This window comes from Aquarana catesbeiana, linkage group LG03 (genome assembly GCF_042186555.1).
Source record: "Aquarana catesbeiana isolate 2022-GZ linkage group LG03, ASM4218655v1, whole genome shotgun sequence".
In the NCBI taxonomy this organism is placed as follows: Eukaryota; Metazoa; Chordata; class Amphibia; order Anura; family Ranidae; genus Aquarana; species Aquarana catesbeiana.
In genome coordinates, this window is record NC_133326.1 from 112,780,252 (window position 1) to 112,852,340 (window position 72,089).

Here is a 72,089-nt window from a genome sequence, read left to right on the forward strand (position 1 = left end):
TTCATACGAGCACGAGGGGTGGTGATTGGAATAAGATCTTGCTCCAGAGGGAGGTCCGTTGGATCGCAAATCTCAATGCAACTCAATTTCCAGGTTTGAATACCCAAATGAGTTTCCGTCCATTCCTGGATGGTTTTGTATCAGGGGGATGTGAAAAGGAATAATCTAACGCATATTTTGTGACCATGTTCAAATAAGTGTTTTTTTGTTACAAGTGATCTGTTGGACCTGCCTAGTTCATAATGTAGGAATTCTATCGATGTCTCTTTGTATGTATATGGTTGAATGTACTTAATATATTCATGCACGACGCTAATACCATCACATGTTAAATGTACATGATAATGTAATTATTTATGTTTATGCTTTTGATTGCCGGTTCTGGCTGCGATTCCCCCCCCCCCTTTTTGTCTTGAGATGTGTTTGTAGTACCAAGCCCTGCTCTGTACCCATTTGTACCACTCTTTTATAATATGCATCTAACCGTGTCCATACATCCAGATCCATAAAGTAATTGGAAATCAACAGTTTGATACATATAAACGCATGCCTATTTGACTTGCGTTTTTGACATAACATTTTTTTTTTTTTTATGTCCCTGGTCCGGGTTTCATCTCCGCCCGGCGCACGCGGGCCATGCCGCTTCCTATTGGAACGTCGGCATGGCCCCTTTTTTACACCGCGGATATGTCCGTTGTGTGGGCATGCCATTGCGGTGTTTCGTGCGTCGGTGGGACTTGTCTGCACGACACTCCTCCGTCGCCTTTGGCGCTGGGCGGGCGCCGTGCAGTTTTGTCCCTCGGGCCTCCATTTTGGATGTCCCAATTCCAGGTCCTCCCCTCCTATTTACTGTGCTCTCTGATTTTTATACATATTTCTGCTCTTTGACACTACTGGTCCTTGTATATCACTGATTGGCCGTGGCTCCTTTGTGTATCTTCTGTTGCTACGGCAATGGGAAACTTCCCTCTCGGCGACCTGTTGCGCAGCTCCTGCGTGCTGCCACCGCGTCAGGCGTGATGACGCGGCCGTGTCAGATGTGATAACGCAACCGCCCACAACGACGATGCCTTACATATGTCGCGCTGTTATGACGCCTATGCGTCATGCGCGACGGCACATATCCACCTCTGCTGACACTGCAGACGTGACTCGTACTGCGCAGGCGCCGGCGGCTATTTAAACTGCCTTCGGCGTCCTGCTCAGTACCAAACCATATCCAGAAACGCTGTTGTCACAGCACTGCTCGAGTACATCCTCACCCACTACCTCCAGGTGCAGGGGGTTGCGATGGGGACATGCTGTGCCCCATCGTATGCCAACCTGTACCTGGGGGAGTGGGAGAAAACCTTTTTGTCTGATGATAATTTTTCCCAATATACCAACCACATTGTGCGCTGGTATTGATATATAGACGATATTTTGATCATCTGGAATGGTCCCTTGGATGTACTCGAGCAGTGCGTACTTAGAATGAACAAAAACGATTTTAATCTGACATTCACTATGTCTTCCGATACAAACCGGATAACCTTCTTAGATCTAGAAATCTACAAAAATGAACGAGGTGGACTGTCTAGTAAATTATTCAGGAAAACCACCTCAGGAAACACTATATTGCATGCAGCGAGTTTTCACCCCCAACCTCTTATTGATTCGATACCTTATTCACAGTATCTTAGAATCAAACGTAACTGTACAGACAATGACACATTCATAAGGGAAGCTGCCAACTTAAGAGACAGACCACTGGCACGAGGATATACACGCACGTCTTTGAAAAAATCCTTTAAGAGAGTATTGGATAAACCTAGGAGTACACTTTTCCAGACTTCTAAACCTAAAGATACCAATTCATTACGTATAACCACGTATAACCAACAACATCGCCAAATTAGAAAAATAGTCGAAAAATATTGGCACTTACTAACTCTTGACCCTTCCCTAGGTCATTTGATACCAAATAAACCCCAGTTTATGTTTAGGAGAGCAACATCTATCGGTGACAAAATGGTGAGCAGTGAATTCAAAAACGAATCAACTAAAACACACTGTAAATACAAAGGAACTTTCATATGTGGCTCGTGCCGATACTGCGGATACATGTTGACACAAAAGAATCCCATTCTCCCCAATGGCAAAAAACTATTTCCAAAGCATTTCGCAAACTGCAGAACCACTGGAGTCGTTTACCTTCTCCAGTGCGACTGCGGTTGTTTCTATATAGGGAAAACCAAAATGGAGTTTTGGAAAAGAGCATACAGACACATTTTGTCAATGCAAACTTCTGATCCTGATCTCCCTCTCGGTCGCCATGTTGCCCTGGTACACGGGGGCAAATTCCCCAGAATTAAATTTCTAATTCTGGATCGGGTGCACCCTAGCCCTAGGGGGGGCGACTGGAATAAAACCTTACTCCAGAGGGAATTAAAATGGATTTATTCGCTGAAGGCTACTCTACCCCCAGGCCTCAATGATGCCATGTGTTTTAAACCATTCCTCGAAGGCTTTAACTCTGGTGGAATGGAGAAATAAAACACTAACAGACTAAATTAATAGATCCGTTACTAACATGCAAGGAATATGCTCTATCTCCGATCTGTACCCATTCCACACCCCTAACTATGCCTACATATCATGAAATAATATTGTGCCTGATGTCTATGCTGTAAACTTTTGGGCTGTCTGTTCTCTGCACACACCACCCCCCTATTGTGAATTGTTATGTTTCTATAAAAGTCAGTCCCACCCTTTCCTATATTATACTTTCGTCAATGCAAGACTAAGCATATACCTACTACTTTACTTTTAAAGTTAAGATCTGACGGCCCCACATGAAACCTCCACACTATAGTGGACTCATTACATCCATTTATAATGGAATGGGGAAGCATGTGTGCGAGTGTACAGATAGCCTAACAGTATTAATTTCACAATACCTCTGGCTTGTCGAACTCTCTGTGATTGTTTATTTGGTTGCACTGTTATGACGAACAAAGTGATTCTTTGGTTACATATTAATTGTGAACGAAGAATTATCTATCTGCCTCACAACTACTAGTCTACATGCTAATACTAATATTTATATGCTCATGATATAAATTGTTATGAATTCATTTGAAATGATACAACCAATGAATTTAAGTACAGTTAGAGTTTGCTATAATATAAACCTTGAAGCTAAATCAACTCTGGTATATATTTCATTGATAAAGATATTATGTGATACTTGTAACAGCCTGTATTATGTATGTCACTCTTTAGTCTTTGAGGGGGAGTTATATAAAAGAACCAGTCCTCTCTTTTCCATCTATAAGTAACCACCCAGTAAAAAGTATTTGTAAGTATATAAAAAAATTTGTAATTATGCGTCATGTCTGTGGTTCTCCACCCACTCTCATATACAGATGGCTCACAATGGATACTTTCTCTTTTTTATGTCATAAACCTTTAAACATTAACATCTTCTCTTTGTTTGCCTTTCTCCCGGGCCCCCCCAGGTGCATCTGCCACTAGCGGTTGCCCGGCACGGAAAAGCCGCCCAGCATCTTCAGCTGGGCGGCACTACAGGAGGTTACCAGGGCAACACAACAACTATGCCCTTCACCTCCATATTGCCACTCCGGCGGACATACGCAGTCCGCCGGTGAGGCTCTCCGTGCCGGTGGGACGGGTGTGCGTGACGCTGCCCCAACGTAACTGCGCTCGCGCATGCGCGGTAGGGGCGGCGCCGCGCATCCCCGTCTCAGGGAGCAATTGAGGCCCTCCAGCTGACGAGAATCACCAGTCAGCTGAGCGCGATCATCGCGCCGGCTGATTGGAACTCGTCATACATATAAACTGACTCCACTCATTCCCAGCTCAGGCGCCTTACCTGCCGGATGCTGGGATGCGTGGCTGGCTAAACATTAATACTGTCTGAGAACAGGTATAAGAACTTTGCTTTTTAAGCGAGAACTCGTTACTCATTCAAACTATGTGAACTTTTATTTATAGGCCTGTTCCTCTTCGCTCCAGTACACCGCTGTGGCCCGTACGCATCCGGGGGAGGCAGGGGTAGGTGAACCTTTATATACACCACCAAAAACAAACAAAAAACCCCAACCCCCCCCCTTCCTCTTCTCTCTCCCCCTTCTCATTGGGGAAGTGCTACATATGAGATAGAAGTACCCAGAGAACAGCATTCCTCATCTATGAACACCAAATTAAACTGGCTGGCCATTATGCCAAAGGCATTCTCGACCACTCTTCTGGCACGGGCCAGCCGGTGATTAAAAACCCTCTGCTCCGGGGTCATGGTCCTCATGGGGAATGGCCTCATCAGATGGTCCCCCAGCGCAAAGGCCTCATCCACCACAAAAACAAACTGGAGGCCCGCCACGTTATCCGCTGGAGGTGGCAACCCCAAGCTGCCATTCTTGAGACGCCTGTAAAATTCCGTCTGTGCAATCACTCCTCCATCAGACATATGGTTATTCTTCCTTATGTCCAGATATAAGAACTCATAATTCGCTGTCACCACCGCCAACAACACAATACTACTGTACCCCTTATAATTAAAGTAGTATGACCCCGAGTTGGGTGGTGGGATGATCTGGACATGCTTCCCATCTATCGCACCACCGCATTTGGGAAAGTCCCACTGCTGGTGGAATTGGGAGGCCACAGTCTGCCATTCCTGTGGGTTGGAAGGAAACTGTGGAGTCAAACAACATTGCAAGCAGATTAGACACATAGATTAGACAACATAACATTGCAAGCAGATTAGACACAAACATTCTTGGTCAACATAAGTATAACATTTTTTGAAATGAGTATTTAAAGACAAATTTATAAGGTCCACTTATCAGATTCCTCACCCCCTCTGATGGCCCATTGTAAAAATTTGAGGGTTGGGGTGGAGATTTTTTGGACAGGTAACCCTCTCCACTTCATTGAGAGCTGAATGCCTAAATAATGTGTGTTACTTTGGCCAGCCCCTTCTTTTTTTTCAAATATAAATTTTTATTTCAAAAAGAAAGTAAATGAACAGAAATAGAATTAAATTACATTCTCCAGCATATCATTCATTATACATAGTTGAAAACATATCTGGACGATAACAGTACACTGGTATTTGTGTTTGAATATTCAACATTGTTAACTAACAGCCAGCTAATGTAATCAGTTTTTGCAGGCATTACGAGTCTTCTATGTGCCTTATACCTTCCGTTCCTGAGAAGTTTTAAGATTTCAGGCTCGCAGTACCAGAACATTAGAAAGCCCAAAATAAAATAAAGGGAACAGATATGTTCCAATGAAGAACTCTAAAAAGTCAAGAGTCAGTGAAAGACAAAGAAAAGAGTAAAGAAGAGAGAGAAGGAAGAGAGAGGAGAAGAAAGTATTAGGGAGATGGGATGGAGTGAAGGGGGAGGGGTGGGGAATTTGACCCAGGTGTATCAATTGCTATTGTGTTAGTTTGTTCTATGTGGCCAGAAGGGCTATTCCTTCGTCTGAGAGTATGAATATATTCCATAGCCTCCATGTCTGTGTATGTCGCTCTTGTTTGTTTTGCGCCGTTTGAACCAGATCCTCCAATCTTCTGATCTCCTCCACCCTGCGTAGCCACATCCCTATAGTCAGTGGGAGAGTTTTCTTCCATAAAAGGGGATGCACGCTTTAGCTGCGTTCAGTAAATGCCGTACTATCGACTTTTTATAAGTTCGTGGCGAGATTGCAGTTGCGTGAAGCAAAATTAAAGCTGGATCATCACTTATTGTGTAATCCGTGAACTTTTGCGTTATTGTACGTACTGTTTTCCAAAAGTGAGACAGGAGTGGGCAAGACCAGAAGATATGGAGGAGCGTCCCCTTACTTGTTTGGCATCTCCAACATTTGTCAGATGTATCCGGGAAGTATTCGTGAAGTCTGCTAGGCGTGTAGTACCATCTAGTCAAAATCTTATAGTTAAGCTCCTGTATTTTGGTACATAGAGATGTTTTTAGAGAGAATGTGATAATCTGTTGTGTTTGGGCACTAGTAAACGTACGTTGTAGGTCAGTTTCCCATGCATGTATGAACGTCAAGTCAGGTTGTTCTGCAGGAGAATTAACCAAGGCATAAGTTTTTGATAGAACTTGAGATAAAGTTCCCTCATCATTACAGTAGTTTTCGAAAGTCGTCAGGTCGCGGTTAAACCGTGATGGGTTGGGTATTGTACATAGAAAGTGATGTAAGCGTATCGCAGTCCAGAATGGGAGTTGAAATTGACCACTGTCTAGTGTCAGTGACTGTATGGATGGCCATTTATTATTTATCAGGAAATGTGAGGCTCTATCTCTTCCTGTTGATCTAAGTGATCTAAATTCTATTCGTTCCAGTCCCGGGGGAAAACCTGGGTTACCCAGAATTGGGTATAGGGGTGTGCTATCTGTGGATAAGGAGTTTGCGATTATCGCAGCGTGTCCTACTCGAAGTGATGTGCCTATTAAAGGGTGCGATTTCAGGCTCACTGGTAATTTATCAAAGCACCAGATCGCTCCCTTCAATGGTATCTCAGACTGTACCTGTTCTAGTTGTGTCCATAGTTTGTTTTCGCCGTGTCTGTTCCAATCTATTATTCTTCCCAGATGTACCGCTCTATAGTAGTTTCTCAAGTCAGGGAGGGCCAAACCTCCATAATGTTTGGGAAGTGTGAGGTAATTTCTACGCAGTCGAGGTTTTGATTTCTCCCAAATAAATTTGATGAAAATGGAGTGTATCTGCTTAAAGTATTGGGGCGGGATTTTGATTGGCAAAGTTTGAAACAAATATAAAAACTTCGGAAGTATGGCCATTTTAATTAGGTTACACCTGCCAAACCATGAATGTAGCCCCTTATTCCATTCTTCTAAAAGTAGTTTAGTTTTGGTCAGTAGAGGGGGGAAATTAATGTCGAAGGTGTGTCGCAGATCACGGGGAATCAAGGTCCCCAGATATTTAAGGGATGTATCTGTCCATCTGAACTTAAATTGTGACTGTAAAGAGCTCAGTTTAGTTGGTGCTATATTAATTCCCATGGCCTCTGACTTATCAAAGTTGATTTTTAGATTGGAAAGATGGCCATATTTTCCAAACTCTTTCAAGAGATTCGGGAGTGACACTATAGGATTGGTAAGGGAAAACATAAGGTCGTCGGCATAGGCAGAAATTTTGTATTGGACATCTCCTATTGTTATGCCTGATATATCGGGATTCAATCTTATATTACATAGAAAAGGTTCTAAAGTTAGGGCAAAAAGGAGGGGCGACAGCGGGCATCCCTGTCTAGTGCCGTTTGATATTGGGAACGCATCTGAGAGGATTCCATTTGCTTTAATCTGTGCTGTGGGTGTAGAGTATATGCTAGAGATCCATTGTATCATTTTGTGGCCTAGACCAATATGTTTAAGGACAGCCGACATGAATACCCAGTTAACCCGGTCGAACGCCTTTTAAGCGTCTGTGCTGAGAAAGACGGACGGGATACTTCGTTTGTTCACTTCATGAATGAGGTTGAGCACCTTGGTGGTGTTATCCCTTGCCTCTCAAGCGGGGATAAATCCCACTTGATCTAAGTCAGTGGTTCTCACCTCCAGTCCTCGAGGCGCCCCAACAGGTCATGTTTTCAGGATTTCCCTCAGATGAAACGGCTGTGGTAATTACTAAAGCAGTGAAACTGATCAAATCATCTGGGCAAAATAATGGAGAGCCTGAAAACGTGACCTGTTGAGGCGCCTTGAGGACTGGAGTTGAGAAACCCTGATCTAAGTGAACTAGCTTTGGCATAAACTGGGTCAGTCTGTTGGCTAAAATTTTTGTGAAGAGTTTGAGGTCCACATTTAGGAGCGATATAGGCCTGTAGCTTCCACATGCCGCTGGGTCCTTGTCTTCTTTGAGTATAAGAGATACATGTGCCCGTAGTGTGTCCCTGGGTAATGAGGCTCCCTCACCCAGCCCATTTAACATCTTCACCATATGGGGGCCCAATGTGGTCAATAATGTTTGATAATATTGTATAGTCAACCCATCTGGGCCTGGAGCTTTGCCCGGCTTCATCCCTCTCACCGCTAGCTGCAGTTCCTCTATTGTGATGGGCTCTTCCAATCCTACTTTATCTTCTAAAGACAATCTGGGCATTTGGGAAGCTGTAAGATAGTCATTGACCGTGTCGTCTGTTGATGATTTGGTTGGGAGGTTATATAATGAGGTGTAATAATTTTTAAATACTTCCGCAATTTGGATTGGTGTGGTCTTTTTTTGCCCCTCTAGGTTTTTAATCTGGGCAATGTACGTGTTAAGTCGGTGTTTTCGGATTGATCGGGCTAGAAGTTTCCTGCATTTGTTCCCCGACTCATAAGATATTTTCCTACACACTTGTAGGGCAGCTTTGGCTCTATATTGCAGCAAATCAACAATTTGCTTCCTGAGGGATATTAGATCTGCTTCTATCGATTTGGTCTGTGCTTGTTTGTGTTTAGCTTCCAAGTCATGTATCTTGTCAAGAAGAGTCAGCAACAATTGTTCCCTTTCTTTCTTGATGTGTGCACCGTGTTTTATGAATATGCCCCTTATAACCGTCTTGTGGGCTTCCCACACTATACCCGGGCCACATTCTCCTGTGTTATTAAGTCGAAAGTAATGCGTCAGTTCATTCTGTACATCTGTCAGGACCTCCGGTGTCTGCAAGAGACTTTCGTTCAGTCTCCAGAATTTGGATCTGGATGTCACGGCCGATGACAAACAGTAACACATGGTGATGGGTGCATGATCCGACCATGTGATATTGCCTATTTCCACCCTGTGGATTGCGTCCAGTTGGCTATGTGGGACAAAAAGGTAATCTATTCTCGAGTATACTTTGTGTGGGGAGGAGTAGAAAGTATAGTCGCGTTCCCCAGAGTGGAGCAATCGCCATGTATCAATCAGTCGGGCATCATGTAGGTCTCGAGTTATGCGTTTGTGTACACTAGATCGTATGGACGAGGAGCCAGATGACGTGTCCACCGAGGGTATCAGAGGTACATTCAGGTCTCCCACTAACACCAGTTGGCCCTCCGTGAATTCAGTGAGTAAGTTCAGTGTGTGGTGTAGAAAGGTGTCTTGTTGGTCGTTCGGTGCATATATAGTGGCAAGTGTTACTTTAGTGCCTCTAAGCGAGCCTTTAAGGAACAGATAGCGGCCATTTGGGTCCATAAGAGTATCTGTACAGGTCCAGGGTACTGACCCTGAAATAAGTATTGACACCCCCCTGGATTTGGCCGCCACATTAGAGGCGTGGTAAGTATGTGGAAAGTGTCGGTTTTTTAAGGTCTGATTTCCCGTCCTAAAATGTGTCTCTTGGATAAATGCAACGTCCGCGCAAGCTCTTTTAAGGTCAGACAGGAGCATACGGCGTTTTTCTGGAATATTAAGGCCCTTGGCATTCAAGGAATATATATTGATTGAGTCCATCATGACCTGGGTCAAAAAGGGGGGGGGGTAAGGATTGGGTATGGGATAAGGGGGTGGAGGTTAGGGGGGTGTAGAATAGATGAGGAAGAGAGAGAGAGAAGGAAAAGAAAACAAACTGAAAATACTGTCGGTTAAGACAGGTAACAGTTTGTGTATACCGTCTGTTTGCTATTTAGATTAAGCAAATTACTTTATGAAAGAGCACGTCCTGGATCTTACCAAGAAACTTGCTCCAACCTATTGGGGGAGAGGTAAGACTAAACCAATGAAGGTTCCCCCGGCCCGCCCCCCACCACCTAGCTTGCAAACATTAGAAACCTCTACTTAAAAGCTTATTACAGATAATAGTGATTATGGCAGAAATAAACTCAAATTAGTCAACAAAAAACAGAGCAAATAACAAAAAATACTTTTTTAGAGTGTATATGGTGTAAAACACATAGCGTCCCGTTTTACTACATAGCCACTAGTTGTGGGCCATACACTTTACCATAAACGATAAACATCTTTGAGAGAAGATAGGGGGTGTATGTTACCCCCGTCCCCCCTCAATCCAACCCCGTCATCATTGCCATGTCCCCCTTCTTAAACTGGCCACTCCCCCCTTGCTAACTGTATCCTCCCTTTTGAGAGGTCAAAACTCCAAGTGAAGGATAGTCGAGGAGGTGTGTATACCGAAAATCCTTCCACCATAACTAAGGGTCTGTAACCTCCCAAAATATCCTTACTATATGTGGGTTCGCCTATGGTGTTGTCCAGTTTTCTCTGAAAATGTGAGTGAATGTCTTCTTCTACAACTCCCTCTCCAACCCAATCTCAAACCATCCCAGTCTGTCGTACTTATGTTTGGTAGCCCCTTATCTCACAAATCCTAGCTCCGAGTGTACATGTGTGGTAATCGTCTAAAGGTAATCAAGCAAACCTGCTCCTGTAAAATCTAGATCTAGCGTTGAAAACTCTGCTCAAACACTATTATCACTATCATGGGTGACACCATTTATCCCCATCCACTCATCCAACATCTATCTTAATTACTTGACTGTGCATAGGATATAATAACCCGATAAGATCATGTTGTGTTACACTCAATAACCTGGATCTAGTTTCTGGAAAGACCCTTCAGTCCTCCTCAGTGGGTCGAGGGTGTCCGCAACAAATGTAATTCCAAGAAAAGATGTCGGTCCGGGCATGAGAGGGCTATGATAGCCTCACAGGCTATTTCAATGGCAGTCTGTGCAAGCAGTCTCTCCTCCTTCATGCCAATTTGTGGAGTTGTTCAATAAGGCTGAGATACCTCTATAGGCAGGGGGAGGGGGCGATATCCACCGAATCGCAGAGGAAAATGTGGAAAAAATCTGAGGGGAGTAGCATCCAAAGACAGGATAAAGAGGACGTAGGACATCTAACGAAAATGTGTATATAGACGAGGGAAGGTTGCATATATAACTAGCAGAGAAGATATAAAACAGTTTCCATTAGCTCACCGCTCACAGTAATCAGCTCAGTCTTCCCTTGGCGCTTCTGCCGAAGTGTAGCGTGATCTGCGCTGGTTCCGCTGCGGTCTTGGTGATCGAGATCTCTGCCTGCCAGACATTCCAGGTCGGTTGTTTGGGCGCTGCAGGAACTGTAGCCAATCCGGAACTGCCACAGGATCCACTTCTAGGAATGCAAACAAGGCGGGAAGTTCAGCAGGTGTCCGCAGTGTGAACGAATGTTGAGCTTTTCGAAATGTCACTGAGATGGGGAAACCCCACCTATAAGTAAAGCCAGCATTCCTCGCCACCTCCAGCCCTGGTTTTAACTGAGCCCTTCTTTGCAGAGTCGATTGCGATAAATCCGGGAGAATCCGACATCTCCCTTCTCCCAAGCTGCTCTCAGCACCATCTCTTTGTGTGTATACTGATGTATGCGACAATTAACGTCTCTCGGTCTGCCCATATCAGTTGAGCGGGGGCCCAGTGCTCGGTGTATACGGTCAAAAGACAGGCTTGCTGGGTATTGCTCTCCCAGCAGATCCCTGAAAATCGCTAGTGCGGATTCCGCTAGGTCTTCTATCCCCGTTGCCTCCGGTATTCCCCTTAATCGCAGGTTATTCCTTCTGCTGCGGTCTTCAGCCTCCTCTAACCGCAGTTGTTGAGCAAGGATCACCGAGGCCTGGGTAGTTTGTGCTGTCTCCACTACCGCCAATCGTCGTTCAATCGTATTCATTGATGATTCTCCCATATCCACTCGGTCTGACAGGGTCTGTAATTCCTGTCTCACTCCCGCTATCTCCTGTCGGTGGGAAGCCTCTATTCTGCTTACGATGGCTTCTATGTCTGATCTGGTTGGAAGGGCCTGTAAAAGTGCCCTAAGCTCCGCATCAGCTCTCAATGTCAGTGACGTGTGCGACAGGGATAGAGACTCCTGTGAATCAGTACGGAATATTTCAGGTATTGAGCAGTCTAGGGTTTGCACCGTCGGCATCGACATCTGCTCAGATGAAGCCTGAGGCTGCCGGTCCTTGTGTGTGCCGGGCCTCGTGGTGTCCGCCATCTTAGTAGCTGGTGCTGCCCCGGGAGTGTTCACTAAGAATCTTTGGATATCTCCGCCGTTGCGTGATTTAGGAGATGCCCGTTGTCTAAATCTGCCTCTCCGCTTTCCAGCAGAGTACATACCGGGTAAGCAAGCAGAGTATGCGTGGTTAAAAGCCGGTGATGGACGGGTCAGGCTGGGAGCTCCTCAGAGAAACGTCCTCACTCGGCCATGTCGAGACCACGCCCCCTCGGTTGTGGCCAGCCCCTTCTTACTTACACTATTGCCCACTGGACAGGTAAGAAGTGTCTTAATCCAAAAATATGAATACACACTGTACAAATTGAAGCATGTTTTTACATTCTACAATTACCTATCAAGATAATAGGAGAACAAAACTTTAAACAGCTTTAAACAGTACCATTTTAAAGTATTCAGGCAGGCACTTGCACTATAAGCTCTTGTGAATTCATCCATAAATCTGAACACAAAAGAGGTAGGTATAGTGTGTATGGGTTTGGCAAAGTCAGCAGATAGAGTATTGGTATTGGTTAACTTAGTGGTTGGGGGGGAGGGAGGGTTCCAAATGAGTTTTGCCCCCCCCCCTCCAAAAAAAGCCTCTTGCACTCCTCGTGAATTTAAGGACACCAATAACATTTGGACACATTTTAGGGGGTGTTTAGGGTAAGCACTACAATGGAGCTGCCAAAATACATTGTTAAGTGACTAGGCTAGGTGTGTATGGGCCCATGATAGCATGCTGGGGAGGTTAGTGAAGGCAAGTATGCATGAAGGACAAAAAAGGAGCATTAAAAGCTTACAGCATGCATGAGGACAAAGATGACATTCACAGCATATTACAATCATGGTCATTATGGAATGCTGAAATAAATACAATACATTAGCAAACATTAAATACATAGAATGTGATGTTAAAGGATAAAACTTCATAAATAGTGGCATACCATAATCAGCAAATATCACTATAATAACACACTAAAAACAGCGCTTAATGTTGAGCTAAAACGGATATATGTGGCCAACTTCACAAACAACAATCCTTTGAGAGAGAAGGGCAGTAGGCACAGTGGTTCAGAAAGTGTTCATAGGTGATCAAAGTATAGAAATTCAGCGTGCACCTTCCACCGATCCATCCACTTCCACCCTGTGAGAACACACTCCCCTCAGGGGGTTAAACTCACCAGAGCCTAATAATCATAAGCTTCCAAGAAAAGAGAAATCCAAGCCACAGGCCACTGTCAGCACCCCTCCGGAGGAATCCAAGACGATCAGGGCTCACAAATCACCAGACAACAAAAGAAAAGCGCACATAGCGTAATCCTGTTTATTAATTAAAAGCCCATCACATCACACAAAGACCCCCCTTCAATCATTATACGTACATTATTGTTGCAATCAAAAGAGCACATCAGAAGGAAGTATTAAACACAGCACTTCACCGTGGTAAACATCAGCCGGTTCAGCTTCCCAAGTAGCGATCTCTTACTTCCTGGTTGTGAATCAGGCTGTGGTGGAGCGCAAGCGTCACTTCCGGCGTCGTGTAGGCCACGCCCTGACGCGTTTCGTCATATCCTGACTTCAACAGAGGGTAAGGATAAAACTTACCTTAAAGCGGGGGTCCACCTATCTATCGTTTTTTTTTTTTTAGTTCATTCACAAACTTTTCTTCTCAGCATTACATACTCACATATTGTGTGTAATATGTCCACCTGTGTCAGATTTCGTCAGAAAGAATAACTTATATTATTCACTGCAGGGGTTTCCATCTTCATTGTGGGCATTTGAAGCCCACAAGCATTTATTTCCTGGATGTGGTGAATGCTGTGCTCCCAGCATTCACCGCTCGTTCCCGCACATGCTCAGTGGCATCCTGGGAAGGCTAGAAACATGCCTACTCCCACGGGAGGAGAACCAGGAAGTGCAAAGAAGAATAGAAAAATAAAAGGTAATTACGGCGATTTAAATTTTTTTAAACGGCATGTCAGCATCTAGGCAAGGAAGAGAATACATACAGATATTGTTCAAAATTTGGGTGGAACCCCGCTTTAATATAGTCCTTCTGCAGGACCTGAATGATGGCAGAACAGGTCTCTGGAATAATGATTCCCAGAGCCTGGGGGAGATCCCAGTCGTGAACTTTATGTCCTGGAGGCTTCTCCTCGTCGCCAAGTACTGCAAGCTGACCATGAGCCTTTGCTCGGGAGTGATGGCTTGCTGCTTGCAGGTGTCCTGCTTCGTAATATAAGGGGACAGCAAAGCCAAAAGACGGTGAAAGACGGGGTCTGTCATTCAGAGATAATTCCTGAAATCATCAGGATTATTCTCCTGGGGCTCCCGCAACAAAGGCATGGGAGAGAATTGGTCACGATTAAGCAACCAATTCTTGGTCCAAGAATTCCTCCTCCCCTTGTTCATGGACTGGGCTTGGGTCAAAGCAATAACTCCAACACCAAGCCCAACAACAGCATGAACTCTGCGACAAGTACGTAACCGCAACATGGCTAGAAAACGAACGGCTGCTCGGAACGAACTGACAGAACGCCCCGAAAATCAGAAAGGACCTGAGAAGAACAAGCTGAAAATCAGAAACGAGCAGACAAGAACGCACTGAAAATCAGAAGCGAACTATAAATAGAACGCACTAGAAGACAGAAATGAACTGACAACACTCACTGAAGAACAGATACGAACGACAAGCACAAACTGAAAACCAGAAACGAACTGAAAAGCACGAGGCTGAAAAGCACGAATCGTCTCTCACCAAACTTCTATTAAACACGAGATAAACACGAGATTAGCAGAAGGTGCCCAAAGGGTGGTGCACTGGCTATTGAACTTCCTTTTTATTTTGCTCATCGTACGTCTTGTACGTCACCACGTTCCCATGTTCATAATTGTTGGCCAACATTTGTGTGACCGTGTGTATGCAAGACAAGTTGGAGCCAACAACCTTTGAACAAAAATCCACAATTTTGTTGTCGGAAAGTCCGATCGTGTGTACGAGGCATAAGTGTTATGCCCCGTACACACGGTCGGATTTTCCAATGGAAAATGTCCGATCGGAGCGTGTTGTCGGAAATTCCGACCGTGTGTGGGCGCCATCGGACATTTTCCATTGGATTTTCCGACACACAAAGTTGGACAGCAGGAGATAAAATTTTCCGACAACAAAATCCGATTGCGTCAATTCCGACCGTGTGTGGCCTGTTCCGACGCACAAAGAAATTCAGAGACAGGACAGCTCGTTCTGGTAAACTTAGCGTTCGCAATGGATACAGCACTTTCGTCACGCTGCAACGTTAAAAATGGTTTAATACAGCGCACTCTCTTCTTCTTTATAATGTGACAAGAATTAAGTAGTTTTGATGCTCATATTCACACACACTTCTCACAAACTTATTTCGTTACTATTTATCTGGATTCCCTCAATATATTTTGATTTCTCACATCTGACAACATTTTTTTTCATATTTTATTTTTTTTTTTTTTGGCTTTAATGTTGATTCTTTTTTTGTGTTTCTCTTTTTTTTTTTTTTTTTTTTGGTGATTTTGATTTGTACTCCCGAAAATGTTTGTGTGTGTTTTTTGTGACAAGTTCCCACAACACCATTGATATGTTGTTCTATTTAATCTGTAGGAGATTGTTTGTTGTTGTTGTCCCTTGTTAATTTCACATTGTACTTTAGAAATGTACCTGAATCGTCACCAACAAACTGTCCTTTTTGGATGAAAACACACACAGGAGAGTAGAATTTACCTAAAAAATTTTATTAAGGGCTCACAACTAAACAAAGAGGGAGGCAACGCTGGAGAAACTGCAGAAGTGGGTGAAGCCTTGGACCCCCAGGGCAGACATCAATTATTTAAAAGCAAAATTGGTGGCCTGAGGAGTCCTTATCTTAGGGAGGGCAGTCTGGTCCAGAAGTCCCAGAGATCCGGAAAGCAGCAGATGATATCTATGTCCCCAGGCTGTGGTCATCAGGGCCGGTGCTACCACTAGGCAAACTAGGCAGCCGCCTAGGGCGCACTGCTGCTTAGGGGCGCCCGGCTGCTGGTTTCCCTCCGTGTCTGCATGCTCTGCAGGCTGCAGTATGTAACTAACTCAGTCCGACCGGTAGTGTAATTAGAGGTGCAGCGCAGCACTAGAGCCAGCAATAGAGGAAGCAGAGCCAATTGCTTCCTGTATAGCGGCGCCTTCTGTCACATGGGCAGGGCAAAGGGGGATGAATCATGGGTGGAGCCAATGGGGGCGGCAAAATGAGGTTTCGCCTAGGATGTCAAAAATCCTTGCACCAACCCTGGTGGTCATACGAGAGACTGCATCTTCTGTCAGACCAGACTGAACCCAGGGCAATCACTCTTTGGTCTTTCTTCCACGCTTCCTTCCACGCTGTGGCTGTGGTGGTGGAGTTGTGGCAGCAGGAGGAGGAGGAGGAGGTTCGTCGATCTCAATGACATCCGTCTTGGGTGTTAGTTCCCCACTCAACCCCTTACGTAGGACTTTATAAATCAGGTCCTCAGAGAGTCTGCGTTGGCCCTCCTGCATGCCCTGCAATTTGGTGGCAGACATGCAGGCAAAGGCCTCTTCAGGACTGGGGAAGGCTCTGAGGGACGCAGAAGCCTCCTGGATCAGCCTGTACGCTGAATCCTGCACAGGACTGGGAGTCATCTTCCTGGCTCGTTTATGTGGCAGGCGGAGGGGAGGAACCTGAGACTCAGTCAGGCTGCGACTGGTCCCAGGCTTCTCTTGGCTGACACTTAGCCCCGCCTCCTCCTGGCTGCCACTAATCCCCACCTCCTCCTGGCTGCCACATTTCACAACCTCCTCCTGGCTGAGGTCTTCCTGTGTATGAAAAAGGGACATAGTTTTAGTATTGTTTTCATCAATCACACACAATTTTCACCTCCTGACTGCTGCAAATTCAATGTTAACAAATATAACAGACTATCCTTCTGAGCCCAGCAGTTTTCATTCTTGTCCCAATTTTGGGTGCCCGCTACTGTCTATTGATATGTAAAACACTTTATTAAATCAGCAATTAGTGATCAATAATAACATCTAGTAAACATCATTTATTTATTGACCAGAAATCTGTAGAAGAATGCTATACCTGACTCCAGCTGGGCTCCTCCACTTCTTCCTGGCTGGAAGGCCCAGGATGGACATCAGAAGCCTCAGCTGGGGTGGAAGGAAGAGTGGAAGGAAGAGTGGAGAGTGATTCCCTGACTTCAGTGTGGTCTGACAGAAATCGAAGTCTCTCATAGTACCACAGCCTGGGGACATGAATGTCATCTGCTGCAGCTCCGGACCTCTGGGAATCTGTGACCTTCTTGCGCTCCCTTAGATAAGTGCTCCTCAGGCCACCAATTTTAGCTTTTAAATAAGGGGACCACCGGCTTCACCAACTCCAGCAGTTTCTCCAGCGCTGCCTGCCTCTTCTGTTTATGGTTATAGTGGGGGTGTCTCACTTGCCACAGACAGGGCAGCTCCCTGTACTTGTCTATGAACAGGGGCAGGAAATTGTGGTCGCTGAAGCCATCCATTTTCTCTGCAATACACAAGACAAACCCTAATGTCAGGCCAAACTCCCCTAATCTTGTTACAATATAGGCTTCCATTTCGAAGCAGTATAGGCCCAAGTTTAGATCTTACCTTCGTTAGCACGATCGGCGTCTCCGATGCTCCTTCCTCCGCTCACAGATCGTACGTAAGACAAACGTGTGTTACGCTTTATACACACTGCGCATGCGTATAACTCCGCCCGACCCTTACGTTCTTTCTAGTCTATTCCCCGCCCCTTTTCGTTCGGCGCAGTGGGGGAAGAGCACATGGCGGATAGACAGCAGGTGCGTGCTAATTGTAGCAATGAGGAGGAGGAGGAGGAAAGACCGGAGCCTGAAACGTCCCGATCCAGAAGGAGATTGAAGGACTCAAATATGTCCTTTGGGGAGATGTTGGAGATGGTGGACATCCTGAAGAAGGCCGACTATGATGGAAAGTATGGGCCTTACCCCAACCCCAATGTCCGAAAGGCCAAGATCATGGCGAAAGTGGTCAGGAGTCTGCACCGGAAATTCGGGGTACGACGGTCGAAAGATCAGCTCAGGAAGCGGTGGTCGGACCTGAAATTACGAGAACATGAGCAGTACAGAAAGATCCGGAGAGTGCTGCAAAAAAGTAAGTAGTTGGGCTGTGTTCCTATTCTTTATGTTTATTACGTTCGTGCTGCTCCATGTGCTTTTAGGAACTGTTGTACAGTTTAAAATGGCAACTTTCATGTTCATGGGCACATTATTCGTTCGGATCACACATTTTTCTTTCGAACTATAAAATACCATTGTTTAGCCCATATGCATTTGGCCACCATTTTGACGCCCTATACTTGTCTTCAAAGAATTGGGTTGTGTAGATGGCTGTGTTACTAGAATGAAATGCAAACTAGATTGTGTGTAAGGAGAGGACACTCAGCAGCTGTTTTCACATCTGGACACTGGAGCACTAGTGTGGGACACAAGAACACCATTTTTATTAGGGGGCCACACAGGTGCTCCAGTGTATACTATAGGGGGGTCTCCATCTGTGAAGCTTGTACCAAACAGGTAAAGTATTGCAGCTTGACAAAGGGCATTTAAAAAATTACATCTTGGAACTCTGCTAAAATAGACAATTGTACCTCACTTCCAAGCAATGTTTCCTATTTATAGTTCTGCCATCAAATATCTGTGTGCTAATTATACCATTTTTGTTTTACATAGGGGAGAAAAGACTCGGAGGACACTCCTCATCTGAGGAGACCAGAGACCCCCCCACCTCTGGAAGAAGGTGAAATCCCCCCAACACAAGCTGAGCAGGAGGAAGAAGACGTGGTGGAACTAGTCACCACAACAGGTTAGTGTCTGCGACCACAGGCTCAGATAAGAGATGGATGGCGGCATTTTTTGTAAACAAAAATTATTTTGGGGTTCCTCTCTTTTTAGGTGATCGTGAGGTTGTGGATGAAGATCCTTTCACATCCGAAAGTGCCCAGATCCTGATCGGGGAGATCATGGGGTGTAATTTACAATTGGAAATCATCAAGCAAAACATCAATGATGTTATTCCAAAATATAAAAACATCATTGATGTTTTGGGGCGAGTTTAAAACCCCTCCAAATCACTTTCTTCTTTTGTGTGCTACAATGTGCGAAATGTTTTTTTGATTTTTCCCAAAGCCAAATTTGGAGGATGCACACAGTGTGTCAACATGTGCTATCTGCCATCACGGGAGATCAATGGACGCGTTTTGGGGGTGCAACCCCTTCCTCAATAATAAAGTAGCGGTGAGGAAGGGGTTTCTCCCCCAAAACACGTCCCTTGATCCCCCCTGATGGCAGATAGCACATGTTGACATTGTTAAATTTGTATGCATCTTCCAAATTAGGCTTTTCCAGGGGTGATTTCCCCCCATCTGAACGCTATATCAAACACAGTTCCTAAATACTGATGTCTGATATAGCCTTCAGGTTTTACCTAATGTGAACTTTGTAAGATCAAGATTTGTGTCTTTCTTGTTGGTTTTACACAGGCCTGTTTTCTATAAAATGCACATTTTGATTTTGTATAATGCCACCACAAAAATTGGTATACAACAAACATGTTGGTTTGTCAGAAAAACCTTGGGTAAATGCACATGTGATTGTGCAGGTATTAAAAAGATTGTTCATCAAGAATGTGTGGATTATTGTCTCAACGCTACAACGTTTTTGGGGTGATGTAATTGTTGTTTTATGAGAAAATGGGGGTTATTTCCTAAGGGCAAATCCTCTTTGCACTACAAGTGCAGTTTCAGTGCAGTTGCAAGTGCACTTGTAGTGAAATGTGTTTTTGCATTTAGTAAATAACAGCCAACAGTGCTTTGTATAATAAGGTTACACAATCACGCCATTTTCTGGACTCCACAAATTTCTGTCAGGGTCAGCTAAAACAAACACAAGCAGTAAATGTCCACCAAGAATTTCTTTTGTTTTTTTATTATTAAAAGGCTTCACATATTGTCTGGCATATTGATAGCCCCCCTACCCGCAAAGAACTCCAGGTATCGTAACCGGACATCACGGGCACTCAGGGAGGGCAAGCCAGGACGGCCACTTTCAAGCGCCGTCAGTGTTGTTGGATGTAGGATTCTGGCCTCAGGCCCAACTGAGCCAGCATAGTTGGCAGAATGTTTTCTTAAAAAATTATGGAGAACACAGCACGCCAGTATTATATGGTTCAGTTTATACTCCGCCATATGGATGGGTGTCAGAAATAGTCGGAACCGGCTGGCCAGGATTCCAAATGTGTTCTCCACCACTCTTCGGGCTCTGGCCAGCCGGTAATTAAAAACCCTCTGTTCTGGGGTGAGGGTCCTCATCGGGAATGGCCGCATCAGGTGGTCCCCCAGCGCAAACGCTTCATCAGCAACGAACACAAATGGGAGACCTTCCACATTGTCCTGTGGAGCTGGCAAGTACAAGCTGCCATTCTGGAGACGCCTGTAGAATTCCGTCTGGGCGATGACTCCACCATCGGACATCCGGCCATTCTTCCCCACGTTCACATACAGAAAGTCGTAATTAGCCGACACCACCGCCAACATCACTATACTATTAAACCCCTTGTAATTATAATAGTAGGACCCCGGTTTGGGTGGTGGGACGATGTGGACGTGTTTCCCATCAATTGCCCCTCCGCAGTTAGGAAAGTCCACCGCTGGGCAAAGTGGGAGGCCACAGTCTGCCATTCCTGTGGCGTGGAAGGAAACTGTTGAGGAAAAAACAATAAACATTACTATTTTTTCACAGAAACATGGCAAGCAGATTAGACACAAACATTCTGGGGCAACCTCCAGATAGCATTTATTAAGGGGAATTTAACAAGGCCAAAGTATAAGGTACACCTATCATATTCCCCCTCCCCCCCTCTCATGGGCCATTTCTAACATTATAGGGGGGGGAACTCTTGGACAGGTAACCCTCTTCACTTCATTGAGAGATGAATGCCTAAATACAGGGTATTACTTGGAACAGCCCCTCCTTAGTTACACTATTGGCAGACCACTGGACAGGTAAGAAGTGTCATAATACAAAGATATAAATACACACTGTACACATTTGAGGACATTTGGACATTCTGCTATTACCTATCAAGATAATAATAGGATACAAAAACTTTAAACAGTACCATTGGAAAGTATACAGGCAGGCCCTTGCACTACATGCTTTGGGGAATTCATTCATAAATCTGAGCACTATAAAGAGGTGGGTATAGTGTGTATGGGTTTGGCAGAGTCAGCAGATAGATGATTGAGGATAGAGAATTTGAATCAGCTGACTTAGCAGTTGGGGGGAGGGAGGGTTACTAAAAATTATTTGGGGACACCACAAAAAAAAGCCTCTGCCACTCTGCCTGAATTTAAATCAAAAATAACATTTCCAAACATTTTAGGGGGTGTTTGGGGTAAAGCACTACTATGGAGCTGATAAAATACATTGTTAAGTGACTACATGAGGTGAATATAGGGCAGGAGACACCATGCTGGAGAGGTTAGTGAAGGGCAAATATGTATGAAGGACATAAAATAATAATTACATAAAAATCCAGCATGCATGAGGACAAAGGGGACATTCACTGCATATTACAAGCATGGTAATTAGGGAATGAGGAAAGAAATACAATAAATTATCAAACATTCAATACAATAAAATGTGATATAAAAGGATAAAAATCTTACCTTCATATACTCCTTCTGCAGGACCTGGATGATGGCAGAACAGGTCTCTGGGATAATGATCCCCAGAGCCTTCTCCCTGTCGCCAAATACCACAGGGTAGCGACCAACCTCTGCTCCGGAGTGATGGCTTGCCTCATGCAGGTATCCTGCCTGCTGATATAAGGGGTCAGCGAAGCCAACAAACGGTGAAACACGGGGTCCGTCATCCTGAGAAAGTTCCTGAAATCATCAGGATTATTCTCACGGATCTCACGGAGCAAAGGCATATGACAGAACTGGTCACGCTGAAGCAACCAATTCTTGGTCCATGAACTCCTCCTCACCCTGTTCATGGACTGGACTTGTGTCAAGGTCAGGACCCCAACACCAAGCCCCCGCACAGCACGAACTCTACGAGGAGTACGCATACGAAACATGGCTAGAAAACGGTCGGCTGCTCAGAACGAAGTAACAGAACGCACTGAAGAACAGCAAGGCCTGTGAAGAGCGACCTGAAAAACAGCAACGAGCAGGCAAGATCACACAAAAAACTCTGATACAAACTGACTGCACGCACTGAAGAGCTGATACAAACCTACAAGCACAAACTGAACGGCAGAAAACGATCTGAAAGCCACGAGTCTGAAAAAGCGCGAATCGTCTCTCACCAAACTTTTACTAACACGAGATTAGCAAAAGGAGCCCAAAGGGTGCCGCGCTTGGTTCTGAACCGGCCTTTTCTAGTCTCGTCGTACGTGGTGTACGTGACCGCGTGGTTGGCGATCGGAAATTCCGACAACTTTGTGCGACCGTGTGTAGGCAAAACAAGTTTGAGCCAACATCCGTCTGAAAAAATCCTAGGATTTTGTTGTCCGAACAAAGTCCGACCGTGTGTATGCCCTATTAGGCTCGGTTCACACTGGTGCGCTGTCCGACATCGGATGTGATTCGCACCGCACTGCAGCGGAAATTACATGCAATGTCTGTGCGATGCAATCTTGTATGGCTGAATTTGCATCACATTCAGACCAAACTTGCACAGGACCCTTTTTTTGGCTGCACCAGAATCGGATCACATGGGTGTTCACACCCATGCAATCCAATTGCTGTCCGAATTGACAGTTCACACTACGATATGCAAACTGATTTTGGCGTGTCATTGACTTTCTATTGACACTCCCAGCAGTTCGCATATGGCAATGTGAACTGCCTGCGAGTCGGGTGCGATGTGGGAACCCGCAGTGGATTCACAGGGTTCACCAATGTGAAGGTATTAATAAATCCTCAGACCTAAACTGTAGATCTAACTTTTAGTTTTCAGTGATGTGCACATTTTGGCACCTCTTTGGGGGAACTTCTAATGTGTGAGCGTGCAAGTGCAGAAATTAACCACGTCAGCCCCTGAAGGTTTTACCCCCTTGATGACCAGGCCATTTTTTTGCGATATGGCACTGCGTTAATTTAACTGACAATTGTGTGTTCGTGCAATGTTGTACCCAAATAAAATTGATGTCTTTTTATTCCCACAAATAGAGCTTTCTTTTGGTGGTATTTTATCATCTCTGCGGTTTTTATTTCTTGTGCTATAAACCAAAAAATACCTTCAATTTTGAAAAAAACAATATTTTTTATTTTCTGTTATAAAACATACCCAATATATTTTTTAAAAAAAATCTAATTTCTTCATCAATTTAGGCCAATATGTATTCTGCTACATATTCTTGGTAAAAAAACAAAACAAAAAAAACAATAATGCCGCGTACACACGGTCGGACTTTCCGGCATACTTGGTCCGGCGGACCAGAGTGTGCCGGACAATCCGCCCGTGTGTGGGCGGCGGCGGACTTTTCCGGCGGACTTCTTCCCAAAAGCCCGCCGGACCTAGATTTGAAGAAAGTTTCAAATCTTTCCGTCGGACTCAGTTTCGGGTGGAAAGTCCGCTCGTGTGTGTGCTGGTCCGACGGAAAGCCCGCTCGTGTGTAGGCTGGTCCGACAGACCAAATACGACACGAGGGGATGGTATTGCATCTCGCGCTCGCTGCAATAGGAAAAACAAATCTTCCTATTGCGGCGAGCGCGGGGCATACCAGGCCCTTAGGTCTGGTATGCATTATAAAGGGGAACCCCGCTACGCCGAAAAAACGGCGTGGGGTCCCCCTAAAATCCATACCAGACCCCGATCCGAGCACGCAGCCTGGCCGGTCAGGAAAGGGGGTGGGGACGAGCGAGCGCCCCCCCCCTCCTGAACCGTACCAGGCCGCATGCCCTCAACATGGGGGGTGGGTGCTTTGGGGGAGGGGGGCGCCCTGCGCCCCCCCCCAAAGCACCTTGTCCCCATGTTGATGAGGACAAGGGCCTCTTCCCGACAACCCTGGCCGTTGGTTGTCGGGGTCTGCGGGCGGGGGCTTATCGGAATCTGGGAGCCCCCTTTAATAAGGGGGCCCCCAGATCCCGGCCCCCCACCCTATGTAAATGAGTATGAGGTACATGGTACCCCTACCCATTTACCTAGGAAAAAAGTGTAAGTAATAAAACACACTACACAGGTTTTTAAAATATTTTATTAAACAGCTCCGGGGGGGGGGATCTTCCTCCGGCTTCGGGGGTCTTCTTCCGGCTTCAGGGGTCCCTCCGCTTCATCTTCTCCCGGCGTCCGGTTGGTTCTTCTCCGCTCTCCGGCCTCTTCTCCCGGTGTCGCAGGTCTTCGGCCGGCCCCTCCGCTGTCTTCATGTAGCTCTATTGCGAGCGGAGGTCCGGACTTCTGGGCTTCTTGGCTTCTTGGCTTCTCTTCTCTTCTCTTCTCCCAGATGTTGACACGACGCTCTCTCCGGCTGGACTGGTCTCTGAGGGCTGCGTTGTGACTTATATAGGCGGAGACCCCGCCCCCATATGATGTCACAGTCCCTGGGCATGCTGGGACTGTGACGTTTTAGGGGGCGTGGTCGACCACGCCCCCTAAAACGTCACAGTCCCAGCATGCCCAGGGACTGTGACATCATATGGGGGCGCGGTCTCCGCCTATATAAGTCACAACGCAGCCCTCAGAGACCAGTCCAGCCGGAGAGAGCGTCGTGTCAACATCTGGGAGAAGAGAAGAGAAGAGAAGCCAAGAAGCCCAGAAGTCCGGACCTCCGCTCGCAATAGAGCTACATGAAGACAGCGGAGGGGCCGGCCGAAGACCTGCGACACCGGGAGAAGAGGCCGGAGAGCGGAGAAGAACCAACCGGACGCCGGGAGAAGATGAAGCGGAGGGACCCCCGAAGCCGGAAGAAGACCCCCGAAGCCGGAGGAAGATCCCCCCCCCGGAGCTGTTTAATAAAATATTTTAAAAACCTGTGTAGTGTGTTTTATTACTTACACTTTTTTCCTAGGTAAATGGGTAGGGGTACCATGTACCCCATACTCATTTACATAGGGTGGGGGGCCGGGATCTGGGGGCCCCCTTATTAAAGGGGGCTCCCAGATTCCGATAAGCCCCCGCCCGCAGACCCCGACAACCAACGGCCAGGGTTGTCGGGAAGAGGCCCTTGTCCTCATCAACATGGGGACAAGGTGCTTTGGGGGGGGGGGGGGCGCAGGGCGCCCCCCTCCCCCAAAGCACCCACCCCCCATGTTGAGGGCATGCGGCCTGGTACGGTTCAGGAGGGGGGGGGGCGCTCGCTCGTCCCCACCCCCTTTCCTGACCGGCCAGGCTGCGTGCTCGGATCGGGGTCTGGTATGGATTTTAGGGGGACCCCACGCCGTTTTTTCGGCGTAGTGGGGTTCCCCTTTATAATCCATACCAGACCTAAGGGCCTGGTATGCCCCGCGACGGGGCTAGTAAGGTGTCAATCTCGCCGATAAAAGCGGCAAGATTGACATCCTTTTCTAGTCCCGTCGCACCTGAGTCACGTTCAAAATGAACGGACTTGTCCGTGTGTGGGCAAGTCCGTTCATTCTGAAAGTCCGCCGGAACTCCGGCGAAAGTCCGTCGGAAAGACGGGCGGACTTAGCCCGCCGGAAAGTCCCGGCGTGTGTGGGCAAGTCCGTCCGTTTTAAAGTCCGGCGCACCTGGCGGACAAAGTCCGTCGGAAAGTGTGCCGGACCAAGTAGGATAGAAAGTCCGCTCGTGTGTACGCGGCATAAGCGTATGTTGATTGGTTTGTGCAAAACGTATAGTGTCTACAAAATAGGGGATAGATTTATGGCATTTTTATTATTATTTTATTTTTTACTAGTAATGGCAGCGATCAGTAATTTTTAACGGGACTGCGACACAGATCAGACGCCTAACTGACATTTTTGTCACTTGTTTGGGAAGCATTGACATTATTATGGTGATCAGTGCTAAAAATATGCACTGACATTGTACTAATAAAACTGGCAGGGAAGGGGTTAACATCAGGGGCGATCAAGGGGTTAACTGTGTTCCCTGGGTATGTTTACTAACTGTACGGGGGATGGGATGCCTGGGATAACACAGAGATCCATCTTCCTGCATAGCAGAAAGGCAGGATCTCAGTGAAATCCCCTGTCAGAACGGAGATCTGCCTTGTTTACTTCGGCAGATCCCTGTTCTGTCTGTGGATCTGGGACATATCTGGAGAAACATGCTGAGTTCCATCTACCCAACTTCTTAATAATGTGACCCGGGATCCCCTGGTGAGAAGCTGCGGAAGCCGCCCCTATTCTGAAAGAGTGACCAGAAAAAACTGCAGGGTTTAACCCCAGGTTGGTCAATAATGTGCGGCAATGCTTAGTAAACTGTGCCGCTGTGAGGGGAGCATGAGGGAAGGGTAACAAGGGATTATCCCTAGGTTTGTCTATGACCAGTGCCATAAGCTGGTCCTGGGCACCAAAACTGCAACGGGCACCAAGCACTATATATAACATAGATTGATGCGCTCTGATACAAAGTTCAATCAATGTGAGAAAATCATTTTTTGTGCTAAAAAACCAATGTGAAAATAATTGCTACCAAATCGCTAAAAAATCGCATATACATAAAATCACAAATATATGAAAAAAATCGCAAATATTTAAAAACTGTGTTCCTCCAGTTATACAAATCCACTGGAAGTGGTGCGATATCTCCCAAGTAAACTAAGCAACAATTGTGTATAGATATACTAAAAATGCGTTTGCAAATAGTAATCAATCCAAATTAGTGCCAATAAATAAATAAATTAGATACATTCCCTGTGATAAGTGTTGAATCCTCCGTAATAAAAAATAAACAAATGATATGCTTATAAAGGTGCAATACATATACAATTGATGAGTATAAATAGATAAATAGTGCCAATAGAATCTGATTAAATATAGATGATTAAATTCATGAGATAGGATAAGTAACAGGCGACAGCTCAATCCCCAGCAATCTGGGACATCTGGACTCCTGTAGCACTTAGCTGTTCACCCTCTGAGCTATTTCTTCCACAGCCACAATGAATGGTAATTTTCTCAGTATCAAGTGGTTTTATGTAAAATAAACAAAGAGAGAAAACATTGCGCAATATTGTTACAATAAAAGTTCATAAGCAAAACAGCACAGTGATAAACTCACATGTGCCTGACTTGTTTTAGGCATGCAGATAAGCAGATAGGCAGATCTCAGCTGGCTTGTAAGGACAAGACTTGCTGCGCAAGCTGCTGCTGCTTGATACAATGAATTCAGCAGCAAGCACTGCCAGTCTTGAAAAACCTGACGTTCATACCGGCCCCAAACTGCTGCATCTTGCATGCAACCAAATGTAACCAGAAATGATCTAACCAACTGGCTAATTGTGAGCACACGGGAACCCATAGAACGCCAAATATATAGCTGCTTTGAGGACCACGCTGAGCAGCCTCCTGAAAGGTGACCTGGTCAGCAAATCAGACATGCCCCAGAAGATATGCCCCGAGATAGGGAGTCTGCTGATAGAAAAAAGAGGACTATTCCCTACCCCTCAGAATGGCCTTGACGGAATGGGCTGAAAAAGATGGACAGTCTATTCGGATCCTGTAAGGACAAAAAATGCTCAACCCCTGCTAGATACATTTGATTGTGCCATATGACAGCTTCATTTGTGAGTGGCAGAAAGCAACAAAAGCCAGCAGGTATCAAACGTCATGACCATTAAACAAAGGATAACGGGACTAGAAAACCTGGAAGGTTTTCCAGGCCGTGACATAAGCCTTCCTAGTGTTGACCGATAAAGGTTTATCAATCAAAGCTGCTGTGTTAACCCAATAGGAAACTAACCCATCATCAGTAGCAAGGACTGCGGGGATGGCGTGGTGCAGGCATCTGCTTCTGGGATCTGTCGAAAAAACAACGTGTAATCAAGCCGCAACAGAGCATCTGCTATTACATTCTCTGCCCCACTGATAAACCTACAATGCATGTGAAAATGAAACTGCAGGGACAGCCAAATCAGCCTGCATACGAAGGACATAATGATTAATGACCTAGATCTGCCTTTGATGATAATCTCCACGGTAGCTTGATTGTCTGTTGAGAAAACAAGAGTTTGCCCTGACCAAAACCTACCCAACACCTGGGCCGCTGACACTATAGGAAAAATCTCGAACAAAGCAGAAGACTCTGTAAACCCTGGGTTAGCCAAGATCTCCTCCGGCCATGGCCCTGCAAGCCAGTGGATGCCAAAAATGGCAGCATAACCTACAGTGGCTGCTGCATCCGTCACAACCTGAGGAAAGGACATGGACTCTGCAGGGATAAACACGGCAAGCCCGTTCCAATGCTGGAGGACCTCGTCCCACATGCACAGGTCAACCGGAGCTGCAGCATCCAGCTTGACCCGAGAGTCTGAGTCAGGGGCTGATGGCAACAAAGTCAATAACCTTGAAATAAATGACCTACCCTGAATAATGATTCTCATGGCGAAGTTTAACATGCCCAACAAAGATTGCAAATCCACTCTGGAACAAGCTTGATATGAACTTCTCCAGAGGCCGCCCAGTCGCCGCACCCGGAGAACGTGCGCTGCTTCTCAAGTGCCTAACTTACATGGGGCGGAAGTCGTCTTCCCCAGCAGCCTGCTTCCTTTGAAAGTCATCCATCCATCTGCTGTGGATCCGAACACCACCCTATAGCCACGGTTGTCCTAGACGGAACCCACCACCAGTGTTTTCCAGCAAAGTACCCCTGGGATCGTTTGATCCCTAAAGCTCGCATGACACTCCACCGTACGGTGATTGTGTCCATCTCCTCCGGTAAGAGTATCTACTTCTGCCACTTATATATTGATTCCAAATGCATGAGAATTTTTTCCTGAATTGGAAGCATCATCTGCACTCGTCCTTTGTCCTTTTTTCACTTTAAGAACACTGCACTGTATATGGCAACGAATTTTTATATCACCATGGACATTTTTTTCAGTCAATTAGGACTGTTTACTTATTATGTTTATTTTGGCTTATAAACATCACCTGCAATAATCACCTTATGCAATTTTACATAGGATGCGAGTACATCATCCTGTCACTTATTGTATTTAGCACCGCATTTGTTTACCATTTATAAAGCTTGAAAGATAGTAAAAGTATGAATACAATCTCTGATTCTAACAAGCTTATCTGCCGGTAGACTGGCCTGCATGGCCTGTGTATCCAGAGTGATCCCCAAAGCGCCAGCATCGGGCCTTCCATATTCTTGACTGCCAACGGGACATTGAGCGCTGCAAAAACTAACAATAACTTCCGTAGATCAGCAGGGGGCTTGCTTTGAACTCTCTATGAGGAGGAAATCATCCAAATAGTGAATTACTTCATGACAGTCTTCCACATGAGCAGTGCCGGGACGAGGTCATTCAGCACCCAGGGCGAACATGCCAAACTGCACCCCCCCCCCAGGTTGTGCATGGGTTAAATGGTCATTAATGCTTAGTACACATGATGAAAACATTGGATGAAAACAAGGGCATTTGGAGCAATTGTCTGATAATCTGATCAATAGTACACAGCTTTCAAGAGCTGATTACGCTAGTTCATGTGAAAATCACAAAATAAGCACAAAAAAATTCTTGTAAGAGAACAGAATGAATGATTTTCGTGTAATTGGCATGGTATTTGCACACACAAAAAAAAAAAAAATCTAGAAAAAAATAAAAAGGAATTCTGTAATTTCTCAGGTTGCCAGTAAAAAATGTGTTTCGTCAATAAATTTCCCATGTTTTGTCAGTAAAAAAGCTGTGGGAGGTTGGAAACCCTGGTTTCTGGTCTGAATTCAGCCAAAATTTAAGACCGAAATCAGATCTGAAACGGAGAACAGGGACGCCCCGGACCCCCTGCTGTGAGCCGCTCCGCACAGCAGTGCGAACCCAGCTTAACAGATTCATCCATCCACACAAGAGAGGTAGATGCATAAGTCCCCTTTACCGAGACATATTCTCGCAGTGGGGACTCTCTGTCAGAATACATTGATCAACGCTGCAGCTGATTGGCTGCAAGCCGTTGGTCGAACAAGGTTTTCCAGCAGTCCCATTCTAGAGAAGCTGATCTGATGGGGTGGCTTCTAACAAGCCAAACATAGATCAAAATTCAGCTGGTCCCTGCTAAACCGAAAGAATTGTGATCTGTGTGTACCCAGCTTTACCTTATTTCTTGGTCCACTAGGCTCCCCCAGTGCTGTGACTGGTCTTGTGGAGCTCCTGGGTGAATTGTGAGCGGCTGTCACACTCCAGCCTCATCATACCATACAGGGTTAATGTTCCTGGATGGTATATGATAATGCTGAGGTCTGGGTGGAGGGAGGAGAGCACTGCAGCTGGCTGGAGCAAGTACAAGTTTTTTCCCAGCACTGCAAGGGTGGACTTTTTTACTTTGGGCTGCTTTGGGCTGCATTACATCTCCTGCTGTTTGTGGTCAAATCTTTCCATAGGTTAGAAATATAATGGAACTTTTTAGGTGCTACATAGATGTATTCCACATACACACTATGTTTTATTAAAATGCATGATTTTCATAAAGATACAGTGTGTGTGTGTGCAATACATCTATGTAGAGCCTGAAAAGTCCCAGTATATTTCTAACCTATTTATAAACATTTTACTTTAGTAAACTTGCACTGCAAGGGTCAGTACAGGTTTACAGCACAGCATTGCACGGTGTGGATAGCAGAACAGGTCTGTATTTACAGGAGGAGAAAATCAGTCTGTCACTTCTTATCTTCAGTTGGTCAGAGGAGAGAGGAAAGCTCTGATGTCGGCTGAGCAGAAAGCTGTGATCAGGGCTTCAGTGTAGTTCTGTCTGCCTGCTCCACCCACCTGTACTGGAGCTCTCACTGTCCGATCCAGCCGCCCAGCCTGTCAGGGATCTGTGCCCAGGAGAGTGTCTCTGTCCTTTCTGAGGAAGCCTGCAGCAGGTATGGGCACATTCTTGGCTCTGCTTTTGGACAGAATTAGCATCACAGAGGCTGAGACAAAGCATGATGCTCCAGTGTTTTGGCGCCCCCTCCCACACTCCGCCCAGGGCAGTGGCCCCTCCCGCCCCTGCCTTGTACCAGCCTGCACATGAGTAAGAATCCAACTGAGCGCCTGTGCAAAGGTATCAAACAGCCAGGGGCTGCTTTTGGAACCAAAGGTGAGCTTGGTGGCAAAATAATACAGCCCCCTCCACTTCACCCCATGCCACTGCCAGAGTGATGGCATGATTGAAAGGAGTTTAAACGCATCTGCTATATCCGCCTTGGACAGCGAAGTGCCCTTCCCAACCCTGATGATTTGTTGGATTGCCTGATCCACAGATGCATATTTTAATGAAAATTCTTCCAACAGAATTAAGGAATTTAAGCTAGGTACCTTAGAGCAATGAGGGGCGGACAAATCATAAATTAAACGTAGCTTATTTGAAAACTTCCCTTTAACCAACCCAAGAGGATTGACCCTCCAATACCGGAAAGGTGGTGAAGAAAATGGACCAATGACAAACCCTTTATCCAGTTCAGACTGGAGCAGTGCGTCTACTGCCTCCGTATCTGCCGCCGATGACCTTAGATTTGGACTTTCAAATGTGCCTGAAGGCAAAGTGATGAACCCTGTGTGGAAGCCCCTCATGAAACCCTCCACCAGAAACAGACACAAACTAGAAGAAGGGTGAGAGGTCAAACAAGCCTGTACGTTGATGCGGCTTAGTCAACTGCTCTTACCCTGTCTAAGAGAACAGGCCGATTTCAGGTGGGCCCTGAAACAGCTGGAGCATACGTGCAAAAGACGGCACTGACTGTAGTTGCACACGCCATGATTAAAATGATTGCAAATCTGAGATTTCCCCAGATACCGAATAGGTCGATCTAACTTATCTAAAGCAGCCATCTGAGCCGGGGCCGGTAGGGAACTAGGCATAGCCCTGGACGTGCCTGGAAGAACAGGAAGTTCAGTATTAGGGCACCAGTATGCAGTATGCGAGGATGACTGCCATGCTGCACAAACCGGTGACCTCAGCCCAACAAAATGTTGGCAAAATAGCTCAGTATCCACCCTACTCCAAACTGTGACTACCTGATTTTGGGCAAACATGGCAGCGGCTTTGTGTGGAAAACGATCAATAATAATCATAGAACGCTGTGACCCCAAACTTATGTCCCAACTCCACCACCGCATAAAGATAATGGTCCAGCTCCTCCCTCCTAAGGGGACTCACCGAGCATACAATATCCCTGAACATTGTGAACACCAAGACAAATTCCGGGGTAGAGAGCTTGCGGTTCAGCCTGTGGTCCCTGGTCTTAACAATCAATGACACATCACCACAGACATAAGACTTATTATCAGCCACATCATAGGCGGCAATCAACAAACCTTGCCTTCTAAAATGTCTTTCTTAATGCTCCCAGGGATAAAATGAGCTGGGGTAATGGAGGGGACACCAGCATTTGTACCTGAAGCCAATGGCATGGGGCTTGAAACCACGGGGACTCCAGAACCTGCTGAAATCCCAAGATCCAATGGAGCCGGACTCGGACGGCTCTCCATAACCTTCACCCTGGCCTGTAACTCCGGAAATGAGTTTGCCAGAGAGCTTAGGGTGGAGTGAATCTGCATGAGAGATGTAGCGACCGTACACAAGGTGACCTGCTCAGCACTGGAACCTGAAGTGCTGGGAAATAATAGTCTAAAAAGTTCCACCTTGCGGGCTGACACTGGGTATGAAATACCCCTAAGACGTAACTCCGCCATCAGTCTCTGGACGGTCCAGGACCTCAGAGAAGGCGTGCTGTCATGTTCCGAACCCCTAGCTGGAGAAGGAGGGATGGAGGCAAAGTCCTCAATGTCTGCTGCTTGAGACATGACCTAAATAACCAAAATAAACCATCATAAGCAAACATCACATACCAACTGACTCCATCCGTCCCTAAACAACCCTCTTTAACCCCTCCAGCTGCCTCCCGTTTCCTTTGAAACAAGCCCTTGTGTGCCTAAGAAAGTGTACACCATACCAAAATTTGGAGGTCGAGTAACCTGCGGTGCAACAGGCCAATTAAAAACGTTCACTCAGGCCTACAGAGAAACGTTCACTGAGGCATGACGAATTAAATGGCCTAACGTAAGCTGACTGAGAAACGGGTGAGAAGACTTGACACTGCACAAGTCAATTAGAAACAGGGGCGGACTGACCATTGAGCCACTCAGGCACTGCCCGAGGGCCCTGGGCCACTAGGGGGCCCCATCAGGGCTGCCAGCCTCAGTAAAACCAGGGACAGTATGTATAAATCTGTGTTCTTTTTACATCTGTCTGTGTATACTGTGTGTACATGTATGTGTATACTGTGTGATTGTATACTGTGTGTGTGTATACTGTGTGGCCCCATAATCTCTGATTGCCTGGGGGCCCCATAATCTCCTATTGCCCGGGGGCCCCATGAGTTATCAGTCCACCCCTGATTAGAAATAATCATCTCAACCCGCTGTAACCTAAAACGTGATAGGTAAATACTGCAGTGGCGAAACTTGACCAGAAACGTGAAGGCAAAGTAGGAAGGAGTGAACAATGCATAAGCAATCATGACTTACCTTCGACCGTGAATACTTCGAATGGCTGTATGAAATTCCGGTAGGAAATGAAACATTTCACAACAATACAATGCATGACTAAACATGTAAAATAGTGAGTGACCTCTGAAAGGAGGATGCCAGACCAGACAAAATAATATGACCCGGCCCTTGACCTGTGAGATGCCTGGGTACCCCTGGTAGGTGCCCTCTGCTGGCCAACCCCACATGACGTGGTGGGATATGGCTGTGCTGCTGGTGGAAGCCTGCTGCCCCAAATAAAGAAACATGACTGCCCCACAACGTTTGCTGGCACATGCTGCTACACCAACTCCCACCCTGGGTGGCCCGGTGTACTACAAGACCTCAAAGGTTCTAACGGACATCAACCCCATCACAAACCCACCCACCCTAAACCAACCTCACCTGATGTCCTGCCCAGATACATCCCTATGCTACCATTATCATGGAAGTATGTGCATACCGTGGACCCCCCATGTGAGTGGAACCTGTGACAACCAGACTGTGAAAGTAAAATGCATGACTTACTGAGCACATTGACACTGAAACAGATTTGGCTGAACGTACACACACTCCCAACAGGATCCTAAAGAAAAATCACAGAAATATGACGAGTGTATGACATGGACAGCCAACCTAGAACAGCTATGTGAAAGGCAACTGTATTAAAAACAACAACCAGTCAGCAAAACCAGGGAAACAGACTATGATGACCAGTAGCCTAGGGCCCTCCTGGTGCCAACTGTGGAGCAAATAACCCCCCCCCCGTCCCAAACACCCCCCACTTTATGGCAAAGGTACAGGGTACGTGTGGGGTAGAAATATTGCGAGTAACAACAGATGTCCTGGGCAGGCCCCGCATGGTAACGTGCCTGTGTGCTATTGTACTCTCCTCCCTCTGAATGGCCTGAGGAGCGGGCCCGCCCACCGCCAACTACTGTAACGACCGGAGCTCCCCTGCGGGCAGCCTTGCACTGGCCCCTAAACCCCCCCCCCCCCGGATGGCACCAAAAAAATTGGACCCCCACCACCGATTGCCGGGTAAATGGGAGCCCCCCATGGACCGCCTAGCACATGCCACAACACCCCCCCCCCCCCGATCGATACTTGAGCCTGTGGAGACCACGGTCTCAGGCTGCAGCCACACGTACAACTTGCAGCGCTGAAACCTGGAAATGACGTCAGACTGTCGCCCGGAAATGACGCAAAAAGGTCCGAAGCGTCATACGAGAGGGAAGGCCAACAGGAGAAAGGAGGAGGAGGGCGGGTTTAAGTACAGCCCGACTCCTTCTAAAAATTCAGGCTAACCTGCGGCCAGCCTTCTCATTTACATTTTTGTTTGTAATATGACAACCAAATGATGCTGCTGGCCCCCTCATAGTGGCACGGGAAAGTCTGCCTCTCCTTGTTGGCCTCCCAGGTATGATGGGGGGCTTACTACCCAAATTTAATAGATACTGGGAAATGTGTATTTGGATGCACTTTAATTAATGAAAAGTGAAAAAAAAAAGGGGGGGGGGGACAACAGCGTCACAGTCAGAAAACTGTGGCTGACAATTTAAAAAAAGGGGGCAGCAACCACAAAAAAAGACAGCACTAAATGTTATGTAATGCTGTGCTAAACACTGCACTACACTAACACTATGTAGACACTACACATATACTGACACACTATACTCACACTACACTGACACTGCACTGACACACTACACTATACTCACACTATACTCAGTCTACACCAACACTACACTGACACACTACACTGACACTCTACACTATACTATACTCACACTTACACTAATTCTACACTAAACTAACAATGCACTGACACACTACACTGACACTATACTATACTAAGACTACACTAACACTACACTGACGTTCTACACTCAGAGTCACAATAATACACAAACGCGCTAGTAGAAAACAGAGCCCTGCTCTATCTATCTCTACTCCAACAACACATTGCAAAATGTTCCTGTGCGAAGGAACCTTTTATAGTATGGGGTGGGACTATGACCACTGAGCCATGACTGGTTAAAGTCATCATGACTTTGTCCAATCATGGCTCTGACTGTGCTCTGTGCCCTGAATGGGCAAAGCCTTGCACCTGACCAGCGGTGAGGTGCAATGCTCCATCCATTTAGGACCCTAGAATGCACTGTGCAGCATGCAGTGCATTGTGGGGCGCTTGACTGGCAAGCATCCCACCAAGCACCACGAAAATTCGGGTGTTTGCCGAACGGGCTTTTGCTTGGCTCAAACTGTTCGCCCAACTCTACTCCAAGATTTCCGGTTCTAGAATGAATTTATTAATTCCCGCTTTCACTAACTTTACAAGGACTGTAACATTGGCCAGCATATATATATATGGACCGGAGAGCTGGTCAAACCCGGCTACGCCTATCTGGTCATTCACCAGATAACGGACACACACCTGGTTACAGGAGAATGGGTCTCTCTGCCTGACCCCAATTATTATGTTTAATGGACTTGTTAATATACTACTTGTGGTCGCTAGTTTCTAAAACTGTTTTTATGTTTTATACTGTTTCTGTTGCCATATTTGTAATGTAATGTAATGGTATTAAAGTTAGTCGCAGTTAATCAAAGTTAGTTAGTGGCTGACACAGGCTGGGGTGGGGGTGGGGGGTTAAACTAATTGTAAAGGCAGAAGGTTTTTTATCCTAATACATTCTATGTATTAAGATAAAAAGCCTTCTGTGTGCAGCAGCCTTCCTCAGCCCCCCCTAATACTTGCTTGAGGTCCATCTAGATCCAGCGATAATGTAGGAGGGTCTCAGCTGCCCGGGACTCCCCTCCACATTGGCTGAGACAGCAGCGCGGTGTCATTGGCTCACGCTGCTGTCATTCAAAGTCAGTCAGCAAATGAGTAGAGAAAATGGGTGGGGCGGGACAGCGGCTCCTTGTCTGAATGAACACGGGAAGCTGAGGCTCGGCTCGGGTGCCCACATAGCAAGCTGCTTGCTGTGGGGGAACTCAACAGGAGGGAGGGGCCAGGAGCACCAAAGAGAGAACCAAGAATAGAAGAATCTGGGCTGCTCTGTGCAAATCCACTGCACAGAGCAGGTAGGTATAACATATTTGTTATTTTTAATTTATGTTATGTTTTTTTTTATGTTGTTTCACACAGTTGGAGACAGCTACAATCCTTTGGACAGCACAAGGCAACTCTCTGATAAGAGGTATATAAAACCCACACTGAAGCAACTGCCTCCTGTTCTTGAATTGATGCATGCAGGCTGCAACATCTTTACACACTCAGATGCAGGTACAACTTACAGACATATATGGAATCCCTCTATATCTACCTATCTAGCTATCTATCTATCTATCTATCTATCTATCTATCTATCTATCTATCTATCTATCTATCTATCTATCTATCATCTATCTATCTATCTATCTCTCTCTATCTATCTATCTATCTATCTATCTATCTATCTATCTATCTATCTATCTATCTATCTATCTATCTATCTATCTATCTATCTATCTATCTATCTATCTATCTCTATCTATCTATCTATCTATCTATCTATCTATCTATCTATCTATCTATCTATCTATCTATATATAAAAAACATACAGACCACATTTCTCTATGTTATATAGAGCGCTGGGATGTGGACAGCTTTAAAGCTAAGGAGAATCCATCACTTACCATGTAATATACCTCCCAACTAGCCACTCTCTTTTATGTTGGTCTACCATATTGTACAGACTTCTCCTGTTGCTCTTCAAGGCTCTGATGAAGAGGGAACCCCTTGAAACGCGTCAGCCATCTTTTAGCACTTGCCCTTGCATGGGCATGTCCAATTTCTAAAATTTGAATGTGTATATTTTGTAACCCTTTTTTTATGAATATGTAGTTATTTTATATATGCATTTATTTGTTTCTGTATATAAATAAACTGTATCAATTTGATCAAAGCGTCAGAACACGCGCCTTCCACCTCTTTCCTTCACCTGGCTCTCTTCGAACCACCCCTGGTCAGCTTAGGCAGCAGGACACGCATGATCATCTTTTAATTCCCTCCCTTTGAAAGTACTACCACTCTATACTAGCAACGCCTTCACAAGCGCAGGAGAAATTCTTTCTTCGTTTATATTTTGGGACTAGGTTGTGTCGGATATCTTTTTAAATTCCGTGAGTGTCCCGGAGAAATCAAAGACAGTTGGCAACTATGCGCACATATGCCATTTAAAATGCAACCCACTTCGGAGCTCTGGTGCCATGAGCTTCAATAAAATGCAGACATTCTGCATTTTATCTCCAAGCATTGGACAGGATCACGTCACTATACAGCTGTGAAACACACTGCACTGCTGTACAGTGACATGAAGGAGGTGTCACTTTTCTGCACTTCAAATAAAGTTAGTACAGAAAAGAAAAAAAAGAGAGCTGAATGATATGTTGAAACACGCCCTACCGCCGGCTAACCAAAGCTGGAATGTAGCACTGTCCACACACTTAATCACTGCGGTTTAGTGTGCGGGGCAGTGTGAACAGGTCTTTAAACATTCCATTCCTATCTTACTGTTGGTATACTTGCCAACTGTCCAAGATTTGCTGGAACAGGCCTACTTTTTAAATATCTGTCCTGTGATGTCGGTGCGCTAGGAATCAAACTGTAGGAATCTCTCATGTAAGTATTTATTTGGTAGTAAATAGACCTGGAGAGGGGTGTGGCCTAGCAGGGCATGTGAGCGGACTCTTCTCAGAGCAGCTCCGGTCTCTCCTGCAGTAATCCTTTGCCATCCTGGGCCGTAATCGGCTGAATTGAAGAAACACACAGCCCACCCTGATGCCGAGAGTCCCAGCTTCGTTGTGAGGTGTTTATCTTTGGTGGATGGGCAAACGAAAGAAGCAACCGCCGCCAAAGATGAGTATCACAACCCGCTCCGGTCAAGATGGCCACTGCAGCACGGCAGCACACTATGTCTCGCCTGCATTTCTCTCCGCAGTCCTTCCCAGGTGTCCCGGACCCTCCACATGCATCCTCTCAACTATCCCTTGCTGAACATGAGGGGGATGACACGGAAGGCGTGGCCAGCGCAGACAGCGGTCCTGGGCCTACACTATCTGAGGTGCTTCACACCATCAAGGTAAACCATACTGATCTAATGGGGAAGGTAGCTGAAATTAAGAATGACTTTGCTATCATGCGGCAAGACATGCAAAAGATATGGGGTCGGGTCACTGAGACCGAACGCTGCATTAGTGACCTGGAGGACACTATCAATCCCATAATGCCTAAGCTTAGCACGTATGGCGGAAAGATCACAACCCTGGAAAACAAGGTGGCTGACCTTGAGAACCGCCTCCGCCGGAACAATCTGCAATTGGTGGGTCTCCCTGAACGGGTGGAGGGGCCTGACCCGGTGGCTTTCCTGGAGAGCTGGCTGGAACAGGAGTTTGGCCGTGACCATCTATCCGCGTGTTTCGTGATTAAACGGGCCCACAGGGCTCCGGGTAGGCCTCTCCCAGCTGGAAATCCTCCCCGCACCATGGTGATCCGTCTGCTGAACTACAGGGATCGGGATTCTATTCTCCGTGCTGCCCGCCTGAAGGGGAACCTCAAAATCAACAATGCAGCGGTCTCACTATTTCCGGATTACTCCGTGGCTGTTCTTAGAGGGCCCAATTCCAGCAAATCAAGGAGAAGCTGCGGGAGAACTCTGTTCAATATGCTATGTTGTTTCCGTCCATCCTTCGGGTAATCCACCGGGGAAAAATCCACTTATTTCAATCCCCTAAGGAGGCCCTGATGTGGTGGGAATCGCTGCCAAGGCTCCCTCAGCCCCCCCCGAGGGTAGTTGAATTTAACTCATCGGCATACATATCTCTTACGAGGAACTGTGGCGCTGTTAGCTACTCCTCTACTGTGTGACTTGACTCATAAATATGTTTTTCTTGCAGGAGAGTCCCAGGCCTTCCTACACTAGGTTGGCTCGAGCTGAAATGAGGGACAAGATGTTGGTCCCCGTTTTTCCCCTTGGTTGAACACTGATTTTTTTCTAGTTCTCTTAATCTTTTCCCTTTTTTTTTCAAAAAAAATTTTTTTGGGGTTTTCTTGAAATAGGCCATGCGCCCTGCACATGGTACAAGTTTAGGGTCTAAGCCCTCTCTGTTTTTCAGGAGTTTGGGCAGGGTTGTTGTTGCCTTTTGGCAGCCTATACTTAAATGTACAGTCAGGTCCATAAATATTGGGACATCGACACAATTCTAATCTTTTTGGCTCTATACACCACCACAATGGAGTTAGTCAGGCCGAAAAAAGACACAAGTCCATCCAGTTCAACCTTAAAAAAATAAATAAATAAAATAAAAAATATTGTACAATCCAATATACCCAATTTTATACCCTCAGTTGATCCAGAGGAAGGCAAAAAACCCCAGCAGAGCATGCTTCAATTTGCTACAGCAGGGGAAAAAATTCCTTCCTGTTCCCCCAAGAGGCAATCGGATTTTCCCTGGATCAACTTTACCTATAAATGTTAGTACCCAGTTATATTATGTACATTTAGGAAAGTATCCAGGCCTTTCTTAAAGCAATCTACTGAGCTGGCCAGAACCACCTCTGGTGGGAGTCTATTCCACATTTTCACAGCTCTTACTGTGAAGAAATGTTTGCATATTTGGAGATGAAATCTCTTTTCCTCTAGACGTAAAGAGTGCCCCCGTGTCCTATGGGTTGACCGTAAAGAGAATAACTCAACACCAAGTTCACTATATGAACCCCTTATATATTTGAACATGTTGATCAAATCCCCCTTATTCTCCTCTTCTCAAGAGTGAATAAATTCAGTTCCTCTAATCTTTCCTCATAGCTGAGCTCCTCCATGCCTCTGATCAGTTTGGTTGCCCTTCTCTGAACTTTCTCCAGTTCCCCGATATCCTTTTTGAGAACCGGTGCCCAAAACTGAACTGCATATTCCAGATGAGGTCTTACAGAAAAGAAAAAAGTTAACCCTGCGCTTACTCAATGATTCAGCAGCTCACACAACAAATAGGATATTTGTCCAAGATAACAGGTGCATAAAAAGTGTAGCGCTTATTATATCAAATTAAAAAATACATGTGATATTGCATACATAAAACAACAAAAAAAGGAAAAGATGAATGTCTCTATCATTGCATACAGCACGAAGTATAATCCCTGGTAATCTTCAGATATAACTTGAGTGCAAAGATTTATTCATAGTCCAATGATTCAGTAAACGATCCTATTCACCACGTGGGTAACTGATACGGAAAAGTGAATATGATGGACCCTCCACACAGAAGTAATGCAGGCTTACCAAGGTGGGGTGTATTTATCAATCACTAAGAATTGAGAACCTGTTGGATTGCTATTATGAAATTCTTTATAGTGCCTTGGTACACTGTGTTTCGAATCCCTCCCTTTAATAAGACCAATATGTTCCCCAACTCTTGTGGTAAAGGTTCTAGTTGTTCGGCCAACGTATTGTTTACCACATGGACATGTAATTGAATACACTACATATCTGGAATTGCATGTGCAGAAAGGTTTAATAGTGTAACTCCTACCTGTGACAGTAGATGTGAACTCTGTCTGTTTGCGTCTTTCTAATGTGTTATGTTGGCACACAACGCATTTTCTACAATTTTCTGTGGCGGGTCGTTACGTTATGTTGACGTCTACGTCATCACGCACAGCCGACTGCCATATGGAGGTGTGATACGCACGATAGCGGCGTTAGCTCTCTTTTGCTCTCCACATAGTGTGAAGTGCGTGCCTTACCCGGTCGTGTGAAGATTAATCCGGAACTGGTTAGAATGTGAGACAGACGGCTTTCCCTTGTCCATCTTCAAATCTTCTTCTCTTAAGGTGGTTTGTTAGAAAAGGTACATGGGATCTTGTATAATAGTACACATAGGGAAATTTGTTTAATTAAACGTAGGGTGCTGGAACGCATAGTAATATTCAATAATAAGGCTTGGAACGCACGCGGGTCCGCCATTTTGGCTGAACCCGGAAGTGCATGATGGTAATTGGCACAAGCTGGATTCTCATCAAGGGGGTCACAGTAACCTTATTAAGGAGCATGGTAGCAGTGGTTGAGCACCCCAGATGAAATCTAGTGAGACAAAACGCGTTGGAAGACTCCACTGCCTGCCATAATTTTTATATTAAGCGCTTTCTTACTACTTAAATGTAAGTGTTTTACTTTTTTAATAAATTTGTTTTATAAACGGAATTATGCTATGTGGCCCCCTTATTTCATATGGGCTATTTCTCCGAGACGGGCTACTTTCTAAGAGAAGAGGTTTCCTCAAAGTTTTCGATGTCTCTGGAGTTCCATTGCCATTTGTTTGAAAGGTCCTTCCTCATTACCGGTTGGTAATATAAGCCCTTCTGACTCATTGAGCATATGTTCTTATGAGTCCAACTCTTCTGGTAAGCCTGCATTACTTCTGTGTGGAGGGTCCATCATATTCACTTTTCCGTATCAGTTACCCACGTGGTGAATAGGATCGTTTACTGAATCATTGGACTATGAATAAATCTTTGCACTCAAGTTATATCTGAAGATTACCAGGGATTATACTTCGTGCTGTATGCAATGATAGAGACATTCATCTTTTCCTTTTTTTGTTGTTTTATGTATGCAATATCACATGTATTTTTTCATTTGATACAATAAGCGCTACACTTTTTATGCACCAGATGAGGTCTTACTAATGATTTGAACAGGGGCAAAATTATATCTCTCTCTCTGAAGTCCATACCTGTCTTAACCACTTGACCACTGGGCACTTAAACCCCCTTAATAACCAGACCAATTTTCAGCTTTCGGTGTTCTCACACTTTGAATGACAATTACTCAGTCACGCAACACTGTACCCAAATGAAATTTTTGTAAATTTTTCACACAAATAGAGCTTTCTTTTGGTGGTATTTAATCACCGCTGGGTTCTTTATTTTTTGCGCTATAAAAGGAAAAAGACCAAAAATTCTGTAAAAAAATGAATGTTTCTTCGTTTCTGTTATAAAATTTTGCAAATTAGTAATTTTTTCTTCATATATTTTGGCCAAAATTTATACCACTACATATCTTTGGTAAAAATAACCCAAATCAGTGTATATTATTTGGTCTTTGTGAAAGTTATAGAGTCCACAAGCTATGGTGCCAATCTCTGAAAATTGATCACACCTGAATTACTGACGGCCTATCTCATTTCTTGAGACCCTAACATGCCAGAAAAGTACAAATACCCACCAAATTACCCCTTTTTGGAAATAAGACATTCCAAGGTATTTAGATAGATGCATGATGAGTTTTTTGAAGTTGTCATTTTTTCCCACAATTCTTTGCAAAATCAAGATTTTTTTTTTCTTTTTTTTTTTCACAAAATTGTCATATTAGCAGGTTATTTCTCACACACAGCATATGCATACCACAAATTACACCCCGAAACACATTCTGCTATTACTCCCGAGTACGGTGATGCCACATGTGTGAGACTTTTGCACAGCGTGGCCACATACAGAGGCCCAACATGCAGGGAGCACCATCAGGCATTCTAGGAGCACCCAGGCCAATTCTGACATTTCTCTCCTACATGTAAAAATCATAATTTATTTGCTAGAAAATTACATAGAACCCCAAAACATTATATATATTTTTTTAGCAAAGACCCTAGAGAATACAATGGCGGTCATTGCAACTTTTTATCTCGCACGGTATTTGCGCAGCAATTTTTCGAACGCGTTTAAAAAAAAAAAAAACAGTTTTGTGCTTTTAAAAAAACAAAATAGTAAAGTTAGCCCAATATTTTTGCATAATGTGAAAGATGAAGTTATGCTGAGTAAATAGATACCTAACATGTCACCCTTCAATATTTCACACGCTCGTGGAATGGCGCCAAACTTCGCTACTTAAAAATCCCCATAGGAGACGCTTTAAAAATTTTTACTGGTTACATGTTGTGAGTTACAGAGGAGGTCTAGGGCCATAATTATTGCTCTCGCTCTACCGATCGCAGCGATACCTCACATGTGTGGTTTGAATACCATTTTCATATGTGGGCGCAACTTACGTATGCAGTCGCTTCTGCATGCGAGCACACAGGGACATGGGGAAAAAAAATGTATTTTTTTTTATTGTTCATTTTACTTTATTTATTTTAGTTTGAGGCTTTTTTCCAAAAAATTTATTTTTTGATCACTTTTATTTCTATTACAAGGAATGTAAACATCCCCTGTAATAGGAATATGGCATGACAGGTCCTCTTTACAGTGAGATATGGGGTCAATAAGACCCCACATCTCACCTCTAGGCTGGGAAGCCTGAAATAAAAAAAAAAAATGATCCTGGCTTCGATCGTAGCAGTGAGTCGGTAGAAGCACCTGAGGGCGGCGAGAGGGGGGGACGTCCCCTCTCGCCTCCCGTAAGAACGATCAAGTGGAACAGCCGCTATGGACATTCTTATGGTGTAGGGAATCGCCGGCTGAAAAAGCTGATATCTGAATGATGCCTGTAGCTGCACCCATCATTCAGATATCCCCGCACAAAGTCAAGGACGTCGTATGATGGCCGGCCGGCGGGCGGGAAGTGGTTAAAACACATTTTTTTAACACAAAATTGTCAATTTTTACAATATTTCTAACACATAGCATGTACATACCAAAAATGACACCCCAAAATAGATTCTCCTACTTCTCCTGAGTACAGTGATACCACATGTGTGAGACTTCCACAGCCTGGCCACATACAGAGGCCGAGTACAGCCGAGTATGGCAGAGTATGGCTGAGTATAGCTGAGCATGGCTGAGCATGGCTGGGTATGGCTGAGTATGGCAGAGTATGGCAGAGTATGACTGGGTATGGCTGAGCATGGCAAAGTATGGCTGGGTATCACCGAGTATTGCAGAGTATGGCAGGGTATTGCAGAGTATTGCAGGGTATTGCAGAGTATTGCGGGGTATTGCAGAGTATTGCGGGGTATTGCAGGGCATTGCAGACTATTGCGGAGCATTGCAGACTATTGCGGGGCATTGCAGAGTATTGCAGGGCATTGCAGAGTATTGCGGGGCATTGCAGAGTATTGCGGGGCATTGCAGAGTATTGCGGGGCATTGCAGAGTATTGTAGAGTATTGCGGGGCATTGCAGAGTATTGCGGGGCATTGTAGAGTATTGAGGGTCATTGCAGAGTATTGCGGGGCATTGCAGAGTATTGCGGGGCATTGCAGAGTTTTGCACAGGGTATTGCAGAGTATTGCACAGGGTATTGCAGAGTATTGTGGGGTATTGCAGAGTATTGTGGGGTATTGCAGAGTATTGCACAGGGTATTGCAGAGTATTGTGGGGTATTGCACAGGGTATTGCGGGGTATTGCAGAGTATTGCACAGGGAATTGCAGAGTATTGCACAGGGAATTGCAGAGCATGGGGGGGTGGCTGAGCATGGAGGGATGGATGGATGTGACTGCACATGTCACTGAACAGCGCTGTGGGCACTACACATGCAGCCCACAGCGCGGCTCCCATCCGATCTCTCCCCCTCTGTACCGATCGGTACAGAGAGGGGAGGGAGGAACCAGCGTCATGACATGACATCGGTTTGTTTACATGTGATCGCTCTGTCATTTGACGGAGCGATCACATGGTAAACGGCCGCGATCAGCGGCCGTTTACCGTGATCCAGGATGATCCAGAGGACCCGGCGGTCACGGATGTTCCCGTGTGCGCGCCCCAGGGGGCGCACGAGAGCAGTTTTCTGGAATCACGTCATATGACGTGATCCCAGAGTTATCCAACCGCCCTGCAGCCATACCTTGGGGTACACCACTGATAACCTTAGACCATTCAGAGTAAGAATCATTAACCACTACTCTCTGAAGTCTGTCTTTTAGCCAGTTTTCTATCCATTTACAAACTGATATTTCCAAGTCTGTAGACTTTACCTTACATAATAAACATAACAGTGAAAAAACTTGTAAGTCTCTCAATATAAGTGAATAAAATCCTGTCGGTGAGTGGGAAACAAATGACATGGAATGTCCCACTGAAAACCATGCGTGGATGCAGGGAGACAGAAGTTAAAACGCAGGTGAATCAACCAATCATCCCCAAGTTGTATCTCTCAACAACATGCGACTTGGTAAAGGTGGTGTGTAAGAAACTCTTACCAGATATGATGGACTCCCTTGTCAGCGACAGGGAGTCACTCGAGCGGGTTGCCTCTCAGGGCCAGTGAACAGACATCACAGCTCTGCGAACCTTCTGGGTCAAACTCTGCGCAGATCTCCCGGGGTCGCCAGGTGGGTCCTCCCAAAGGATGGCCAAGGTGCGGATCAGAGGGAACAATGTGTCACGTACAAAGGCTGGAGTGAAGGCTGATTGAATCTCTCAGTAAGTATGTGGAGAAAAAATAAACAAGCTCCACATAGTGTAGATGAGCAAAAATAGGATTTTTATTGCTAAAAACGCCAGATAACAATAAAATGTGATCACAGAGTATAAAATCAAAAATGGGCAACAAGGAGGATGCTGGAAGCGCCCAGCATTTGGGCGCTTCCAGCATCCTCCTTGTTGCCCATTTTTGATTTTATACTCTGTGATCACATTTTATTGTTATCTGGCGTTTTTAGCAATAAAAATCCTATTTTTGCTCATCTACACTATGTGGAGCTTGTTTATTTTTTCTCCACATACTTACTGAGAGATTCAACCAGCCTTCACTCCAGCCTTTGTACGTGGGTTAGAACCCAGCATAGGGATGAGGACTACCCGGTCCGGGAAGAACGTCAGGAAGGGTTCTTCACAACCCAGAGAGCCAATCTCAGAGACTCTTTTTGCCAATGTGACGGCTACTAGAAAGACAACTTTTAATGAGAAGTCCTTGATAGAGAGCGGGGAAGGCCCGGTAGTACTGAGTCCGGAGATTGAGTCGAGGACAAGTGGCAGGTCCCATTTGGGGAATCTGGATTTCCTTTGGGGCTTGAGCCTTGAAGCTCCACGAAAAAATTGCCGGATTAACGGATTAGTTGCCCAAGAGGACCCAGAGAAGGCAGACAGTGCAGACACCTGGACCCTAAGCGAGCTGATGGATAATGGTAGATCTAAGCCTGTTTGAAGGAAGCTGAGAACGTCTTGCACCCCCGGGTGTCTAAAAGACCTGCCGCTAGAAGAGCAAAAATCCACAAATTTGGACCAGATTCTACTGTAGACTCTATTTGTACTAGATCTTCTTGAACTCATGAGAGTTGAGATCACTGTAAGAGCGCAACCAAGCGAGATTAGCCTCTCCCTCTGAAGAACCAGACCATCAGTCTCAGCACTGCTGGACACAGGTGCAGGACTGACCCCTGAGAAAGAAGGTCCGGCCTGAGAGGGAGAGGCACCGGGTCCCTGAAGCTGAGTTGGACAAGGAGAGGGAACCAAGGCCTGTTTGGCCAGTATGGAGCTATTGTCAACACTTCGGCTGTTTCTGAACGGAGCCTCTGCAGGAATCTCAGGATGACTGGAAGCGGCGGGAAGGCATATGCCTTGTTGAACCTCCAAAGATCCGTCAGTGCGTCTGACCCGAAAGCCTGGCTGCATAAAATTTCTCCAGCTTGAAGTTGTGGCAGGAGGCGAACAGATCCACCTTGTGGTTGATCCCTAGTGACGAGACCCATCTGAATGTCTCCATATGAAGGGACCACTCATTGTTGTCCAGCGTGAAAGGAAGTCTGCTTGAGTATTCTGGACTTCTGGGACAAACACCGCCGAGATATTGCAAAGGTTCTTCTGTGCCCAAGAAAGGATGGGCTTGACTTCCCGAAGGAGAGCGGGACTCCGGGTACCCCCTTGCCTCTTCACGTAAGCGACAGCCATCGTGTTGTCCAGCCTTAACAGCACTGACTTCCCCTTCAGTAGGTGAGAGAAGGATTGTAGTGCACACCAGGCCACTCTGAGTTCCAGGACGTTTGAACCTGGGACTGGGAGGCAGGAATCCCATTTGCCCAGGGCGAGGTTCGAACTGCAGAGGGCTCCCCAACCAGTCCCGCTGGCATCGGTCGTGACCGTGATCCAGGAGATGGGGGCAATGGAGTGACATGCCAGGAGATTCTTGCGCTGAAGCCAGCAAAAGAGGCTGTTCCTCATTGATGATGTCACACGGATGACTTGAATCTTGTCCCCTGTTCTCCACTGCTGCAGGAACCCTGACTGGAAGGGACGTAATCTCCACAAGGTCCACTTGACCATGGGAATTGTAGAGACCATCGTGCCGACGATCTCTAGACACTGAGAGGCTTTCAGGTGTGTGGTATGTGGAGCCCGAGAAATTCTGTCCCGAACAACCGGAATTTTCTGTAGTGGAAGGGAAATAGTGCTTCTCATGGTATCGAACTGAGCTCCTAGATATATTAGGCGTTGAGTTGGAATTAGGTGGCTTTTTGCTAAATTCAGGAGCCACCCGAAGCTGGATAGGGTGGAGATCACCTGTTCCCGGTGGGCCAGCAGCTGTTCCCTGCTTTGCGAAAGTACCAGGAGGTCGTCGAGGTAGTGGTAGAGACGCACTCCCTTTAACCTTATGAGAGCTACTGTGGCTAAGAGAATTTTTGAAAAGACCCGGGGGGACGTTGTCAACCCGAAGGGGAGGCAGATAAACTGCAGATGATCCTGTCCTACTTGGAAACGTAGATATTTGTGAAGCCCCTTTTCTACTGGGACGTGGAAGTAAGCGTCCTTCAAGTCGATGGAAATCATCCAATCGCCTGGCTGAATAGCTTGCTGAATGGTCGACAGAGTTTCCATCTTGAATTTCCCTTGCTCTATAAACTCGTTCAGGTAGGTCAGGTCTATGACCGGGCGCCAAGAGCCACTCTTTTTTTGAACTAAGAAGAGAGGGGAGTATACCCCCTGAAACCATTCGTCCCTGGGGACGTGTACCACTGCTCCTTGAGATTTCAAAAGGTCCACGTAGGACAGTAGGGCTTGTTTTTGTTCTTCCGACCGGGGTAGAAGAGTGGAGACAAATCTGGGAGGAGGAGTATTGGAGAAGGTCCATCTGTGACCTGTCGAGACTGTTCTTATTACCCAAAAGTCCGAGACCGAGGCCACCCAGACGTGCCGGAAGAGGTGCAGCCATGCCCCTACCCGACCCGCCTGGGCGGGCGCAATCTCAAAAAGACTTCGCTTGCTCACGGCCACTGGATGTCTGGCCTTTGGTGGACTTGCGAAAGGATGTCTGACCTCTGCTCCAGTTTTTCCTGAAGTCCCTGCCGGGCTTGTAAGAGCGAGCTTCCCTAGAGCGCTCCGGAGAACGTCTTCTAAACTGAGGTTTCTTCCGACCAAGAAGACGTCTATCTTGGGGAAGGAAGCCCGACCTGCCACCCGTGGCACGTGATATGGCATCGTCGAGTTTATTGCCAAACAGTGAAGACCCCTCAAAGGGAATCTTACACCAGGCCTGTTTGGAAATCGGGTCAGCAAGCCAGGGACGTAAAAATAAGGCCCGCTTGGCCGTTACTGACGACAGCATAATCCGCGCCAACAGGCGTATCAAATCAATGGATGCCTCCCCCAAGAAGACTGCCGCTAGCTTCAATTCTGCAGCTGCTGAACTTCCTGCTAGCTCCTCCGAAATTCCCTTAAGGAAGGAATCCACATTCTCCGTCCAAGCCTCCATGGCTTTTGACATGGCCGCCAGAGCCAAAGCCAGTTTACAGGCCGTGCCGGCCAGCCCATAAATCCTCTTCAAGTCCTGGTCAATCCTTCTCTCAAGACCATCCTTGAAGAACACCGCATCCTCTAGGGGAAGTGTGACATGTTTAGCCAGACGCATTAAGGCAGCGTCTACGAGGGGAGCATTCTCCAGATACTTCACCTCTTCCGACTTGAAGGCATATAATCTGGAGGTTTTATTTGACATAGAAGACTTCCTGTCCGTCTTACTCCATTCCTCATCTATAATATCTTTCAGCTCCGAAAGGAGCGGGAAACTTGAGCGTTCTTTCCCAAGGTGCTTGAAGAATTTCTTCTGTTTAGCTGGGGGAGTAGCGGGATCCTCCCACTTGAGGGCCTCCTTAATTGCTTTAATTAATGGTGATACCATGTTGAAGTCAAAACCTCCGATTTCCTCTTCTTCCTGAGGATCGTCGTCTGAGGAATCAAGAGAGGCCGCATAAGGCTGGGAAGTGCCCGGATCTTCACGGGCCTCATCAGCCGGGGGGCCAGACAGTGAAGTAGACTGACTTAGCATGTGGGGAGAATCCAACTCTTTCAGGGATTGCTGTACCACACGTTTAACAAGAGATTCCAAGCGTTGGTTCTCCGTCTCTTTTTCCCTGACCGCCCGGGCATAGCACCGATCACATAGTGACTTGCCCTCCGGAACTCGCGTTCCACATCTCCAGCAAGCTCTTCGATCAGAGCGGCTGTCATGGCGGTGGGAGCGGTGTCTGGAGGAGGAATGAGAGCGTCTCCCCTGGTGGTGGTTTCCAGATGCAGAGTCTCGTCTGGATCTTGAAGGAGACTGGCGTTGCGGCCTGGCAAGGTCTTTATCATTCTGGACCAAGAGGGTCCGATCTAGAAGGGCTGGAAGAAAAAAACACAGTAGGGAAGGGGAAATGGCGGGACCAACATCAGATAACGCATACTACCATGCGGCTGACTTTCCACCCCTCCCCTCATAAGCACATACCTTGTGCGAGAGGGCTGGCCACTTAAAGGCGGTGAATTATCCATGATTTGCAGATGAAGGGCGACACAATGCAGCTGGTCTGCTGAAAGAAAAATGGCCTGGACGGGTCGAGAAACCAGTAAGGAAAAGTCATCTGCCGCAAGCAAACATACGTGTGTTTGCAACATATGCCAAAAAGAAAAGCCACCTCATCATAGAGACAATCGTGACGAAATAAATTTCTCTCCGCCCTATATATATATTTTTTTTTTTTTTAAGAATATAAATTGCATTTAATTCTTTTCCCTTTTCCTTCTCTTTGCTTTTGAAAATTAAAAAAAAAAAAAACACAGTGTACACCAAAACGGCAGGCACTCACCTAGCGATGACCAGACCGCTCCACTCCCGTTCACTGTGAGGGAATTTCCACTGTGAGGGAGTCTATGAGCGGTATTTAAAGCTCCCCGCCCATGACGTCACCGCCCACCAGGCACCTGCGCCGTAGGCCGGCGATCGTACCACGCAGAGTATTCCGCTGTACTACGCATGCGCGAGCCAAGCCTCGGTCTTGAGGAGGCTACTGCGCATGCGTGAACAGCGCTCCAGCCGCCATGAGGGGCGAAAAGAGGTCCCAAAACGACCAGCATGATCGTAACAGAAGCCGGGGAGACCTAGGGGGAGACAGAATACACAGAGAAACACTGCCATGGAGACAAAATTATGCTTCCGACCTTGCCTGCCGTTGATGCGTCCAGAAATTTCGGCATACAGAGCCGACCATCCCTCCACCAAAAGGGGTAAACTTCAGCCTCTAAACGCTACTCGCCCGCCCATGGCTGGGCCCTGAGCTGCACCGCAAGAGGTATGCCATGATCTTGGATCCGTCCGACCGGACGCGAACATCCTGTGTAGGTCCGTTGGAGGAGGACAAAAAAGGAACGCAGTAGCTAGTGGTGAGTACTCATTTATGGGAATGGGGTCCTATAGCATTGGAGAGGAGGCGGGGTTAACCCACACGGCTGCCATGGAGTCTGTCAGGAAAAGTATTATAAAACTGCTAGCAAACGTATCAAATAAAGGAGGAAAAAAAAAAAACCCAAAACAACACTTGCAAGCAGAAGCAGTCAACTCCTGGTTATTAACTCTCCACTTTAGTTCAAAATTCCACTTATGTTCACAAAATCCACATGCAAGCCACCATCAGGGAGCAAGGATTTGAAATGAAATGAACAAGATGTGCTTTAACTGCAGACTTTCAGCTTTAATTTGAGGGTATTTACATCCAAATCAGGTGAACGTTGTAGGAATTACAACGGTTTGTATATGTGCCTCCCACTTTTTAAGGACCAAAAGTAATGAGACAGATTAACAATCATCCATCAAACTTTCACTTTTTAATACTTGGTTGCAAGTCCTTTGCAGTCAATTACATCCTGAAGTCTGGAACGCATAGACATCACCAGACGCTGGGTGTCATCCCTGGTGATGCTCTTCCAGGCTTCTACTGCAACTGTCTTCAGTTCCTGCTTGTTCTTTGGGCATTTCCCCTTCAGTTTTGTCTTCAGCAAGTGAAATGCATACTCAATTGGATTCAGGTCAGGTGATTGACTTGGCCATTGCATAACATTCCACTTCTTTCCCTTAAAAAACTCTTTGGTTGCTTTCGCAGTATGCTTCGGGTCATTGTCCATCTGCACTATGAAGCGCCGTCCAATGAGTTCTGAAGCATTTTGCTAAATATGAGCAGATAATATTGCCCGAAACACTTCAGAATTCATCCTGCTGCTTTTGTCAGCAGTCACATCATCAATAAATACAAGAGAACCAGTTCTATTGGCAGCCATACATGTCCACGCCATGACACTACCACCACCATGCTTCACTGATGAGGTGGTATGCTTTGGATCATGAGCAGTTCCTTTCCTTCTCCATACTCTTCTCTTCCTATCACTCTGGTACAAGTTGATCTTGGTCTCATCTGTCCATAGGATGTTGTTACAGAACTGTGAAGGCTTTTTTAGATGTTGTTTGGCAAACTCTAATCTGGCCTTTCTGTTTTTGAGGCTCACCAATGGTTTACATCTTGTGGTGAACCCTCTGTATTTACTCTGGTGAAGTCTTCTCTTGATTTTTGACTTTGACACACATATACCTACCTCCTGGAGAGTGTTCTTGATCTGGCCAACTGTTGTGAAGGGTGTTTTCTTCTCCCGGGAAATAATTCTTCGGTCATCCTATTGAGAGCTGACAGCAACAGATTCCAAATGCAAATAACACCCTTGAAATGAACTCTGGACCTTTTATCTGCTCCTTGTAAATGGGACAATGAGGGAATAACACACACCTGGCCATGGAACAGCTGAGCAGCCAATTGTCCCATTACTTTTGGCCCCTTAAAAAGTGGGAGGCACATATACAAACTGTTGTAATTCCAACACCGTTCACCTGATTTGGATGTAAATACCCTCCAATTAAAGCTAAAAGTCTGCAGTTAAAAAACATCTTGTTTGTTTCATTTTCAAATCCATTGTGGTGGTGTATAGAGCCAAAAAAGATTAGAATTGTGTCGATGTCCCAATATTTATGGACCTGACTGTATATAGTTTTGCTGTTGTGTGTATGCTGTGTGGATGGATGAATGTGAATGCACCACTGATGTTTAACCTACAATGTGTGGCCGTGGCCAGGATCTGGTTGGTTCCGCTCCCCCCCTCCCTATCCAGGCCCTAATAATGTTACTAGTACATTATGGCTGGTTTGGTTGTTTGCTCCTGGAATGTTAGGGGCCTGAACTCAAAGTTCAAAAGGGCCTTGATGTTTGAACGGATTAAACAATTAAAACCACATGTCCTGTGTTTACAAGAGACTCACCTGACGAGTTCAAGAGTCTTGGCCCTTAAAAAACAATGGGTCTCCCATAATTATCACTCCACATATTCCAACTATGCCGGGGAGTGGCGATTCTGATTCCTTTGCCTGTCATCAGGTGATCATGGACCCCAAGGGTCAATTTATCATCCTACACGCCTCTGTACATGGGGTTCATATATTGCTGGCCTCGGTTTATGTCTCTCCTCCGGTCACGGCTGCAGTGTTTACAGATCTAAGTACAAAGCTTTCCTCTTTACCAATTTATCCTACATTCCTACATTATTAGGGATTTTAACTCAGTACTGCAACCTGACCTGGATAGGCTGAAGCCCTCCATGTCCAAATCTAAGTTTTTTCTTAAGTGGTGTGAAGCCCATGGATTTGTAGATCTCTGGCGCTGGAAATACCCTACTGTTAAAACCTTCTCATGCCAATCTAAATCTTATTGTACCCTCTCCACTTTGGACTATGCATTGATCACCAGGGATCTCCTTCCATCGATTCAATCTGTAGCTTACATCCCCCAGACGGTGTCTGACCACTCGATAGTACAGGTAACCTAACTTTGGGCCATAGACCCGCATTTTGGACCTGGAGACTCAGCCCTCTCTGGATCTCCACGCCTGAAATTCATGATTCCATTCCAACTGACATGCTACACTATTGGGCCTCTAACTCTGATACTGCAGCTGCAGGGACAGCATGGGACGCCTTTAAGACGGTAGTGCGAGGCTCCTATATCTCTCGAATAAAACACTACTGATCTCAGGGGAGGGCTGTGCAGTCTGCCTTGGAACAGTCCCTTGATGCTGATAGGTCCCAACACGTAGCACACCCTTCCTCACAGGCTCGTGGGGAATTGGCGGAGGCGTATAATGCATTGCAATTGCATGTGGTTAATGTGACAAAAAAACAGCAGCTACATCATCCCGCCCGCATTTTTGAGCATAGGGGGAAAAATGGTAAGCTGTTGGCCTTCCTTGCCCATACTGACCTTGAAGATAGCTCAATCCCAGCCATATGACTGGTTGACGGATCTGTGGTGTCCGATCCACTGATCATCAATCGGGAGTTTGCTTCCTACTATTGCGATCTCTATGATGACCAGGTGATCCCTCTGGAGACCGCTTTTGCAGGGTTTTTCTCCTCCACCAACTTCCCTACTCTCAACGACTCTCAAAGACTCCTACTTGATCAACCCCTAACAATAGAGGAGGTGGAGGCGGCTAATTGTTCTCTACCCCCCTCCAAAACTCCTGGCTTGAATGGTCTCCCCTCCGAGTGGTACCAGACGTATAGCGAATTACTGGCCCTTAGACTTCTCGCCACCTTCCGGGCATTCCTGGATTTGGGTAGGCTTCCTGACTCGATGAATGAGGCACTTATTGTGGTCATACCCAAGCCTGGTAAGGATAAACTGTTATGTGGGTTTTACCGACCCATATCCCTCCTCAATAATGATGCAAAAATATTAGCTAAAATCTTGGCACTACGATTGCAGAAGGTTATCCTATCACTTGTCACTCCAGATCAATCTGGGTTTATGCCAGGCCAGAGCACCTTTGACAGTATCCGAAGGTTATATCTGCATATATATAAGGCTTTGATTGAGAAACGCAGTGGTCTAGTGCTTTCTTTAGATATATTGAAGGCATTCGACACTGTAAGGTGGTCTTTTCTATGGGAAACCATGTCACAGATGGGCTTTGGCCTACAATATATGAAGTGGGTGAGCCTATTATACGTGGACCCAAGGGCCCAAGTTCGTATCAATACAGACATTTTCTTGCCTTTTTCTCTAAGGAGGGGTACACGATAGGGGTGCCCCCTCTCCCCGTTCCTGTTCACTCTCGCCATCGAGCCCTTTGCATTGGCGGTGCGGCAGGCGGCGGGGATTGGGGGGATCCGCTATGTTAATACAGGTGGTGGGAGAGTTTGGTGAGGTGACTGGTCTGAGGGTCGGTTGGAAGAAATCCATAGCGTTTCCTGTGGGTCCCCCCTTTCCTATGGACTACCTCGAGCACTTTGGCTTGAGTATCTGCTATACTTTTAAATACAGTACCTAGGGGTTTGTATGCATAATGATATTTCCAAATATGGGATGCTTAACATTGCCACTCTGAACATGGTCAACATTGCCACTAAACCTCATAGGCCGAATCAATAATTTCAAAATGATCTATTTACCAAAATGTCTTTATTGCCTTCGAGCTGCCCCTATCTTTTTTCCCAAAAAACTCTTTTTGACCATTGAATCCGCTCTCTCGTCCTTCCTTTGGAATAATGCCCATCCTCGGATTGCAAGATCATCTCTACAGGCATCTAAATCCTCTGGTGGTCTCATGTGTCTGAATTTGCAAAATTACTTAATTGCATCTCAACTTACATATATCTATGAATGGTTACATGCTGACCATCAGACCCCCTCGACAACTCTTTTATTGACCTCTTTTGCTCCGACTACCTCCCTGAAAGACGAGCTACATAAAGCACAGAGATCCAGATGCTCCCGCTACTTCCCTATGCATGTGGGCTTCTTGGCATGGAAGGAGGGGGAAAACATGCTCGGGGTGTCGGATCAGAGCCCTTCGCCACATACCCCCTTATGGAACAACCCCAACCTCCCTGAGCTCTATGGACACCCAGACACAATTTGGTGGACGCGCCTTGGGGTCACTCACTTATCACACATAATTCAGAGCAGCAATATTGTGACCTCTGAGAGTCTAAGGCGGGAAAGGAGCATTGATAATAAGTTCTTTTTCAAATACTTGTTGCTCCGACACGACATTCGCACACAATTTGGGACGCTGTCCGTAGAGCTCACAAAAACTCCTATGGAGGACTTGCTCTCCTATCCCGAAATCTCAAAACTGGTGACGACATTCTATAGTAGACTGTCCCTGAAGGGGGCCTACCTATTTCAGAACTCACATGGTAAGTGGTCGGTCTTACTACCTGAGCTCTCAGATGAGGGCTGGGAGGAGGCCACTGACGTTTGTTTTCAAGATATTATTAGTACTGCTGACCGGTTCATCCAATTTAAATTTATACATCACCTACACTATACTCCGGCCAAGCTGTCCCGAATGGGATTGGGTATTTCATTCGCTTGCCCCAGATGTACATTAGCTGAGGCAGATTTGCTTCATATGTTCTGGAGTTGCCCAGGGCTGGCCTATTACTGGAGGGACCTGTTCGATTCTTTTGAGAACCTGCAATTCCTATACCTCGGACTCCAGTAGTAGCACTCTTAGTTATATTAAATGATTTTGTACACAGAACCCACCCTCAAACTCTACTCCGCACAATTCTATATTATGCCCGAAAGGTTATACTGTTGCAGTGGAAGGATGTAAACTCTCCAACAACCAAAGACCATTTTTCGCATTATTAACGGTGACCTCCCCAAGCTCAAGCTGATTAGGGATGAGCTTCGTGTTTGAGTCGAACCCATGTTCGACTCGAACATCGGCTTTTCGGTCATTCGTTGAATTCCGAACGTTGTGGGCCGTTCGCGCCAAATTCGTGTGGTGCGTCACGGCCCATAATTCACTGCGGCATCGCAGTGCATTGCTGGCTGATGATTGGCCAAGCATGCACTATGACCCGCATATTTGGCCAATCACAGCGTCGTCGGTAGAGAGAGCTGTAATTGGCCAAAGCCAGGGTGGCTTTGGCCAATTATGGCTCAGGGGGTTTAGAACACGCCCCACACTATATAAGGCAGCCTGCATGGCGGCCCTGTGTAGTATGTGTTCCGGCGTTGAGAAACATAGATAGACAGAGAGACAGTGTCATTTCATTTGAGTTAGCTAGATTAGGCAGGACAATCAGTGAGTTAGCTGCACTTACAGTGTATTGTGTATATATATGCATCCCAGGTGTTGCATATATATATATATATATATATATATATATACACTGTATTCAGTTTAGCTAGATCCGTTCCTGTTATCTTCCTACTGACAGGCAGGCTTGTCTTGTTACAGTATTTATAGCTACCTGAAGAAAATTGCTGGTGTTCTTTTGATCCTATTAGTACCACAGTCAGGCAGCTAGACCATTTACAGTTAGTGTAGTGCGTCCTGCTCACAGTGTTCAGCTAAAACTACAAGTCAGTGTAGTGAGACCTCTGCACAGTGTTCAGCTAAAGCTACAAGTTAGTGTAGTACGTACTGCTCACAGTGTTCAGCTAAAACTACAAGTTAGTGTAGTGAGACCTCTGCACAGTGTTCATCTAAAGCTACAAGTTAGTGTAATGCGTCCTGCTCACAGTGTTCAGCTAAAACTACAAGTTAGTGTAGTGAGACCTCTACACAGTGTCCAGCTAAAGCTACAAGTTAGTGTAGTGCGTCCTGCTAACAGTGTTCAGCTAAAACTACAAGTTAGTGTGGTGCGTCCTCCTCACAGTGTTCAGCTAAACCTACAAGTTATTTTTTGCGAGCTCTGCACAGTGTTCATCTAAAGCTACAAGTTAGTGTAGTGCGTCCTGCTCACAGTGTTCAGCTAAAACTTCAAGTTAGTGTAGTGAGACCTCTGCACAGTGTTCATCTAAAGCTACAAGTTAGTGTAGTGCGTCCTGCTCACAGTGTTCAGCTAAAACTTCAAGTTAGTGTAGTGAGACCTCTGCACAGTGTTCATCTAAAGCTACAAGTTAGTGTAGTGCGTCCTGCTCACAGTGTTCAGCTAAAACTACAAGTTAGTGTAGTGAGACCTCTGCACCGTGTTCATCTAAAGCTACAAGTTAGTGTAGTGCGTCCTGCTGACAGTGTTCAGCTAAAACTACAAGTTAGTGTAGTGAGACCTCTGCACAGTGTTCAGCTAAAGCTACAAGTTAGTGTAGTGCGTCCTGCTCACAGTGTTCAGCTAAAACTACAAGTTAGTGTAGTGAGACCTCTGCACCGTGTTCATCTAAAGCTACAAGTTATTGTAGTGCATCCTGCTCACAGTGTTCAGATAAAACTACAAGTTAGTGTAGTGAGACCTCTGCACAGTGTTCATCTAAAGCTACAAGTTAGTGTAGTGCGTCCTGCTCACAGTGTTCAGCTAAAACTACAAGTTAGTGTGGTGCGTCCTCCTCACAGTGTTCAGCTAAACCTACAAGTTATTTTTTTGCGAGCTCTGCACAGTGTTCATCTAAAGCTACAAGTTAGTGTAGTGCGTCCTGCTCACAGTGTTCAGCTAAAACTACAAGTTAGTGTAGTGAGACCTCTGCACAGTGTTCATCTAAAGCTACAAGTTAGTGTAGTGAGTCCTGCTCACAGTGTTCAGCTAAAACTACAAGTTAGTGTGGTGCGTCCTCCTCACAGTGTTCAGCTAAACCTACAAGTTATTTTTTTGCGAGCTCTGCACAGTGTTCATCTAAAGCTACAAGTTAGTGTAGTGCGTCCTGCTCACAGTGTTCAGCTAAAACTACAAGTTAGTGTAGTGAGACCTCTGCACAGTGTTCAGCTAAAGCTACAAGTTAGTGTAGTGCATCCTGCTCACAGTGTTCAGCTAAAACTACAAGTTAGTGTAGTGAGACCTCTGCACCGTGTTCATCTAAAGCTACAAGTTAGTGTAGTGCGTCCTGCTCACAGTGTTCAGCTAAAACTAAAATTTAGTGTAGTGAGACCTCTGCACAGTGTTCATCTAAAACTACAAGTTAGTGTAGTGCGTCCTGCTCACAGTGTTCAGCTAAAACTACAAGTTAGTGTAGTGAGACCTCTGCACAGTGTTCATCTAAAGCTACAAGTTAGTGTAGTGCGTCCTGCTCACAGTGTTCAGCTAAAACTACAAGTTAGTGTGGTGCGTCCTCCTCACAGTGTTCAGCTAAACCTACAAGTTATTTTTTTGCAAGCTCTGCACAGTGTTCATCTAAAGCTACAAGTTAGTGTAGTGCGTCCTGCTCACAGTGTTCAGCTAAAACTACAAGTTAGTGTAGTGAGACCTCTGCACAGTGTTCATCTAAAGCTACAAGTTAGTGTAGTGCGTCCTGCTCACAGTGTTCAGCTAAAACTACAAGTTAGTGTAGTGAGACCTCTGCACAGTGTTCATCTAAAGCTACAAGTTAGTGTAGTGCGTCCTGCTCACAGTGTTCAGCTAAAACTACAAGTTAGTGTGGTGCGTCCTCCTCACAATGTTCAGCTAAACCTACAAGTTATTTTTTTGCGAGCTCTGCACAGTGTTCATCTAAAGCTACAAGTTAGTGTAGTGCGTCCTGCTCACAGTGTTCAGCTAAAACTACAAGTTAGTGTAGTGCGTCCTCCTCACAGTGTTCAGCTAAAACTACAATTTAGTGTGGTGCGTCCTCCTCACAGTGTTCAGCTAAACCTACAAGTTATTTTTTTGCGAGCTCTGCACAGTGTTCAGCTAAAGCTACCTGTAGAAGGTTGGTGTTGTTTTCCTGATCCTATCACTACCGCAGGCAGCTAAATAAGCTGCAAGTTATTTTTTTGCGAACTCTGCACAGTGTTCACCTAAAGCTACCTGTAGAAGGTTGGTGGTATTTTCCTGATCATATCACTACCGCAGGCAGCTAAATAAGCTGCAAGTTATTTTTTGGCGAGCTCTGCACAGTGTTCACCTAAAGCTACCTGTAGAAGGTTGGTGGTGTTTTCCTGATCCTATCACTACCGCAGGCAGCTAAAAGAGCTACAAGTTAGTTTTTTGCGAGCTCTGCACAGTGTTCAGCTAAAGCTACCTGTAGAAGCTTGGTGGTGTTCTCATACTACAGGCAGGCAGTTGATTTTGCTAGCTGCAGTATCAGTACATATATATATATATATATATATATATATATATATATCCCAGCTTAGTGCAGCTACAGGCCATTAGTATGTCTGGAAGGCCAAGAAGGAGAGGCAGACAGTCACAAGCCAATAAAAGAGGGCAAGCAGGCTCTGTGTCTAGTGCTGGTCGTGGGGACGGTGCATCCTCATCAGCACGTGGCCGTGGGACACGCTTGGCCTTTTTTTCGGCAGCTGGCCGTGTTGAGCTGCAACATGCAGAAGACTTGGTCGAGTGGATGACCAAGCCGTCCTCATCCTCCTCATCCTCTCTCACCCATGCTCAGGGTACTTTGTCTGGCAAAGCAGCGGCCTCTTCCCTCGGCTCAATGTCATCAGTGACTCCTTCCCTAGCCCCACCATGTCCTCCTGAGGAGTCCCTCGAACTATTCGACCACAGTGTTGGGTACATGCTCCAGGAGGATGCCCAGCGTTTGGAAGGCTCTGATGATGATACTGAGCTTGATGAAGGCAGTAACGTGAGCACGGACAGAGGGGGTGCCCAAGAAGGACAGCAATCTAGCAGTCATGCTCCCCCTGCTGCAGCATACTGCCAGGTTTGCTCCAGTGATGAGGAGGGAGGGGATGATGAGGTCACTGACTCAACGTGGGTGCCTGATAGGAGAGGGGTGGAGGAGGAGGAGGAGGAGGCGGCACATCACCAACGAGGCAGGATGTCCTCCAGGGGCCAGCCTAAGGGCAGCACACTGACTGCATCACACCCTAAAGCTCCACATGTGCAGTCACGTTATTTAAAAAGTTCTTTGGTGTGGGCCTTTTTTGAGACGAGTGCATCAGATCGCACCGCTGCTATTTGCAACATATGTCTCAAGCGTATCTCGCGTGGCCAAAACATCTCCCGCTTGGGCACCACATGCTTGACCAGACATATGTTGACCTGCCATGCAGTTCGTTGGCAAGCATATCTAAAAGACCCACACCAAAGAACAAAGAGGACCTCTCCTTGCTCCTCATCACCTGAGATCTCCAACCCCACTATACTTTCAGTCCTCTCTGAGACCTGCACTGAGAGGAATGAAGGTGTAGAATTAGGTGTGTCACAGCCAAGTACTTGTGGGCAATCTGCTTTCGGTACACCGACGTCAGATTGTACCAGGCAAATTTCCCTGCCCCAGCTGCTGCACCGCCGAAAGAAGTTTGCTCCCAGCCATCCACATGCCCAGCGGTTGAATGCTAGCTTGGCAAAATTGCTAGCACTTCAACTGCTGCCTTTTCAGTTGGTAGACTCTGCCCCCTTCCGTGAGTTTGTGGAATGTGCAGTTCCTCAGTGGCAGGTACCCAAACGCCACTTTTTCTCACAGAAGGCGATTCCGGCTCTCTACCGGCATGTGGAAGGCAATGTCCATGCCTCGCTGGACAGGGCGGTTAGCGTTAAGGTGCATATTACCGCTGACTCATGGTCCAGCAGGCATGGACAGGGATGTTAGTTTCATGGCGCATTGGGTGACTCTGCTGGCAGCTGGGAAGGATGCAGGACAAGTAGTGTTGGAGGTTGTTCCGCCACCATGCCTCCAAAATGCCACTACTAATGATTGTGACACACCTCTCTCCTCCACCCCCTCCTCTTCTTCTTCCTCCATGGCCTCTTCCTGTGCTTTGTCCTCGGAACCAGCGGTGCTCTGTAGCCGTTCAAGGGGCTACGCAAGTACGCAGGCCAAAAGATGCCATGCGGTGCTTGAGCTGGTGTGCTTGGGGGACAGGAAACACACTGGGGCAGAGGTTCTGTCAGCTCTGCAGGGGCAGGTTCAGAGGTGGTTGACGCCATGCCAACTTAAGTCAGGAATCGTGGTTTGCGACAATGGCACCAACCTCCTCTCTGCCCTCCGACAGGGACAAATGACTCATGTGCCCTGTTTGGCTCACGTCCTTAACTTGGTGGTGCAGCGGTTCTTGGGCAGGTACCCGGGCTTACAGGATGTCCTGAGGCAGGCCAGGAAAGTCTGTGTACATTTCCGCCGGTCATACAATGCCAATGCTCGGCTGGCGGACCTCCAAAAGGAGTTTAACCTGCCCAAGAACCGCCTAATCTGTGACATGCCCACCAGGTGGAACTCAACGTTGGCCATGCTGCAGCGGCTGCACACGCAGCAGAGGGCTATCAATGAGTACCTGTGCGACTATGGCACCAGGACAGGGTCAGGGGAGCTTCGTTTTTTTCGCCACGCCAGTGGGCCATGATCAGGGATGCATGCACTGTCCTGTTACCATTTGAGGAGGCCACGAGGATGGTGAGCAGTGACAGTGCATGCATCAGTGACACTGTCCCCCTTGTCCACCTGTTGGAGCACACGCTGCGTGGAATAATGGACAGGGCACTTGAGGCAGAACAGAGGCAGGAAGAGGAGGACTTCCTTAGCTCTCAAGGCCCCCTTTATCCAGACAGTGTTCCTGCGTGCCCGCCGATCACACAGGAAGAGGAGGAGGAGGAAGATTGTGTCAGTATGGAGGTGGAGCCTGGCACTCAGCATCAGCAGCAGTCTTTAAGGGATCAGTCCCAAGAAACACATGGACTTGGCTGCGGACCATGTCGTCCTTAGTGACCCAGAGGACTCCGGACCGAATGCCTCAGCAAACCTACGCTGCATGGCCTCCCTGATCCTGCAATGCCTGCGTAAGGATCCTCGTATTCGTGGTATCAAGGAGCAGGACCAATACTGGCTGGCAACCCTCCTTGATCCACGTTACAAGGGTAAGGTTGCGGACCTTATCTTGCCATCGCAGAGGGAGCAGAGGATGAAACATCTTCGGGAGGCCATGCAGAAAGGTCTGTGCAACGCATTCCCAGAGACTGGGAGGTTACAAATTCCTGTTTCTGGACAACGTGTTGCTGAGGCTTTGGTCAGTCAAAGAAGGAGCGGTGGAGAAGGTCTGACCGTCTGACCGATGCGTTCAGACAATTTTTTGGTCCGCAGCCCCAAGGTATGATCGGTTCCAGCAACCATCGCCAGTATCTGTTTTACATGGTGCAGGAATACCTAGGGGCAAGATCTGACTTGGATACCTTTCCCACCGAAAATCCTCTGGGTTACTGGGTCTTGAGGATGGATCACTGGCCAGAGCTTGCACAGTATGCAATTGAGCTACTGGCCTGTCCTGCATCCAGTGTTCTTTCGGAAAGCACATTCAGTGCTGCTGGAGGCTTTGTATCCGATCACACGGTGCGTCTGTCCACCGACTCGGTCGATCGACTGACCTTCATAAAAATGAATCAGTCTTGGATCACCACCAGCTACCAAGCACCTGATGCTGATGTAACCGAATAATTTTTTTTGAAATCTCAGATCCCTTCAAAGACTGCCTATGCTGATGCTGAGTGACTATCCTGAATAATTATCCTCTTCCTCCTCAATAATCACGCTGATAGCTTGTAAGAACATTTTTGGTTCTGGGCGCCACCACCAGTGCCTAAGGCCCAATTTTTCACCCCTGTTTAACAGGGGCATGTAATTACAATTTTTGATGCAATACTTTGCAGCAGGGCTCGTTTCTGCGTTCCAACTAGAGTATCTGTGAGGGGTTGCAGTGTTATGGCACCAGCACCAGTGCCTAAGGCCTAATTTTTTAGCCCCTGTTTAACAGGGGCATGTAATTACAATTTTTGATGCAATACTTTGCAGCAGGGCTCGTTCCTGCGTTCCAACTAGAGTATCTGTGAGGGGTTGCAGTGTTGTGTCACCAGCACCAGTGCCTAAGGCCTAATTTTTCAGCCCCTGTTCAACAGGGGCATGTAATTACAATTCTTGATCTAATATTTCACAGCAGGGCCCTGTGAGGGCTTACAGTGTTGTGGCCACAACAACACCTAAGACCCAAATTTCTGTATAGGGCAGGCCCCTACTTTCAAACATCTAACTTACAAACGACTCCTACTTGCAAACGGAAGGAGACAACAGGAAGTGAGATGAAATCTACCCGTAGGAAGGGAAATTCTCTCCTGTAAGAGTTAATATGGGAAAAACATTTCTCCTTTCCACTGATGCTTTCCAATCCTTGTTCCACAAAAAAACCCAAATTTTCAAAAAATTTGTCATTGGGACAAAAAGTGAGGTGAAATCTTCTGAAGAGGAGGACAGACAGCAAAACAAATGTCACAGGGGTGATAACCCTTCCCTATGTTTTCCAAAAAGCTTAAAAAAGATTTTTTGGCTGGAGCTAAACACGTTAAAAATGTACCCGTTCAAAATTACAAACAGATTCTACTTAACAACAAACCTACAGTCCCTGTCTTGTTTGCACCGCTGCTGTTCAGCGTATATAGGGCCTGGTGACCCCACACCTTTCCTTATTTTAATTTGGGTGCGGGGTTCCCCTTAATATCCATACAAGACCCAAAGGGCCTGGTAATGGACTGGGGGGTACCCATGCCGTTTGTCTCACTGATTTTCATCCATATTGCCAGGACTCGACATTACATTAAAGCCGCAAGCAGTTTTAAATGACTTTTTTTCCTTTAAAAATGACATTTTGTGCAGGGACTGTTCTAAGCACAGGAAACACGCGCCACTTTACAGGCATACTATAGACACCCCCCAGGTACGATATTTAAAGGAATATTTCAGTTTTTTTTTTTTTTACTTTAAGCATCATTAAAATCACTGCTCCTGAAAAAACGGCCGTTTTTAAAAGTTTTTTTTGCATTGATAAATGTCCCCTGGGGCAGGACCCGGGTCCCCAAACCCTTTTTAGGACAATAACATGCAAATTAGCCTTTAAAATGAGCACTTTTGATTTCAAACGTTCGAGTCCCATAGACGTCAATGGGGTTCTAATGTTCGTGCGAATTTTCGGTCCGTTCGCAGGTCCTGGTGCGAACCGAACCGGGGGGGTGTTCGGCTCATCCCTAAAGCTGATATATAAAAGTAGGGCTTGTACAAAGAAATTTACTAAAATATGGCAGCCATGGCTGGATGTCAGTAACTCATTCTGGGGTAGTGTCTTGTCATCCCAAATGACCTAGTCTGGTTTGACCTACAGTGAGTGATATCCCTAAACTTTCGGAGATGATGGTACGTTCAAACTGGAAAGGGCTTTGTTTGTTACAAAGCTTTTGTTTCAATTGAACTCAGGAGTGAGGTGGGCTGAGACCTAAGTAGGTTTAAAGTGAATGATCGAATGAATGTGTGTGTGAATGCTGTTGTATTGTTATGGGTACCTTCTGGCTGCATCCTAACTCCTTAACCCCCCCCCCCCCCATTGGGGGGGAAAGGGAGATAGTTTCCCAGGGCTCTGCGAGGGTATATGTGCCTACTAAGTCACGTCATTGATTTTATAGGGTCGCTAAGGCCCCCAAATATATTTGCTTGGGCAATGTGTAATTGGTCCCCTGTTATCCGCCCCCCCCCCCTTTCTGTTTATGTATTTACTTCACTATACTGCGATTGCTATGTTTAACTGCAAAACTTATAAATAAACACCTTTAAAAAAATTAGACTTGGAGAAGTGTGCATTACACACCGCTGATCTCTGCACTTTGTGCGTTACATATGCTTGATCTTTTTACCCTTGTATTACAAACCCTCTAGTGTGTGCTAGATGTAAGATTTTGTAGTGTACAGTGCCTTGAAAAAGTATTCATACCCCGTGACATTTTACACATTTTGTCATATTACAACCAAAAAACGTAAATGTATTTTATTGGGATTTTATGTGATAGACCAGGGGTAGGCAACCTGGTGCCCTCTAGCTGTAGCTCTAGCTGTTGCAGAACTACAAGTCCCATCATGCCTGTGGGATTAATTGTAACTGAGCCTTTCAATGCCTCATGGGAAATGTAGTTCCACAACAGCTGGAGGGCCCCAGGTTGCCTACCCCTGTGATAGACCAACACAAAGTGACACATAATTGTGAAGTAGAAGGAAAATAATAAATGTTTTTCAAATTTTTTTACAAATAAATATGTGAAAAGTGTTGCATGCATTTGTATTCAGCCCCCCTGAGTCAATACTTTGTAGAAACACCTTTCGCTGCAATTAAGTCTATTGGGGTATGCGTCTGCCAGCTTTGCACATCTAATGAGTGACATTTTTGCCCATTGCTTTTAGGCCAGAAAGTTAAATTGTGGTCTCATCTGACTAGAGCATCTTATTTTACATGTTTGCCCTACATCGCTTCTCGCAAACTGCAAATGGGCTTTCTTGTAACAATGGCTTTCTTCTTGCCGGTCTTCCATAGAGGCCAGATTTGTGGAGTGCATGACTAATAGGTGTCCTGTTTTCTGTCCTGCTGACCCCCCTCTCCTTTGTCCTGCTGACCCCTGTACCCTGTCCTACTGATCCCCTGCCTTCTGTCCTGCTGATCCCTGTACGCTACCCTACTGACCCCCTGTCTTCCATCCTGCTGACCCCTGCTCTACTGACCCCCTGTCTTCTGTCCTGCTGACCCTTGTACCTTGCCCTACTGACTCCCCCTGTCTTCCAGCCTGCTGACCCCTGTACCCTGCTCTACTGACCCTGTCTTTTGTCCTGCTGACCCCTGTAGCCTGCCCTACTGACCCCATGACTTCTATCCTGTTGACCCCTGTACGCTACCCTACTGACCTCCTGTCTTCCATCTTGCTGACCCCTGTACCCTGTTCTACTGACCCCTGTCTTCTGTCCTGCTGACCCTTGTACCTTGCCCTACTGACTCCCCCTGTCTTCCGCCCTGCTGACCCCCTGTACCCTGCTCTACTGACCCTGTCTTTTGTCCTTCTGACCCCTGTACCCCACCCCACTGACCCCCTGTTTTCGCCCTACTGACTCCCTGTCTTCTGTACTGCTGACCCTTTTTCCCTGCTCTACTAAGCCCCTGTCTTCTGTCCTGACCCCTGTACCCTGCCCGACTGACCACCTGTCTTCCATCTTGCTGACTCCTTTACACTGCCCTACTGACCCCCTATCCTCTGTCCTCTGCCCTTGCAATGCCTCTTCTCTGCCCTGCTGACCCCCGTACACTGTCCGGCAAACCCTTTTCTTTTGCCATGCCTGTCCACTACACTCCTTATGCCCCCCCCCCCGCCCACTGTTAAGAGTTTGGCCCACAATTTGCCTCAGCACGCATAGTGCGCCACAAATTACTTTTTCCCTTAAGTGTCCCTCATTACAAAGTTCAAAAGTTGGGAGGTATGCAAACCAACAGGGTACTGGATACAGGGCAGGTTCAAAGGTAAATGGCAACAGAGCCTGGCAGCAACACAGCAAGCAGGGAACAAGGCAGGAGTAGCCAAAACACCAAGGCAAGGAGCCATAGCAGAAGTGGAACTTAAGTACCATATATAGTTACATAGTTAGTAAAGTTGAATAAAGACACCAGTCCATCCAGTTCAACCTTCAAGGATTCAAGGAGCCCACAATCCAAGGTCCCCAACTCACATTCATATACTAGGGCCAATTTTTGGACAGAAGTCAATTAACCTACCAGCATGTCTTTGGAGCGTGGGAAGAAACCAGAGTACCCAGAGAAAAACCCACGCAGGCACAGGGAGAACATGCAAACTCCAGGCAGGTAGTGTCGTGGTTGGTATTCGAACCAGCGACCCTTTTTACTGCTAGGTGAGAGTGCTACCCACTACACCACTGTGCCGCCCAAAGTACCCTCCCAGCAGGTGTGACTAGGTGGAGCTGATTGCTGGAATCTGCTGATTGCTGGGAGACACTTGCTGGTGGACACTGGAAATGAAGCAATTAGCCCAAAGCACCATAATGCCACCAGGAGGCGAACTTGATCCTAACACCCTGGCCCCTTACAGTCAATGTGTTAAAGACTGCTGCACTACATACACTCAAATTGTATATTACATACTCCTGGACTACACCAACCTCTACTCCCCGAAAGAAACAGACACACAGACGACCGACAGGTTCCTGTCAGGTATCTCTAACCAAATTGATCCTGCAGGTTCATCAGCCGTCAACGCCCCCTTGGTGTTGGAGGAGCTGCACTCTGCCGCTAAATCCTTTAGGTGAGGCAGGACCCCGGGCTGTGATGGTCTCCCAGTTGAGCTCTATGTAGCACTGTGGGATCTCATGGGCCCGGACCTGCTTGAGCTGTACGAGAAGATGGTGGTGGAGGGCAGAATGCCTCCATCACTGAGGGAGGGGATGATCACGATTTTGTATAAACGGAAGGGGGAGAGATCAAATTTGAAAAATTGGCATCCGATCTCTCTTCTGAACGTGGACTGCAAAATCCTTGCCAAGGTTTTAGCCAACAGACTGAAGTCTGTCATCAGACAGATCATCCACACGGATCAGACTTGTGGCATTCCTGGTCGCAGGATTGCGGACAGCATTGCGCTTGAACGGGACACGGTCCAGTACCGTGACCAGGAGAAGGCCGTTGACTGTGTCTCCCACAAGTTTATGTGCAGAGCTTGTATAGAGTTCTTCACCCAAAGCATCAGATGGAACCCAGAGATCAGAGGGATCATAGCACCAGGATCGGACAGACGGGAGGTCAAGTGCTCACTCTACATGGACGATGTGACGGTGTTCTGTGCTGACCGGCGCTCCATCGACACACTCGCCCAGACCTGTGAGGACTTCGGCCAAGCTTCAGGGGCAAAGGTCAACTGCGGGAAGTCAGAGGTCATGCTCCTCGGAAAGTGGTTCCTGCCTTCTTCTGCACCCATTCCTTTCAGCATCAAAGCAGACTTCAACAAAATTCTTGGGGTCTGCTTTGGAGCTGAGGGTGCAGCCCTGAAGTCCTGGAAGGAGAAACTGGCCAAAATGAAACAAAAGTTTGGACTTTGGAGCCTCAGAGAACTCACCATCGAAGGTAAAACACTAGTACTTCGCAGCAAGATTCTCCCTTTGTTGCAGTACCTCGTCCAGGCCTCCCCCCCCCCCCCCCCCGGGTTAACACCTGCAAGGCCATCACCAGGGCGGTGTTTCACTTCATCTGGAGCTCCAAAATGGACAGAGTGAAGCGGGTAGTTATGTTCAAGGAACCTCTGAAGGGCAGTAAGGGCGTGCCTGACATCGCCACTCTACTGAGGGTGTTCTTTGCCTGTAACTGCATCCGCAGGACTTTGGTTGACAGAACTGTGGTAACTCCATGTCCCGTTTCTTCCTCCTGCCTCTTTGGAGGTCCCTTGGATGGGACAAATGAGACAGCTCCATCACCTACAACTGAGACACCCCTTGGTACTACTTGGACACTTTCAAGTTTATTAAGGAGCTGGGGCTGCATAGCGTGAAGCCCGACTTGTGGAAGCCAAAAACTATCCACAAGTTTATTAGAGCATCTGACATTGTTGAGACTGTTCCAGGCCTCCCTTCAGCCACTTGCAAAGTGGTCTGGAGGAATGTTTCTTCAAAGAGACTCACCAACAGGCACAAATCTGGCATGGATGGCAATTCAAGGGGGATTGCCACTCAGGACATTCGTGCATGCCAGAAACCTGTGCAGGTACAGGCACTGCCCTTTTTGCATCATCCAGGAGGAAACTGCTTTGCATGTTTTCTGGGAGTGCCCCTTTGCACAGGACCTGTTGAGAGCCCTGGAACCAGAACTTAAAGACTTTGTACCACAGACTGCAATCACACACTTTGGTGTGTTGAACGGACTCTTCTGTGGAACTCATTCACAGGAGGACATTGACAGTGCCTGGCGTGTGCTGTGTTGCTTTAAGGACGCTGTATGGCGCCTCATCTACCCGCGGGAGAGGATGTCCATCGAGGACTGTCGCAGACTGGTCCACAGTCTACTCAGAGACTATCACTTGATGGACTTTAAGGAGGAAGAGGAGGTCTGAAGATTTCCCTTTCCCCCTGTATCCTTTGGCAGTTTAATAAAGCTTTGGGCCTGTGAACTCTTTTTCCTCCCCTTCCCCACCTTCTCCACCTTCTCTCCCCCCCCCCCCCCCCACTATCACACCTGTTGCCAGTTGAATGCTATCATGACTTGACATTTTGTGACATGTTTTTGAAATAATGCTATCAGGGTAATGCGGCGTCATGCATGATGTGATGTTTCGGGGTACCATTACTCTGCGCAACACATCAGGCATCATACCACAGGATGAATATAATTTATTTGTATGCTTGGAACTGTATTGTTATGTAGTGTATTTCTGTGCTGCATCGCAGTACAGAGTGGAATGTACCCTGTTGAAGTATTTGTTTTTTGTATATTTTCTTGCAAAATAAAGCATACATTTTCAACCAAAAATTACATACTCCTGGACTATATAGACTATATGGTATGTTACATACCCCTCACTATATTGTACATTACATACTCCTACACTATATTGTGCATTACATACTCCTGTACTATATTGTACATTACATACTGCTGCACTATATTGTACATGACTAGGGATGGCGAACGGTTCGGCCCGAGCATAAGTTCGGGCCGAACTTTCGCTGTGCGGACATTCGACGAACAGCCAAACAAATAGATCGTTTGACCGTTTGTTCGGCCCCCCGAACTGACCACAATGCAATGCGGTGCTGAACAGTGCATTGCAAGCCCTGATTGGCTGAAGCAGTGAAAGCTTCAGCCAATCAGGGCACAGAGCACTGTCAGAGTCATGATTGGACACTGTCATCATGACTTTATCCAATCATGGCTCATTCCCACCCCACAGTATAAATGTATTCTTTCAATAGCAGCCATTTTCAGTGTGATTTTGGCATTGAGAGAGATAGAACAGGGCTCTGTTCAGTGCTATTATTTAGTTAGTATGCTATACTGTGCATTTTTGCTTCAATTGTCAGTGTAGAATATTAGTTTAGTGTCAGCCTAGGGCAGTGATGGTGAACCTTGGCACCCCAGATGTTTTGGAAGTACATTTCCCATGATGCTCATGCACTCTGCAGTGTAGTTGAGCATCATGGGAAATGTAGTTTCAAAACATCTGGAGTGCCAAGGTTCTCCATCACCGGTCTAGGGTTAGTGTGAGTGTAATGAGGAGGACCAAGACTAGGGACAGCTCAGATAGTTTCAGTGTAGTGTAGTGAGACCATGTCAGTAATCTTTATATTAGTGTATAGCTAGAGTAGGGACAGTTCAGATAGTGTCAGTGTAGTGACGGTTGAACACCGTCTATTTGATTGCGTCACTGCCAGTTTAACGCCATTTACTTCTCTGTGCATTACTGCCAGTTTAACGCCATATAGTTTTGCGTGCATTACTGCCAGTTTAACGCTATATCGTTTTGTGTGCGTTACTGCCAGTATAACGCCATATAGTTTTGTGCGTTACTGTCAATTTAACACCATTAACTTCTCTGTGCGTTACTGCCAGTTAAACTCCATATAGTTTTGTGCGTTACTGCCAGTTTAACGCCATTTACTTCTCTGTGTGTTACAGCCAGTTTATCTCCATATAGTGTTGCGTGCGTTACTGCCAGTTTAACGCCATATAGTTTTATGTGCATTACTGCCAGTATAACGCCATATAGTTTTGTGCGTTACTGCCAGTTTAATGCCATATAGTTTTGCGTGTGTTACTGCCAGTTTAATGCCATATAGTTTTTTTGCGTTACTGCCAGTTTAATGCCATATAGTTTTGCGTGCGTTACTGGCAGTTAAACGCCATATAGTTCTGTGTACATTACTGCCAGTTTAACGCCATATAGTTCTGTGCATCACTGTGCGTTTGGCGCATTATATTGCAGTATATTATAGTGTATCCGTGGAATGTGTCTGTGTATTGTGAGTACTCACATTAAAGTGCACCAAACACCTCTTTACGTTGATTAAAGTCATCTACGTACAGATTTCAACTTCTTCTTTACATTTGCATATAAGCACCACCCCCTCCCTCCCAATAATGTCTGGGAGGACAACAAGGAGAGGCAGACGTTCCCTTGGCACTGGCAACAAATGTGTCCACAGGCAAAGGTGGATGTGGTGGTCAGTCCTCAGGCAGGACATAATTTACTCTGTTTAGTGAGTTTGCCCGTGCTATCTAGCATGCTTTCAGAACAGGGATTCAGTGCTGCAGGAGGTTTTGTTGCTGATCATAGAACGCGTCTGTCCACAGACTCCGTGGACCATTTGACTTTTATAAAAATGAATCAGTCCTGGATTACCAGTGACTCGGTTAAATTGATGATAGGCAACTC